The sequence below is a fragment of the Bidens hawaiensis genome, unplaced genomic scaffold (assembly GCF_021521415.1).
Source record: "Bidens hawaiensis isolate Kalapana, Puna unplaced genomic scaffold, B.hawaiensis_p1.1 tig00005460_1, whole genome shotgun sequence".
NCBI lineage: Eukaryota > Viridiplantae > Streptophyta > Magnoliopsida > Asterales > Asteraceae > Bidens > Bidens hawaiensis.
The window spans coordinates 873,593-945,681 of record NW_027491348.1 but is presented as its reverse complement, the minus strand read 5'-3'; positions in this window follow the sequence as shown (position 1 = coordinate 945,681).

Genomic DNA, 72,089 nt, shown 5'->3' with positions numbered 1-72,089 from the left:
CTATTTTATAAATTTACAAAACTTGAGTTAAGTAAAGGGGGAAATATTTTAATTATTTTTAAGCATATTTTGTAATAGACAAGTTTGCCCTTACCTTAGATGCTTTATGAGATGTATCATACGCATTACAAGTTGTAAATTACTTAAAAACTTGGTGTCATAATTTGCCCTTGTTTGGTGTATTATATATAGTACAGATAATTTAAATAATTTCACATTTAGCCCCTGATCTTTCAAGTAATATTAAAACATATTTAAAATTTATATATATTTTAATCTTTAAACTTTAAAATGTTTTTATAAACTTGATAAATGTTAATAAACTTGGATAATTTTTAAATTATACCCGGATAGTTTGCCAATCGTTAACCTAATAAAAAAATTGTAAATTTCAGAGTTTAGGTAATTTGAACAACACGAATAGAAAACTAATTAAAAATAAACTTAAATCGTCATAATGCTATATAAATGATAAAAAACAAACAATAATGCATTGAAATGACAAAATGGGCAGTTTAACGAATGCAAATACCAAAAATATAAAAGAAACGAAACTTGAGATATATATATATATATATATATATATATATATATATATATTTATTAACAAAAATCGAAAGTTCAAAATGGGTCGGGTTTTTGGGTTTGAAAATTAATGAATGTTATAATAATTTTCCCTTATTCAGCCCTATCGTGTATCACGATGGGTGTCTCCAAGTTCCATTCTGTATCGCAATAGAACTAAAAGTCAAAGTTTCATTAAAGTGGTCCATCTTGTATCTCGATGGACGTTCCTCAACCCTTTCGCGTACATTGACGGGTCCTCTCACAGTAATCTTCATTTTCTTGTCTCGTTTTGCGTTCTAGTCATCTTTGATCTTCATTATGTGCTTCTACATGATAAATTAGATGCATTAAGCACCTATGACCTATAATACAATAAGCACGTATGACGTATCGAAGTTCGTGAAATAAACAAGTAAAACTAAAATATTAACATGCTAATATATATATATATATATATATATACATAATACCATAACATCACCCTTTTAGACGAGATCCTCTCTTGATACCGACAACAAGTATGAAGAGACCAAAACACCCTTAACCCATTCTAGAGGCCACACCTGTAATATTCCAAGTGATTATATAACTACTTAGTTGATGTAGATAATGTTTGATTCCCAGATCTTGGCCGGATTCTCTTGTTCAGCCTCTTACAATAAGCCTAGTTCTGGGATTTTCCTTCTCATAATCTCTTTCTTCTTGTTGAATAACCATACAAAAGTCATTAGCAGCCAATTTATAGGCTCTAATAATGATAATGCCAGTCTTGCTTTATTAGTATTGGACATAGAAATGAAGACATAAACAATTTCAATGTGATACTATATGTTGAAAATGCACCAAACCACAGACCCTAATCATGATGACTTGACCTCTTTCTATATGTTTTTTCTAACAGAGCTTGTTAATTAATATAAACAAAATATGTTAATGGATAATGTGTTTTGACCCGAGGGTGCATTTAGGCACATGTTGGTTGTGTCATAAGGGCCACCTCATGTTTACGGATGTATCATGAGGTTTTTCAGTTTGTTTGTTTATGTATTATGACGTTCATATTCTATACGTGGATCCTAGCCCCTTAGCTAGGCCTTCATTTCACTCATTGTAAAAGAGAATCAATGCCATTTTCCTATTGGGGTGGGGGGTATACATATGGAGTCCCATTTAATAGGAAACATATAAGTAATGAGCTTCCTAGAAAGAGCAATATCCTAATTGGAGGAAATGTGTGTATTGAGCCTCTTATAGAGGGCTTTATCCCATCTATGGAAATATGAGTAATGATCTTTAGAAAGAGGGCTATATCATATCCGGGGAAAATATAAGTAATGATCCTCTAGAAGAGGGCTATATACCTTGCGGGAAATTCAAGTACTGAGCCTCATAGAAGGGTTATATCCCACCTGGAAGATATGTAAATAATACGCTTCTTAGAAGGTTATATCCCATCTAGGGGAAAATGTAAATAATAAGACTCTTAGAAGGGATTGATATCCATGTAAGTAATGGTTGATCGATTATATTTCTTAGTAATAAATATAAAGCATAATTACTTTTGATGTATGTTAGAAGTCTTCAAAATTAACATAATTCGTGAAAATGCCTTCGTTTATTCCATGATCACCTTGATGTCTCTTATCTTGGCTATTTGTATAATTAATCTTTGAATGATAAACATGGTTGTTCCTAATAAATTTTCATGAGTTTTTAAGATCAATACATTATTACTGAATTTCTTCATAACATGGATGCACTAGGTGGGCCCCTTTGTGATACAAGAAGATTTTCTTCCTATAGAGATAATGTGAATATGTTCCTTAGCATGAAGGCTGATGGCTGGGTCTCATTCCCTTCCTATATGCATAATATAGTTATGTCCTCGTGAAGGAAAATGGAAGGGGTGTGGCTCATTACCTTCCTATAAGGATGATATAGAAATCTCCATATAAAGGTTGATGGAAAAGACTGATGAAAGGGGTTCATTCCCTTCCTATAAAGATAATATAACTATGTCCTATTGCCCTCATGACGGTTGATGGAGGGTCTCGTTTCCTTCCTATAGTTGTATTTTAGATATGTCCTTATGTATGAATTCTGGTGGAAGGGGCTTGTTATGAATGGATTGTATGGGAATATACATCATTATGAAGGGATTGTTTTGTCAGGGGTCTCGTTCTAAGAGAATTGTTGAGTAAGTGGCTTCGTTATGAAGAAATTGTTTAGTTAGGAGCTTTGTTCCAAAGGGATTGTTCAGTAAGGTGCTTCATTCTCAAAGTATTGTTTAGTAAGGGGCTTCAGTCTAAAAGGATTCTTTACTAAGGGGCTTCTTCTAAAAGAATTGGTTAGTAAGGGGCTTCATTCTGAAGGGATTGTTTGGGAGGGGTTGATGGAAAGGGGTCATTCCCTTCCTATTGAGATAATATGTATATGGAGGTTTCTTCATCATTGGAAGCTTTTGAAATGTAAAGTGTTGCTATCGGAGGCTTTTTCTTTCTTCATGGATGAAACTTTTCGAATAAGCCCATTCCTTGGAGATGGATTAATCTTCTTTAGTGAAAAATCTTGTAGTATGAAATATTGTTATGATAAAGGGATTCCTCCTTTATGAAATGAACTTTTAAACACGTCCTCTTCTGGGAAGGGATTCTTATTCTTTGGAAAAATTCTTGTAATATGAAACATAACAGTAGAAATGAGGTTCCTTCTTTGTAGGTTCCTAGCCGGATCTACATAGGAATATCTCATAACACGAGGGTGCAGAATCCCCACGTATACGATACGAGTGTCGAGATTATTAACACGTTGAATAAGTATATAAACACACGAGATTATACTGTAAAACTTGATATATTGCACGAGCCAATACGTGATACTCAAGATCACCAAAACAACTCGTTCTTCAAAAATTAAACAAAATGGCCGAAGTTAAGGGTTTTTATAAACCTCGACAACTTCGCCTAACATCCTAGGCGAAGTTGTCATAACTTCGCTATTCCCCAAGTTCGCCTAAACATACTAGCGAACATACTATAAACTGCGTTCAACACGAAACAAACAAACTAAACGATTACAGACACAGACAAACACAAGATACTGAACTACTAACATCATGCACCAACAGACTCCCCCTTGGCAGTAGCTTCATATCTCTATCTTCTTTCTCGTTTCTTGTAATCCCAAAAATCTCGTACCACTCATCTTCAAGCATGAATACCCTGCCTTACACAGACAGAGACCACCCTCTGGTACTTTTTGGCTTCATACTTCCACGCAGGAATGTAGAATATCTTCTTCTCATTGAGTACCTGCAAATCAGCTTGAGACAAATTAACCAAGTGCATGGGATCATACACTCTCAGGATCTCCTGTTCATCCTCATCTTCCATAACAGCTTCAGCAGTCTGACAGTCTACGTACCACCATTTAAGATCCTTTAACACATCCTTGGGCATCATCTTCATCGGCAACTCTTTCAAACAACGAATCGGCTTATACTTCATCACCATCCAGGGCTTACCATCAGCCTGCATTCCTCTTTCCTTGTCTTCGACCAATTTCCCTTTCTGTGGCTTCAACAACTCGAACTTTTTCTCTTTAACGCTTTCCTTCCCACAATTTTCCCAATTATTTTAGCAATATTGTCATCACTTCTATTGATTAATCTCAAGCGAGCCAAATCTTTTACCTCGCACTCGGGCAAGGTGTTGAACGATCTCAAAGCCTTTTTAAAATACTGCACCCCATCATAACGCTTTATCACAAATAGCTTCAACTGTTCGTCATACAACCAGCAAATGATACCTTTCTTTGACTCAGCGTAGCCCTTGATATTGTAACTCTTCTTAAACATTGTCGGAACCGCAAGCTTTTTTGTCTTGAAAAACCACTGAGCACAGCCTTCTTTCCATCTCGGCTGTTCTTCCCACTCAGACTCATCTGAAAAATTTGCATCTTGACTCAAGTTCACCTTATCCACATTCGGAATATCAAGCTCTACACTATCATCAACAATCTCCCCTTCTTCTAACTCACTATCAATCTCTATATGTTCCCCAATCTTTTCAATCTCATCAATCGTTAACACATCATCGACAAACTCATCATCATTTACCAAGACCCCTTCATCGTCTACTACCACCACTGTATCACCACCTGTACTGCTTGACGGACCAGCAGACTCCCTCTGAGATGTGGAAGTCCCAAGAGTTTGTTCAGTTCTTGGCAACTCACCACCTGCACCTTTCGATGCATTTGGATCATCGTCTTTGTCTTGTCTCTTCTTTGTTCTCAGTTCATCACCCTTGCAACTATCCTCCCCCTGAGATGCTACGAACTCTTTAAGCCGATCAAACATCTTACCGAGCTCAATAAGTAGTGCAGTTTGAACCTGATTTTGTGACACCAGACGATTAATAGTATCAGACTGAATAATATTTACCCGTGACAATTCAGTAACCACCCTCTCAAGAGCTGCAATCCTCTCCGAATCGGACAAATTTGAATCAAAAACAACATTCAAGGGAGAGGTAGCTTGAGGAAACCGTAGTGGGATCTCCAAGCTTGCGGGAAAAACAGGTATATGCTGAGTAGGAATTGAGGATGGCATCGAGACAGACAAACCAGCAGTCGCCACCAGTGTGGACTCAGCAAACATAGCCACCACCTCTGATGGAGTAATGGTAGGTGGTGGTAGAGAGACAATCTCTGGGGTCGTAAACTGAAACGAGGTCGGAGGGGTACCAAATAATGATGACGTGGTCACCAAAAGAACACTTGAGGTTATTGGCAGTGTAACAGTTGAAGTAGCAGGAATCATAGTCATACCCGATAAGCAAGGTGGAGTAAAATGAACTACCCTCAAACTTTCATCAACTTTAGAACTTTCACCAACCTTTGTTTTCTTAGATCGACGTACCACTTTATACAATTCATCCTCAAAGTCCGACTCACTATCATCTGAGTCATTCTTTCGTTTGCCATGGAGTTTTTCTTGTCTTGCAAGAACCCATTGTGCTTCAGCAATATCATCAGTAGAGGAATCTGATTCAGTCCCCTCAGAATCCTCCACAACTGCAACCGACTGACCCACATTCATACCGGAACCCGCTGCTGTTGAGGCAGGAAGTTCAATAGGATCTACCATACCCATATCAAAGAAGTCATCCCCATCAAAGGCAACCTCAAGATCTACCTGTTCTTCTGGAGCAACAAGAGGATCAGCAAGCGGTGCTTGTTGCACCACCGGTGGTTGACCAACGGAGGTGGTGGTTGAACTACCGAAGGTGGTTGAGGGACATAGGCCTGTTGCGGTGCCGGATCAAGAAATTCATCACCTGGAGGAGCAACATATGCCGGATTCACTAAGTACCCAAATAATGATGTGTGCCTAGGGCGTAACTCCCCCTTACTACGTGCACTCGAAGACTTACATTGCGCAAAAATTCTCTTACTCACACTTTCAACATAATGGATAGGACGACGTTGTGGCAAATTTGGAGCAACGTGATTGAGAATCATCTGTAAAAATCTCGGGTACATCAAAAATATTTCGCGAGCCACTGCACGTCTCTGTCGACCAATCTCATAGAAGATCATCTGACTAAAGCTGTAGGGCTTGTTGTAAGTCAAGGCAATCATCGCATATTGCATCGTTGCACCCATACTGTCTGTACCAGCTTTACGACCAGACATGCACACTATCATCATGTGCATCAGAAGCCTCCACCGATCTAACAAAAACCCCTTTCGTCTTTGAGAATCTTCCAACGGACCCGAGTACCCCATACGTACAAAAGCACCATTTCGGAAAGTGGCCGAAAAGTCAGTGGGGTCATTGGTAGTCTCAACCCCAAGCTGTAAAGCTACCCTTATTTGATCTGCCGAGAACTGTACCACCTGTTCATTTACAGTAGCTCGCATCACCGGTGGATCGACACGACAATCATACTCAACTGTATTCCAGAAATCTTCAATATTCGGTAGTGAGATCGAAATAGTAGTAATAGCATGAAAGATGCGTGAGCGTATGAGAAATGAAATGATCTCACGGTAATCGTCAACTCCTCGAGCATCCGGATCTAAGGTGATATACATGTTGTGACCCGGAAAGAACTTTCTGTTATTATCTCCACTAGCACCACCAGCACCTGCCACAGCAGCCATAACTGCACAACAAACGAGTTAAGTTAGATCAGTATCTCAACAGGTCATAACTTCGTCGTTTACCAGGAGCGAAGTTATGTTATAGTTTAGTGTGAAATTCGCATAATGTCCAACTTCGCTTGAGAATCAACACAGATAGTGACCAACCAGAACACTTAAGCAATTTTGCCTTAGCAGGCGAAGTTAGTATTATGGCGAAGTTGAGTACAACTTCACTGAAACCCTAACTTCGCCTCCGTAATCAGCGCATCAAGACGACCAATTTGTGGTTAGGGATGACCGATTTAAGAATGAAAACATGAATGAGTTAGTTCTATTAAGATCCAGATAACCATATTTTCACCAAAGCACTGTTAATACGGATTGTTAAACGAAGGTTAAGGGTTTGTTGCAAAAGAGACCACAAAACGGATCATCGAGATACCGATTAGCACCATATAATACGAATTACGAGTCACATAGATCCTACAAACCTTTATCACAGACGAGTAGCAGATTAATATGAGGTTTGATTCAAGTGTATAAGTTCGCCGAGGGTTAGAGCTTGAAAATAATTTGACTCATTTGACCAACGAAACCCTTTATATAATTTAGAGAAACCCCAGGGGCGAAGTTGGGTTAACTTCGCCCAAAAACAACATCTCTCTGTCAACGCGTGGTCAACTTCGCCTATTTTGCTCACCAATTAACTTCGCCATTACATTAAGTTCGCCCGTTTATAACTTATGAACAGAAACATATAAATCAACTTTGTTTTAAAATTATCCGAAAAAGAGTTAAACATAACGATCAAAGAACCAAATAACCAGAAGAATAAAAGTCTAAACATAATACCAAGTATATAACAAAAATTTGAATAATAGAATAAACGAAATCAAATTTTAGTCTTGACGAGAACCTGCATGTTTTAGAAAAGATCCGAACAGGAATCATACTAATTAAGCGGATGTCACTTAGATCCATGTTCAGCGGTATTTGACATAAAGAAGCAGGTTGTAGGAAGGTATAAAACTCAGTATGGTTTTCATTGCTTCTGTGATACGGATTACGTTCAATTAAGCTCAAAATTTAGATAGACATCACATGAGAGATTGTGATGACTCCTATCTATTCTCAAAGTGTATTTGGCTTTCCCCAAGTCACCCCGAGTTGACTTCGACCCGTAGTGTCTGATTAATCAATAAGCACACATCGATCTTCGGAGTCTTCTTCCCGTTCTTTCTCATACTTTGAAGTATTCGTTTTTGCCTCTTTCTAGATATTTGTGATAAAATAAGCTTCAGAAGGCTTAACAATAATAACCAGAGGTTTTTTTTTTATTTTTTTTATTTTTTTTAATAAAGACATTAATACAACTTCAAATTGAAGACAACTGTAAGTCTCGAATCTGGATCACTGTAGATACTTAACACTTTCTTTGCGGGAATCAGAACACTCACGGGCTCGTGTATGACTTGGTAATCACTTTTCTGCCTATCATTTGGAAATATGTATATTGAGACATGCACAACTCAGAATGATTCTCCACATTAAATCGAGAAAATTTAGTTTGTATCACTTCTACTTTTACACACCATAGAAAGCTACCATAACATACAATGACTGTTCTAGTGTCTTTTAGGCCTAATAACTTCACCAGTTAAGCACACCAAAACAGTTTATCTATCACTTTCCAAGGTTGGATCAATTTTCTTTTAAGTATCGTATTGAAACTTCTTACGAAGTTATAGACTTGAAAAATTATATCATCTCCCCAAAAAAATTTTAAATTCTAGCGCACCGATCAAGTCAAAGTCTTTAGGTAAACGGCTATCCTAAAGATCCAATGGATCAGCTGGACCGACCACATACAAGTATGTGTCCTTCTAACTAAGTATGAACGACTACTTTTAAGCGAAAGAATAAAAAACCCATCATAAACCGCCCTGGTCACTTTCAGTCATCTGGTTAATGGCTATCCTTATAATCTACACGTAGAAGTAAGGACCAAACATATCCTTGGATATGTCCTTCAAACTTGAGCAACCGACATAATTTTATGCGATAGTGATGTTTTTTTTTTAAGATAAAACTGAAAACAAGGTTACTCGGGATTGATCATCCCATTAAGCTCAACAAGATTTTGAAAACGGGATCGGTCAAACGCTTTAGTAAAAAGATCAGCAAAATTATCCAGTGAATCAACCTTTTCAAGCATAATTAATTTCTTCTCAGCACAATCCCGTATAAAATGATGACGAATGTCAATATGTTTAGTTTTACTGTGTTTAACGGGATTGTTAGTTACTGAGATAGCAGCAGTGTTATCAATGCAAATAAGAGTTTGAGTGAAATTCAGACCATAATCGCGCATTTGTTGTTGTATCCATAAAACCTGGGAGCAGCAGTTTGATGCTGCCATGTACTCTGCCTCACAGGTGGAAATGGCTACTGAGGTCTGCTTCTTGCACTGCCACGACACCAATCTTCCTCCGAGAAACTGACATCCACCAGTTGTTGACTTCCTGTTCTAATTGCAACCTCCATAGTCAGAATCAGTGTAAGCTACCAAATCCAGTTCTCCCCCTTTCGTGTACCATAGTCCCAACTTTGGCTTTCCTTTGAGATACCACAAGATTCTTTTCGCTCCCTTCATGTGTGATTCCTTCGGGTTTACCTGAAAACGAGCACAAAGACAAACGGCAAACATAATGTCAAGTCGAGATGCAGTTAGATACATTAAAGAACCTATGATTGCCCGATATTGAGTGGGGTCCACATCTTCATCACTGTCGGAATCAGCACCCAGTTTGTGGTTGACGCAGATTGGAGTGTCAAATGGAGTACTATCATCCATCTTGAAGCGTTTAAGCACATCATGGATATACTTAGGTTGATGAATAAACATGACGTCTCTCTTCTGATCTACCTGCAAGCCCAGAAAGAAAGTTAATTTGCCCATGACGCTCATCTCAAACCTCTTTTTCATGACCGCTTCAAATTCCTGACACATAGTAACTCTTGAGGCAGAAAATATGATGTCGTCCACATAAACTTGAAAGAGTAGAAAATCTCCCCCTTGTCTTTTGACAAACAATGTGCTATCAATCTTTCCTCTCTCGAACCCATTTGCTAGCAAGTAATCTGACAGTGTTGAGTACCAGGCACGAGGTGCCTGATGTAACCCATATAGTGCTTTGCCCAGTTTGTATACATGATCAGGAAAATCTGGGTCAGGGAAACCTGGAGGTTGTTCAACATACACCACCTCATCGACTTTACCATTAAGAAAGGCACTTTTCACATTTAACTGGAACTCTTTCATCTCTTTGTGTGCAGCAAATGTCAGAAACAGTCGAATTGCCTCCAATCTTGCCACATGAGCAAACACTTCGTTGTAATCGATTCCTTCCTGCTGATTAAACCCTTTCACTACCAATCTTGCCTTGTTGCGTATGATTATCCCCTTCTCATCTCTCTTACACTTAAAACCCCACTTTGTACCGGTAGCGTTCACTTCTTGCGGTTTTTCAACTAATTTCCATACTTCCATCTTCTCAAACTCTGCCAGTTCTTCCTGCATGGCTTCAACCCACGAGCTATCCTTCAATGCCATTTGACAATTCTTTTGTTCAATCTGACTGATGAAGTAGGTGTACAAGCATTCATTTATAATACCCGTGTCTTTATTGCTTGCATAAACACACGTGTGTTCATCCGAACTTCTTCTGGTACGTACACCATCGGAAGGATTACCGATCACATTCTCCAAAGGATGATTCTTGTGAATTTTGGTGGACTGTACCGGACCGACTTCCAGGTCATTCTCAAGATTTGAGGAGAGTTCAACAGTATGAGCCTGAGGTTGTTGAGTGTGAAATGGATTGTATAATTCATCTTCATTCGAGGTAGTAGGAGTGTTAACCGCACTTGACGATGTCGGTTGATCGTCATTATACTGCGGACGTTGTGCAATTGTCTCCTCTTCGTCATAAAGCATCTGTGAGGCAAGTTTCTCATCAATGTCTGCAAAATCCAAGTAAGGCATATTAAAAGATTTGAAAAGCTTATCTTAGTCGAAAGCCTCTGCTGGTCCCATGCTGGGCCTTGGTGGTTTGTAACTCGTGATGTCAGAATTACAGACCACCTCAACCTTGCTATTTGATAGATTAAAGACTCTTCTGTTAGGTGTCCCAACAACATAGCCAACTAAGATACCTTCATCAGCTTTCTCACCAAATTTTGAGTTAGTCTTTAATATCGAACATGGGGACCCGAAAGGTTCAAGACCTTTCAAATTTGGCTTTCTACCATGCATAAGTTCATAGTAGGTTTTATTTAATCTTTTAACAGTTAAAACACGATTAAGGATATAACAGGCTGTGGCAACAGCCTCAGCCCAGAACAACACGGGAAGTTTAGCATCCGCCCGCATAGTCCTGGCGCCTTCGATTAGAGTTCTGTTCTTCCTCTCAGCTACTCCATTTTGTTGAGGAGTATATGGGGCGCTGTACTGATGCTCTATCCCTTTCTGCAAGCAAAACATCTCCATCTGATAGTTCTTGAACTCTGTACCATTATCACTCCTGATTTACTTCACCTTCCTCCCAACAATATTTTCCACCTTGGTAATCAAGTTAATTACCAACTGAACTGTCTCATCTTTTTTCTTCAGAAAATATACCCAAGAGTATCGTGAGTAGTCATCGGTTATCACTAAACAGTATGAAGTTCCTCCTAGACTCTTTACATTCATAGGACCAAAAAGATCCATGTGAAGTAGGTCTAGGATGCTGATAATTGAGTTAACCTTCTTGGAGTGATGAGGGTTTTTGTGTTGCTTTCCTTTCTTGCACGACATGCATTGATCTTCAAAGTTAAAATTCTTCAAGGGAACCCCAAGTACCAGCCCATTCTTGACAATGTAATTCATCTTGCGAAGATGAATATGACCCATTCTTCGGTGCCACAGTTCTGACTCAGATTCTGTTGCTTTTGACAGGAGACATGATTCTTCTGTTGTTATCTCGGTTGATCTCATATCCACACATACGTGTTCTTCTCTCTTGGAGCTCTCATTACAACCCAAGTCTCTGGTATCTTGAAACCAGGATAAAGAACGAGTGCTTCATCTTTAGTAAAATGAACAGTGTATTCTTTGTCACAAATCTGGGATACACTCAACAAGTTATGCTTCAATTCTTCCACAAAATTCACCTTTTCCAACTTTATTCTTCCATTCATCACAGTCCCAATACCACTAATTTTCCCCCCACTTTCTCCTACGAAACTAACCATTCCTCCTTGAACAGATTTCCAGTCACGTAACAATTTCTTGTTACCAGTCATGTGCCAGGAACAGCCACTGTCAACAACCCACAGATTGTTTACAGCCCTGTTTGACTGTTCCAACATAATTAAAGAGATAGATTAAAATCTGGGGACCCAAGACCTTCTGGTCTTGAGTTGAGTAAACCTGTTATCCGGCATCCAGTACCTTGGTTGCCCAAAGTCAGTTTGAGGATAGTTTCTATAAGTTCTGAACGGAAAACTTCTAGAGGACTGGCTATGAGACCATCCAAACCTTCGTGAATTAACTGAATTATAATTTTGGTAGTTAACTGGGACTGTCTGACTAATCTCAACATCGGCATATTTCTGATTACTAGGATTATAGGTATAGTTATTGTTATACGGTGGTGGAACTTCAGAAAATCCAATTCCCCCTTTGTTAACTAGGGAACGTTGAACACTTATGATGTGATCTAACATTGCAGAAGAATTTCTATATTGTTCAATTTTTCTGTTTAGTTCCACCACTTTAACCTGGTAATCAGCTATCTGTTTATCTTTTTCAGCAATTAGTTTGGTCTTTTCTTCTAACACTTCATAACTAAGATCAATTATTTGTATTTTTTCAGCTAGAGTGGCTTTAAGACTTCTGATATCCTTTTCACTAGCTTTTATTTTTACCGAGTAACTATTTTCTTTAGTTTTAGAATAGTGATGTTCTTCTTTTAAGTTTTTAAATTGAGTGTCGAAACTAACAAACTGATCATTTAATGTTTTCAATTGATCAGACAGTTTTTCACATTGTTCACAATGAGAGTCAGAACTTACCTCTGAGAGTCGATCGTTCACTTCTGCCATGTATGCTTCATCTTCCCCGTCTCTCTCTCACTTCCTCCAGTTTCAATATTTACCAGATTTGCCTATTCGAACACCTCCTCAACTTGTATATTCCAGTTGTATCCACTGTTCTGTTGAGATACCATAGCCTTATTTTCATTACCACCCCCATTCTGTTGAGCAGGCCTGTTCTGGCTTCGTTCGACTCTCTCATTTGTACATTCTTTAGCAAAGTGACCATTTTGTTGACAGTTGTAACAACGAACTTTTGACTTATCAAACCCCAGTCTTTCTCCAACAAACTTTCTACCAGTTTTCTTCATAAATCTCTTAACCCTTCTTACTATCATTGCCATCTGCCACTGCAGATCCATTTCCTCTAGATCATCAGCGTCGATCTGATCATAGTCTTCATCCAGCGTTGCAGGGTCAACTATTTTTCCTTTGATGTAATTCTCATAAGATGCAATGAAGGATGCATAGAGAGAGAACTGCTGTTCAGCTGATTTCACACTCATAGACATATGTGAGTAGTTCTTTCTTGTAGCACTGGATGAGAAGTTACCAGTTGTGGTTTGAGGTTTTGAGGAACTACTACCTCCTGCTACGAAACATACGTCACCATCCATATTGAGAATCACATGACCATCTGGAGTAGAGTTTGATTCTCCCTTTGAGTAGTAGGTAGTGGATTCTGATTTTGAACTTGAGTTTGGAGTGACTTTCGCACCATACATTCTCGGATCCTGAACCTGATCAGTTGGTGTCTCCTTTCGAGCCATGTTAAGTTCAAAATTTCTTAACTTATTTACCACTGTTTCCAAATCAATCTTGTCAAAGTCCTTATCTTCTCTCATTAGAACAGTGTACATCTCCCATATTGGTGGGAGACCATCAAGAAGTTTCTCTACTATCTCTTCTTCCTTGTATTCAATTGAGTAGTTATTTAGCTCGGTCATCAGATGATAATATCGTTTGATGATATCATCAAGTGATTCGTTTTTCATATAATTGAATACGGAGAATTGAGTTTTTAGAAGCTTTGTCTTGGAGGTACGAATCCCAACATTACCTTCATATCTATTTTCTAGAGTTTCCCATAGTTATCTAGCAGTTTTGTATTTCTTGAAGGTATGAAGAATTTCTTGTGGATGTACCATTGTTATAGCTGCATGCGCTTTACTCTCTGCCTCATACATTTTCTTTTCATCATCTTCCATCTTACTGTACTTCTTAATCTGTTAACGACCTTCAAACATGGATGTTGGTGGAATGTATCCATCTTGAATGCAAACCCACATCTTCGCATCTTGATACTTCACATATTGTTCAAATCTATCTTTCCATGCAACGAAATCGGTACCCTTAAGCAGTTTCGGAGCTTTAGTTGCTGAACCGGCTTCAACCTCCATCTTTACCAGTTCTGTGATGTTTATCGAAGTCATACTTGACTGAAACAAGACTCTCTTTAAAAATAAACTTCTGTGAACAGTGTGCAATAGCGAAGTTGATACAACCCTTCGCTTGCTTCCTAAGTTCGCTGAACAACTACGCTGGCCTGACAACTTCGCCTGCTCCTTAAGTTCGCTAGTAACACAACTTCGCCAAAACCTATATCTTCGCTTAAACCCTACTTTTTGTGACGGCAACTTCGCCAGAAGAACAAAGATTTTTGCAAGTTTTGTTAGGTTGATTGCGATGGACGCGAGGGTGTTTTGAAGGTATATTTGATGAGGGAAGATGGGCAAAAGACAAAAACGAGGTATTTCAACGTAAACTCGTTCCGCGAATAGTCAAATGGAACGATCTTAACACCCGTGTGATAATCCCGAACCACACAATCACGAGCAAACCGCTCTGATACCAATTGTAGGTTCCCAGTCGGATCTACATAGGAATATCTCGTAACACGAGGGTGCGGAATCACCACGTATACGATACGAGTGTCGAGATTATTAACACGTTGAATAAGTATATAAACACACGAGATTATACTGTAAAACTTGATATATTGCACGAGCCAACACGTGATACTCAAGATCACCAAAACAACTCGTTCTTCAAAACTTAAACAAAATGGCCGAAGTTAAGGGTTTTTATAAACCTCGACAACTTCGCCTAACATCTTAGGCGAAGTTGTCATAACTTCGCTATTCCCCAAGTTCGCCTAAAAATACTAGCGAACATATTATGAACTGTGTTCAACACGAAACAAACAAACTAAACGATTACAGACACAGACAAACACAAAATACTGAACTACTGACATCATGCACCAACATTCTTTATGCAAGGTACCTCTTTAAACACGTCCTACCTCGGAAGGGTATTCTTCTTCTTTAGAGAAATCTCTAGTAATATGAAATTTGTTTTAGTAGGAATGAGGTTCCTCCTTTATTGAAGGACCTTTTTAAACACGTCCTCCCTTGGAAGGGGATTCTTCTTCTTTGGAGAAAACTCTTGTAAGATGAAGTGTTGTAGTAGGAATGAGGTTTCTTCTTTATGGAACAGACCTTTTTAAACATGTCCTCCCTTTCCAGGGGATTCTTTTTCTTGAGAGATAAATCTTGCAATATGGAATGTTGTAGTAGAAAAGGGGTTCCTTCTTTATGGAAGGGGCCCTTTTTAAACACATCCTTCTTGGAAGGGGACTCTTCTTCTTTGGAGAGCACTTAGGGATGCAATACGTTGTGATGTTCTTGAAGCTTTGTTTCAACATTGGATTCATTTCTTTGAGATATTGCGGTTACGGTATTAACAAAATAACACTTCTTGAAGTTCATTTCCATAACTGAAACTTCATTTCTTATGGGCCTTATATTATAGCCAATAATTTGGTTCTTGTGTGGTTCGACCTAGTTCTTTAGAAAGAAGGTTGTAATCTTGATTCTTCAAATATCTTATATCGAAAGTATTCCCAACAAGGTTGGATGTGGTTTGTTTGAGTCGGTCATGCTTTACCCAAGTTAGTGGTGGTTCGTCGACGGTGAATAATGATACGACTTCCCTCTTTAGGAAAAGGGACTTTTCATATCCTTTGTAATTTAGATGGAGATTGTTTCCCTCTTTAGGAGGAAACTTACGGTCCCTCCGGATGGATTCTTCCTTTTTGAAAAAAACACTTTCAAATATGTAATATGTTGTTTTCAAATTCGTCTCAAGATTTCCTGCCCAACAGACTTAAGAATTGTCTCCGGCATGGGAGGTCTAAGTATGCATTATAAGTTGTATAAAATACAAAACTTTTATGACTCTATTTCAGGGCCCTCTTTTTTATTTTAATTAAAAAAAATTGTTAATTTGACAATTGTTTTAAGTTATCTTGTACCATGACCTAGTATTAGTTTGATATAATATTTTTTTCTTAGCGTAAGCACTTTGAAGAAGGAACTTTAAAATACACAGTCCCTTACAAGTGACTTTTCCCTCTTCAATGAAGGATATTTTCTAAAATGTTAAAAAAACTCATAAAACATAAAAAATGAAAAATGTAAAAAAACCAGAATTCTTATTTATCATCCTGGTTTCATAAAAAAACCGTCTCGGTTTAGCTAAATTATACACATATGTATAATATGTGCATATATGTACATACATATTTTTTATACACATATGTACAATTTAAGGTAAATGATAATGTACATATGTGTAAATTACGTAACTAGAGATTAAATGAAATTATCACATGTGTATAATACGAAGATTTTTTTTTATTTTATGAAACCAGAATGAAATATAATAATTTTTTTTTTTACTTTTTTAAATTTTTTTTTTGTTTTTTATAATTTTTAGAGTTTTTTTTTGTTTTAAAATGGTTCTCAAAGTTCTCAATTTTCAAAGGGTTCTCTTAAGATCCTTACCCTATATATATAAATATATATATATATATATATATATATATATATATATATACTAGGTTAGTACCCGTGTTATAACAAATTTTATTTTATAAGTTCGATTATTCGAAATATCAATAATAAAAACTCATGATAAGAAAACTAGGGTATTAAATATAAAAGGTAGAAACATGCATTACTGTTATCGTAAGGCCCCGTTACCGGTGCCCTACATTAAATGTTGGATTTACTAATAAACACAGTTCTAATCATCAGAGTTAAATAATAATTTTCGCAGAATATAAAACTTTCATAAACATTACAAAATAATTCATAAGTTGTCTTAATCAAACATTCTTGTCTTTCAAAATTAAAACATTATAAGTCTTCAGATTTCAGACTCTTATTCTTCTGCCACATGTCCTCGCTCAAGCCAGCTGTCTCATTCTACTCACATGCGTGCATATTAAAAGTCAGCTACGCTGAGTGAGTTCTAGCTAATCGTACATCATACAACACATATACTTACCTTCCATTATGCATCCGAAGACAAATGATAATTACTATACTATTTTTCTTTCATTACATAATTCATACATACTTTCATACTATATAGTTACTGTCCATTCTATCTCAGATATTACTAGGGCCTGATCCCTCTGTCCTTGTCTATCTCAGATATTATTAGGGTATGATCCCTTTTTTTTCTATCTTAGATATTATTAGGGTCTGATCCCTTTCTTCTTTATCTCAGATATTATTAGGGTCTGATCCCTCTTTTGTTCTCTATCTCAGATATTATTAGGATCTGATCGCTTTCTTCTCTATCTCATATATTATTAGGGTCTGATCCCTAACTTCTTCATCTTCATACATACTGTCTTTACATACCCGTAACATACGTATCTTTTCTTTAATCATTCGTACATATTCATATGTTGTACATACATATATATATATATATATAATACACATCCGTATTTCATATTCATACCTCCCTTGTCAATACGTGCAATATCCGAAGATCGTTCACGTACCGACAAGCTTTCATTCACATACATAACATAATATTTATCACATAAATCATACATGGAATACACTCACTAGTTAAGGTAAGTGTATTAACTATCACATCGAGTATGCACATAGCCCCGAAAACATAACAAGGAAATGGGGCTAGAAACTCACCTGAATGCAGTTACGTTCACCGTTAATGGTAATCCATTTCTTTAGTTGTGCACGACTAACTGTATAGCAATTACGCGTATTAATTACTATCACTTTCCATAACGTATTTATAGTTTAATCGTAACCCTCAACGAACGTGGTTCCGGGGGGCAGCGCCCCTGGAAGCGAGGTTCTAGGGGCGGCAGCCCGTAGCAGGGTCCAAGGGGCAGAGCCCCTGGCTGGGGTCGAGCTGTCTTAACACATTCTATTTCTATTAATTGTCTTAACATATTTTTCATTAGGATTTTAAATTATTTTCTAATTATCTAACTCATTAGTTATAGCGAATTGCCTCTGATTCGTTATGTAATCTTCCTTAATTCGTTATCCTGATTCGTCCCTTATCATCATCTGATTCGTCATTCCAATTCGTCATCTGAACATGACTTAATTCGTTATCTTAATTGTAACGAATTGGCGAGTAAAGAATTACCTGATTCGTTATCTGGTTCTCTATCCCAGTTCGTTAGCTTAATTCGTTATCTTGACGTGACAAACTGGATGAGCTAATTCGTTATCTTGTCTTAACGATTGGTCAAACTAATTCGTTATCTGGGCATAACGAATTGATGGACTAATTCGTTATCTTACCATAACGAATTGCATTAGTCTTATCCAGACTTTGACCCAGGGTCAAAGTAAAAATTGTCAAGAACACCATACGGTTAAAATATCTTAGATATGCAATTAAACCATCGTTTCTTAACGAAACATCACGATTCTGGTACCATTGGATTCGCCATACCAGCGCCAACAAACCCTAGTCATCCATTCATTCAAATATCGGGTTTTAGAGGGTGCGATTTAGGCATCTATATTACGGTTCTTTAGGCTAGCAATTAACCTACCAATCGTTAATGGTTTTCATCAAGAATCATCACGGTAGATTCGTTTTAACCATATGTATACAGATCTAAGATTACCAAAATGAATCCGGACCTAAATGAACGATTTCAAATTATAAACGTACCTTAAACGAGTCGGTTCACGAACACGAGCTGGTCTTGATGTAGGTTCGGTTCGTTATAACTTTACAGCACCAACAAGCTCGGGTTTTCGCCTTTGGATCTTGAGTCAGATATAGGATAGTGTTAGTATGTGTTTTTGATGGTATAGGCTATGGTGTGGAAATGGATAAAAATGGAAAGGTTTAGGGTTTAAGGGGTATTTATACTCCCTTAAGCCCATGGACTTAAGACCCATTCCATCTCTTATTCCATCTTTTAAAGTCCAAGCCCATCATCAAATAGTTTATTTATCTAAATCAACACACGACACTTTATTGAATAAACGAAATTTCATTTATTTATTATAACCAAAATTAGGATGTTACAGTTACATAATATAATTTTTTTACTAATATATTGATCATAAGACAGGTAAAATATTATATTATCGAACATATATAATATATAATACAAATTATTCATGTCATGAGTTAAAATAAAGAAAAAATGCGTAAACTTATAATTCAGTTTGTCTAGTTGAACAGAATATGTATAGTATTTAGGTGATCTTAAAATTGAAATTGTAATTAATAATATGTAAATCGTTTTTAATATATAAATATCATGTGTTCATGGATCTAAATTGGAATATATAATCCATCACATGTGGCCTAGTGATAAGAAGGTTTGAAATTCTTCAGTGAAGACTCAAATTCAATCCTTACTTGTGTTACTTTGGGTGGATATTGGCAATGAAGGATTTGAGGTAGGTCTTGTGAGGCTGTTTGTTTGGATCACGAGCCCACTTGGGTTTTCGTCTCATCATGGGTTACGTTAGAGAATTCTACTCTTATGACGACACAACAACTGTTAAGTGGCATAAGGTGGTATGGTTTCTCGGGGGAACATTTAAACCAAACTCTAAAGTCATCTTGGAACCGATTAAGACAACATAGTTTGAGAAAAGTGGGGCAAGGTGGCTCTTCAAATTAGAGAGTGCAGTGACCTAAACACAAAAATGAAAGTCGACGTTAAAAAAAATCTGAAAAATAATTATAGTATGTGTATATACTAATCCAAAATTTAAGGAATCTAAAGTTTAAAATTTAATATATATTTGAATATCTTTTCTTTATTATTCAAAATCCATAAATGTGAATGCATAAAAATTTTGTGGTATCTAAATCACAAAAATTAGATAGTTTTATTTGATATGTGTAATTAGAAGTTTATAATTATATTTAATTGAAACAATTTGTTTTTAATAGTAATTAGAAGTTTTTTATAGTAACTATATTTTATTTAACAATAGAATATATTTGTTTTTATTCGTAATTAAATGTTTTATTTTACTTAACAGTAAAATATTATTTGTTTTTAATAGTAATTAGAAGTTGAGTGTTGCATACCGCACATGTAGTATATAATTAATTAAGCACCATATAGAAATATGATGTTTAAATTTCATAATCGGGTTATAATAAAATAATTTTACTATATGTTTTTTCATGTAAAAATATGTGGTGCTTTATAATAGTATTTATAACTACTTTAGTAAGTGCAAAAAGTTGATGCTATTATATTTTAAAGAGTAAAATGTCATTTTCGTCCTTGTGGTTTGACAAATAATGCGAATTTAGTCCAAAAGGTTTATTTTTTTGCATATAGACCCTCCACATTTCTCAGTCTTGCCAATTACATACAAATCACTAACCCCGTTAAATTTAATCGTTAATTCAGGGGTAAACATGTCTTTTCACTCTTTCTTTATTATAATACTTGTTTCAGTGAACTGCGGTTTTCGTCCCTCTGGTTTGTCAAAATATGCAGTTTTAGTCCAGTAGTTTCAAATTTGCAATTTTCTTCCTTATGCTTTCGTTTCACTTATAATTAAACCCGAATTCCCTAATCTCGTGAAGTCTGGTCATTAAACCCATCAGCGTGCCCTTCACGTGAAGGGGCAGATTTGTTCCATCTTTTTTCCATAAATACACCCCATCCCCTCACGTGAGGGGGCATGCAAATTAGGGTCGAGGTTTATTTGGGGAGAAAAACAACAAAACTGGTCGTCACATGAGAGGCACGCAAATGGGTTAACGGCCAGACTTAACGAGGTTAATAAATTCGGGTTTAATTGCAAGTGAAATGAAACTACAAGGACAAAAATTGCAATCTTGAAACTATTTGACTAAAACCGCATATTTGGACCAACCACAAGGACAAAAACCACATTTCACTAAAATAAGTATTATAATAAAGAAATAGTGAAAATACATGTCTACCCCGGATTTAACGATTAAATTTAATGGGGTTAGTTATTTGGATGTAACTGGCAAGAACTGGAAACCTGGAGGGTCCATATGCAAAAATAAATTTTTTGGACTAAATTCGCATTTTTTGTCAAACCAAAAAGACGAAAATAATGATGTTTAAATTTCTTAATCGAGTTATTACAAAATAATTTTACTATATGTTTTTTCTTGTAGAAATATGTGGTGCTTTCTAATAGTATTTATAACTACGTTAGTAAGTGCAAAAAGTTGATGCTATTATATTTTAAAAATTCAAAGGATGTTTTAGTACCAAATTATATGAACATAGCATTTCACTTCATATAACATCAAATGTTTAGATAATATAATACTATAAAGAGATATAATTTCATAAAACAATCATGTCATTTCATCAATAAAAAATAATCTCCATAAAGTCAGACATCTGATATAAAGAAAAACACAATCCCAAAACAAATTATAAAGAAATATAATTTGAGCAAACAATGTAAACGGATAATAAAAAAGGAAATTGTTTGTAACAATAAAAAAACTTCTACTTATCCGTTATTGGAATCAACAGTTTGTTAATCCTAGTTTGTAAGGCCCCGTTACCGGTGTCTCACTTTAACGTTGGATTTACTCATAAACACAGTTCTGAATATCAGAGTTAATTAAGACTTTCGCGGAATAATATTAATAGTCAACAATTCATTACAAATATTCATAACTTGTCTTTTGAAAACATAAATAAAGCATAGTATCGAAACATCATGACAAATCTTCAGATGCCAGCCTCTTCAATCTTGCCATGTGTCCTGCTCAAACCAGCTGTCTCAATCTGTTAACCTGCGTGCATACTAAAAGTCAGCTACGCTGAGTGAGTTCTAGTTAATCAGACGACCTACAATACATCCACATACTTACATATGCACCCGAAGGTATACACCTTCATATTTACTTACCTACTTACATACATACATACGTACTTTCGTTATTTCTTTCATACTTACATACATACTTTCATTCATACATATACGTTTTAAAGAGCATTCCGCCCTGTAACCTTCGCCGATATTATTAGGGTCGGTTCCCTACATTCGCCGATACTATTAGGGTCGGTTCCCTACATTCGCCGATACTATTAGGTTTGGTTCCCTTCATTCGCCAATACTATTAGGGTCGGTTCCTTACATTCGTACTACTATAACATACTTGTTCTTTACATAATTTCCTTGACAATACGTGCAATCTCCGAAGAGCGTTCACGTACCATCAACTGTAACATCCCGAAATTTCTGAAGTAATATTAACTATATTATTTAATATTAGTGGGAAGGTTACTCGGGTTAGCGGGGAGATAATAAAATAAAGTAGGAGTTAATACGAGTCAGGCTTGTGTTGGTTTAAGTAATATGGGTAATGGACTTGGATTAAAATGGAAGGAAGATAGACCATGGGCTCAAGCCCATGACCCATCATATAAATACAACCCTTATGCCTTAATCCCTTCATTTACACATATTCCATAGACCACCAAAACACACAATTAGCTCTCTCTCATCCTATGTTCTCTCTCTAGCCAAAACCAAAAAGAAGAATCGATCCTGACCTGAGGTATGATAGTATGATGTTGTTTATACACAAACCCGTCAGATTTAGTCATGAAACGACGAGCCGACACCATTAAACCGTTAAAGTTATGAGATCCAGATGGAATTGGGTATAAACCGAACCTAAGATGAGCTTAGGGGTCACCCTAGCTCAAATCTGGATTGAACGGGACGAAAAACGGTGAAAACGGTGGTGAAACGGCTGAGATATCGTTTTTCCGGCGATATCCTGGTTTTCCGGCGAAGGCGGCGCCGGAGTTGGGTGTACAAGGTAAGGATGTCAGAGAATGTTCTCTAAAATTCTGACCTAACCCTAGTTCGTTAGCGGTGACTTAACTAACTAGAATGTAATTCGATAATCCATTTCGTTAATAGGAAGTAACGAACTAGAAGCAGTTCGTTAAGTCATTCGTTAAGGAGAAGTAACGAAGAAGCTCCAATTAGTTAAGTAGTTCGTTAAGGGAAGAGCTAATGAATGAACCCCAATTCGTTCAGGGTTCAGTTAGTTAAGGACTCAGTTCGTTAAAGGACCAGTTCTTTATACAGGTGCAATTCGTTATGAAGGATGACGAACTAGAATAACGAATCAGCTAACGAATCAGGACAACGAAGCTGGATAACGAATTAGATCATGTGCTAAGTAACGAATTAGACTGTGACCTGATAACGAATTACGCTTAATTCGTTATAGAAAAATGTGATAACGAATTAGATGATAATTTAAAATCGTAATTAAAAATGTGTTAACACAATTAATGGAAATAAAATTTTTCCAAGCTGACCTGGCAGCTCGACAGTTGAGTCAGATTTGACCCAAAACTGATCAGATTGAAGATTGGAATCTTCTCAACCTCCTCAGAAATAACTAAGTATGGAGCCGGGCACACCTTAGACTTCCGAGCAAGCTTTTACTTAGCCGGGTACGATATTTTGTCTATCGGGCAAGGTTATCTTCTTTAAGTCTTCTTTAGTGGATATCCGGGCACGGTTTGCAAATTAGTGTATTATATGGCAAGGTTCATTAGTTTTATGCAAGTTCGGGAAAGGATCACTTTATCAAGCAAGTATGTTCTTCATAGCCAAGTAAAGCTCACTCCCGAGTAAACTTTAGGCTAGTCAAGCTCATGAAGCCAAGTGATTGGAACACCGAGCAAGGTATTCTTTAATAATACAATGGTCCAAGTAGGCTTGATGTTTTAATGGAATATTTCCAAGTAACATCGGGCAAGGTTCAACTCAAGCAGGGAACAGTGCTACCAAGTACACTTTGCTAATAAGCTATTCTCTAGCAAAGGGTTGAAGGGTCCATTGAAAAACAAGGTTGCTCGTAAGGGTTTGTCAGGTAAAATCAAGAAGATTGAAGTCTACCCTGTGAGTATTTTACTTGGTAAAATACTCTTTAAGTAAAGTCTACCTGGAAACTGATCCCAGGTACACTTCTATGTTACCAAGTTCTGAAGGACGGCAGAGCACACAGCCTACTTGGAAAGACAAAATTGAAGGAAAGCCTACCCAGAAGATTTGTTTTACACTTAGGATAATTTTGAATATGTAATTTGAATATGTTATAGTATTTAGGGTTTCTAGAAGGAATGACAGCTGTTAAGGAGGTGTCAGGCCTATGAAAGGAATAATTTAGGGTACGCCTCCTAAAGGCAGACAGACTCACTTAATTCGAAAAGAATATTTGAGTGTGACGGATATCTTAGAATAGTACGGACATAACTTTCCCTAAAGAAACCCTAAATCGATTATCCTTTTGTATGATTAACTTTGTATGAATGGAAATCTTTTGAGTGAATCTTTTGTGTGTTAGTTACCTTTTATTATTGATAGCAACTACCCTGTTTATTATTGATTCCGCCTTTAATAAACAGTAATCTTTCTAAATATAGCAACCCATCATTAACTCCCTTGTCGACACATCTATTTGTGTGAGTTATGACATGATTTGAGTAAGATCCAGCTGAAATCGGGGACCTGACAAGTGGTATCGGAGCCCTTTGCTGCTATTTTAGTAAGATTCTTATTGTTGATTAAAGATTTGAAGAAAGATGACGTAAGCAGACAACTGTTCCATTGAAGAGTGACGTCAGCAGCTCTGTTCTTCATTTTCTTCCAGATCTACAATCTATTGATGTTTTCTCTTCCTTATTTCAATTAAAGCTTTAATCTTTATTTACAAATCTTTCTCTAATCATATCAGACACATCAGATCTGAACAACCTGTTTTCAGATCTGATTATTTTGAAACTCTGTTTTTACAAAGAAACTGATTTTGATTCTTTCAAAAATGTCTGGATGTAAGGAACAAGAAGTGTCTACTAACAAGATTCCAAGATTGTATGGACAGGAAAACTTTACCAAGTGGAAAGTACTCTTTGAAGCAGCCGTATGCTATAATGAAGTGGATATGTGGAATTCAATCAGTAATGGACCACGGGACAACAATGAAGGTGTAAATGCAAATGCAACTGTTGCGGTGCGTGAAAGATTGAGAAAGATAGATGACAGGGCCTTAGATATGATTAAGCTAGTACTGTCTTGAGATATTTTAACTAAGGTGGCACATCATACAACTGCCAAGGCAATGTATGATGTCATCCTTGAGATGTATGAGGGGAATACTGAGCTGAAGATCATAAAGAAACAAAGATTGAAGCAACAGTTGGAAAGGTTCAAGTATAAGGAGGGAGAAAGATTGAAATCAATTCTAGAAAGATTTCAAGCTATTGTGAATGAGTTGAGGACAACTGATTATGTCATGACTGATTTTGACCTGAATACTAAGCTGCTCAACTCAATGCCTAAGGAATGGTACACTGCCTGCAAATTCATCCTTCAAAAGCCTAATTTCAATGATTTGAAGGTGGATGATGTGGTATGCTTCCTTCACGCTGCAGAAATAGAAATGATTGAGAATGAAATGATCAAAGAGAAGAAGCCATGTTTTCAAGTAACCAATGCTCTCATTGCACCTATGGGGAACTTGTCAACCAAAAACCAACAACTGATTCCCATCATTGAAGAACCAAATGAGCATGGTGTTGATACACCTAAGGCTTTTGTTGTAGGTAGTTCAAGCAACTCACAAAACCAGCAGAGGTTTAATGTCCAACTCTTGGAAGAAAATGATTCAACCTCAATGGCTAGTGGACATGGACCCTATGTTGGTGGTAATGAAAGTCATAGATCAGATTATCATGGTTTGCTCTCAATGTTCACTGAGTCTTATAATGCTTTTGTTGCAAAGAACATGGTTCATACAAGCATTGTACAAGATGATCTAGAGCAGATAGATGCTGATGATTTGGAGGACATGGATTTGAAATGGCAAGCTGCCATGTTGGCACTCAGAAGCAAGAAGCTGTATAACAGAACTGGTAGATCACGTCTATCAGGGCCAACTGAAAGGATTGGGTTTGACAAGTCAAGGACCATCTCTTACAACTGCCAACAGCCAGGTCATTTTGCTAAAGAATGCAACATGCCAAGGAACTATCAAGTGAATCAATTTCAAAATCAACCAAGAAACCAGCAGCATCAACAACAGTTTCAACAGACTCAGCCAAGGAACAACTTCAATAACAACAACTCCAACAATTATAACCCCAACTTCAACAACTCCAACATTTATAACCACAACTTCAACAACTTCCAACAGCCTCTAATGAACAATAATCAACAAGTTGTGCCACAGAATCAAGGCTTTCAAAGGAACAACAATCAGAATCTTCAAACTGTTCCAAACAATTCAGTTCCAACCAACCAAAATCAACCAAGAAATCAAGGAAATGTGGCTGTAACTTCACAGCATGAGGGTAATTTTGATTGGAGCAATCATGAAGAATACATTGCAGATGACATCAAGAGGGAAAATGTGGCATTTATGGCCTTGATTGAAAAAGAGGTTGGATCATCATCTCAGGTACACTCTGCTCCTACTGTTGATTTAAATGAAATTATCAATGAATTGAAAACAAAAGTAGGCAAGCTGGAAAGTGAGTGTTTTAGGAAACAAAGTATCATAAATGGATATGAGTCTAGTGAGCTGATCAATGAAGAAAAGATTAAAAGCTTGGAAGATGATTGCATGATCAGTTATAGAAATCAAACCAGATACATCACTGAGATTGATGGGCTAAAGAAGATGATTGTTGAAGAGAAGGTGCAGAACACAAAATTGAAAGTTGAGAATGAATTCCTGAAAAACTTGGTCTCTACAGGAAACATCTGTGGTATTCTAAACCAAGTAAGTGACAAAGATAGATATAAAGTTGTTCCACCACCCTTCAACAACAACTTTATGCCAAAAGTTGATAAAGAGAAAAGAGATGCATACCTGCAACAGTTCAGAGATGTCTTTCAAGATAAAGAAGAATTTGTTGATTTATACAGAAATGTTGAAGTAGATGCATAAGGTGAGTTTGTGGTTAAGGAAGAGGTAAAGGAAGAAAAATCAATTGGAATTTAAGTCTCTGAAGATGACTTTGACTCTGTTGATTTTAATCAAGATGATTTAAGTGATTTGAGTGATCAAGTCACTGATTAGGAAACAAAGCTGCTGAAAGAGGAAGAAGATACAAGAAATCAGAGTCAATTGACAAACTTCCTATGTATCCACCTGTAACATCAAAAATGAAGAAACAGAATGATAAATTGAAAAGAGGCCATGTTTCTTTTGACATTTGTGAAAGGAAAAACGTGATCTACAATGCAGTCAAGCCACCAAGAAAGGCTGTGTTGGAAATGATAAAACAAAACAAAAAGAAGAGAGTAACTGAAGAAGTTGATGCAGAAAATTTTATCCCTGTTTATCCAATCTTTTCCAGACATGAAGTGCTTGATGTTGGAGAAGTAGAAACTATGGAAGAATATGAGAAAAGAAAGTCAAGGCATAGAGAAAGCAGCGATGAGGAACCTATGATTATGGAGAAAATTTTCTTTGTCAAAAGCAAACTTGAAGGACAAGACATCAAGATTGAGGAGTTTGGGCCATTCTCAATTAACTTTAATAATTTAAAGAATCAGAAGACTCTGGGAGTCAAGTCACCTAAGCCAAGTGAAAGGTTCAAGAAACCAAAAGAGCATGAAGTATTCTAAGGAAAGGTATGGTGCAAAAGGTGTGATGAATATGGTCACCACACATATTCATGCAATGAAAGACTGAATTTCCAACCTTTTCATGTCCCAAATGGAACAAATATGGCCAAGACTTTGTCCTGTACAAACAAAAGTATGATGCTTACCTGGGAAAAGGAAAGGTGTGTGGAAATGAAACCATGAACAAATATGAATTGACATTAGCAAAGTAGACAAGAAATGAAAAGAAAACTTATATCAAAACAAAGAAACAAGTGACTAAATTAGTAAGAAGAAGTATGTCCCCTAAGAAGCATGAGAAAGCAATTAAAAAGGATTATCAGCCTTTGAGAATCAAACAAGACACTCAATCAGTCAAGTCTGATGAATCTCAAGGTTCACCAAATAATGAAAAGACCAAAAACAAAGGTGTCCTTCCAAGAAAGAAATCATCTGAATTGACAGGTGATGAGAAGTTCTTATTAAAGCATGGATATGAACCACAAGGTTTTCTTTGGAAATCCAAGGTGGAAACCAAAGTTGAAAAGACTGCTGATGTGAGAGACTAATCTGAAAAGAAGGAGTATGTTGTGCAAGAAGCTATAAAAACAGATGATTAAAGCAAGAACACCACATCATTTGTAAAAACTCCAAGAGAGTGTGGATATGAAACAGATAACTCAGACAACCTTGAGTTGACTCATGAAGATCCTGAACCAACAACCCTCACTTCTAGTGCAGCCACTGAAATTGAAACTGATGAGTTGCAAGTTGAAATGATTTGCACTTCATCACCTAACTAATCAAACCTTTTCTTTTGTGCAGGAACATTCCACTCCACTGAATGACATATGATTCATGGATAGTGGATGTTCTAGGCACATGACTTGTGACAGGAGGTCACTGGTTAATTATGAAGAAAAGTTTGAAGGTCCCGTGGCATTTAGAAGTGATGAAAATGGTGGAAAGTTAGTTGGGAAAGGAATTTTAACAAATGGAAAAGTTTCATTTGATAATGTATTTCATGTTGAAGGTTTACAATACAATCTGCTAAGCATATCACAAATGTGTGATAAGGGATACAAAGTTGGTTTTGATGACTCACATTGTTTCATCTTAAAACCTGAGTTTGTAATCCCACCTTAAATGATTATGATAATGGCACCTAGAAATGGCAACCTATATGAGCTCAACATGAAGGAAGCTGTTTCAAGAGGTGGTACATGTTTTGTTTCCAAATCCACTGAAAATGAGTCAAAATTGTGGCAGATGAAACTATGTCATGTGAATATGAAGAATATGAACAAACTTGTTAAAGATGAGCATATCATTGGATTACCTATAAGAGAGTTCAAACTGGAAGAACATTGCAATTCATGTCAAAAGGGCAAACAGCACAAGTTAACTCATAAGTCAAAGCTCATCGGTTCAATTGATCAAGTACTTGAACTACTGCACATGGATCTTTTTGGTCCTGTGAGTGTGCCAAGTATAGGGAAGAAAAGATATTGTCTTTTGATCATTGATGATTATTCAAGATATACTTGAGTTTATTTCCTGAGTACCAAGAATGAGACTGCAGAGTTGATTAAGGGCTGTGTGACAATGATTGAAAACAAACTGAATAAGAAAGTTAAAATGATAAGAAGTGATAACGGCACTGAGTTCAAGAATGGATTCATGGAAGAATTTTGCACAGAAAAGCGAATATTCCAGCAATTCTCAGCTCCTAGAACTCCTGAACAAAATGGTGTTGTAGAAAGAAGAAACAGAACACTTATTGAAGCTGCAAGAACCATGATAGCAGATGCAAATCTACCAGTTACATTTTGGGCTAAAGCAATCAATGCTGCCTGCTATGTTCAGAATAGAGTCCTTGTTAACAAAAGGCATAACAAGACACCATATGAAATTCTCAACAATAGAAAGCCTTATAACAAGTTTTTCAAGCCCTTTGGATGCAAATGTTTTGTTCTGAACACCAGCGATTACTTGAACAAGTTTCAAACTAAATCCTTGGATTGCTTCTTTGTTGGATATTCTGCACACTCAAAAGCCTACAGAGTATATGTGAAAGACCATTTGAGTGTTATTGAATCATCTGACATCATCTTTAATGAGAATCAGTTCAACACAGTTGATGGTGCAGCATGGCTGTTTGATCATGAAAAATTGATAAGGTCTTTCAAGATTTATCCTGAAGACTTTGATGACTCATTCTACAAGACCGGTGTATTTGAAGAGAAAAAGAAGAAAACATTGGACTTAGAAGGGTCATGGAAGAAGGTTGCTAGCAAAGAAAAGGAGTATACATTTATCAAGGGTATCTCAAATGACATTGTTGACCAAGAACAAGATCATGCAGATCTCAATCAAGACAATCAAGAAGTAGAGAATGATCAAGTTCAGACTGAGGAGAACCCAAGCAACCATTCAAATGAAGAAGATGTGACTACTGCAAGATTTCAAGATTTGTTTGAAAGCTTGAATATTGGAAACAATGGTGCACTACCTCAAGTCAGATCAATGAAGAAGCACCAGAGTTTCATGATGCTGAAACAGAATTGATCATTGAAGAACCAGATCTCAATGAATCAAATCTTGACACAAATATGTCAGCAGATATGATAGTTCGAACCCCTTATGTTGAAAAGAATCATCCCTCTGAAAACAACATTGGGGATATAAATGAAAGAGTTACTAGAAGCCATTCTGAAATTGCAAACATCTGTTTATATTCCTGCTTTCTATCCCAAATAGAACCAAAGAACATTGTTCATGCACTAAAGGACAACAGTTTGGTGGAGGCAATGCAGGAGGAATTGGCACAATTCAGAGATCTCCATGTTTGGGATCTGGTTGACAGGCCAAGAAACAGGTCAGCAATTGGCACAAAATGGGTCTTCAGAAACAAAAGGGATGAGAGGGGTTTGGTGATTAAGAATAAAGCTAGGCTTGTGGCACTGGGATGCCTTCAAGAGGAAGGAATAGATTTTGAGGAAGTCTTTGCACCTATGGCAAGACTTGAAGCTATCAGGATTTTCCTTGCGTATGCTGCCTCAATTAGGGTGTTCCAGCTTGATGTAAAGTCTGCATTTCTAAATGGAAAGATTGATGAAGAGGTGTATGTTGCTCAATCTCTGGATTTTGAGGATCCAATGTATCCAAACAGGGTGTATAAGTTAAACAAAGCCCTTTATGGATTGCATCAGGCTCCTAGAGCATGGTATGATGAGCTATCAAATCATCTTCTTGAAAGTGGTTTCAAAAGGGGATCCATTGACAAGACCCTCTTCAACAAAAGAAAGGGATCAGATTTGCTACTATTACAAGTCTATGTGGATGATATCATCTTTGGTTCAACAAATGATCAAATGTGTATGGAGTTTGAAGAGGTATTGAAGTCCAAGTACAGCATGAGCTCTATGGGAGAAATGAACTTCTTTCTGGGACTGCAAGTTCAACAAAAAGCTGATGGGATCTTCATTCACCAAACTAAATATGTGCAGGATGTTTTGAAATAGTTCAAATGTCATGAATACAAGACAACATCAACTCTAATGGACACCAAAGAAAAGATGATTGCTGATGAAAAGGGGGAGCCTGTGGATGAACATGAATATAGAGCCAAAATTGGATCTCTGATGTATCTGAGTGCTACAAGACCTGACATTATGTATGCTGTGTGTGTCTGTGCAAGATTCCAAGCAAGTCCAAAAGTCTCCCACATGAATGCTATTAAAAGAATATTTAGATATTTGAAGGGAAGACCAGACTTAGGGATTTGGTGTCCAAAGAACCAATCTTTTGATCTGATTGCTTAAACAGACAGTGACTATGATGGCTGTAACATGAGCAGGAAGTCAACCTCAGGAGGATGTTAATTTTTGGGTGACAGGCTAGTGTCATGGCAATGTAAAAAGCAGACAACTGTCTCAATCTCAACTGCAGAAGCTGAATATGTTGTTGCATCTGCCTGTTGTGCACAAGTTCTATGGATTCAGAACCAGATGCTGGATTATGGTTTGAATTTCTAAATACCCCTATTCTCATTGATAATACTGCTGTATATTTTACTGTTAAGAATCCAATGAAACATTCGAAAACTAAGCACATTGAAATCAGAAATCACTTCATTAGAGACTGTTGTGAAAAAGGTTTAATTTAAATGCAAAGAGTTGATACAAGTGATAATTTGGCAGACCTGTTCACCAAACCACTTGATAGAACCAGGTTCAACTTTCTTTTTAAAGCCCTGGGAATGATCAACTCTGATGAGGTCTGATTAATGATGTGTGCTGAGTTGTGTGTATCTCTATGTGTTAATTGATTATATGATTAGAGGTCTCACAAACTAAATGTTGAGTGAATATGCTTGAATATGATACTTTTTCATGTTGACTGATATGTGCCCAATTTGACTTTATATGTGCAAAATTAGGTATCTTTGATACTTCTGCATGTTTATCAGTTGATGTGTAGCTGTGATGTCATGATAAGTGCTCTTGATTGTATGCTTATCTGACATTTTTGCTTAAATGCTTGATTATGTGAATTATCTGATCACTTGATGTTATTAGGATATGCTAGACCTTGAATGATAGTTATGTCTGTTTGTCTTAATGATGTTAAGTATGATTAAGATTTGATTATGTTACAACTGTTTGTGTCAAAATATGTTTTATGTCAAAATTAAATGATAAAATGAGTTTTCTAAAAATTTTTCATAAACACTTTATTTTGGTTAAAACATGAGCAAGTTGTTAATGGTGTGGAGATATGATAATACTATTCAGTTCAAGCTTTAAATAAGCTTAAAAGGATTTTCAATGAAAAGTCTCAAGAGTTACTTTTGCTGAAAATTATGTCATTTGCTCAAGTTGGAAAGGCATATACTTGTGTATGTTGGTCCTATCATCTGGTTTCAGACAGATAGGATAGCCATTAACCTGGAAAACTGAAGGCATTTGGGGCAATCTGTAACTTGTTTTCTATTCCCTCACTTAAAACTATGTCAATATCTCTGACTTTGAAAGGACATATATTCAAAATGTATGTTTGGTCCTGTTGACCACTTGTGGTCAAACAGGATAGTCATTTACCTGCCAATTAAGATACATTGGGGTAATTGAATATTAAACTGAATATTAATGGGAAATCATAGTACATTGACTACTTAGCCAATCATATGGATTTATTAGGCTAAAAGGACTCTTAGTACAGTCATTAACATGTATGGTTGCTTTCTCATGATATGTAAAATCTAAGGTGATATAAACATAAAGAAAATGCTATGATTTATGTGGAGTTAAATTGTTGTCTATGCATGTTCCTAGATAAATCTATTCAAATGATAGGCAGAAAAGTGATTATCCGGTCATACACAAGCCTGTTGGTTTTTGGTTACCCAAAATGAATCATCTTATAATGAATGACAAAGAACAAATGTGAACTATGTTATTTCAAATGTTTAATCAATTAAAGGTTGATAAATGTTCACAAAATTTTATTGAGAAAATACAAACATGAGGGTTAATTCCAGAACTATAAGGGTGGAGGCAATAATATAAGTCCTTAAAACATCCTGAATGAAAGGCCTGTAAGTCCGATTTGCGTGGCATATAAGTCCAACGTTCAACCTCACATAAATTTGTAGATTTGAAAAGAAATATCTTAAAATTTTCAAAAATATGTTCTGTCATTAAAGGTTTTTAACCAAAACCATGGGGTCAAAGTCAAATTTGGGTGATCTGAAGAAAGCCAAATAAGCCTTGAGGATAGATAAGGAGCATCAGAACACAACATGTGTTATCCATTAAATTTTCTGCAACTTAATAGAAATGAAAATCATGTTAAGTCTAGACCTACTGTTGACCTGTCTTTGTAGTCATAATAATGTTGAGAATGAAGTATTGAGAAAGCTACTTAGTCAATATTATCCTATTCCTGAGATCTTTTCAGTTTACAAAAGAAATTGTTTTGAATTAAAACATAACTGAAATTTGATCTCTAAATGCACCATTTGCTCTTAAACTATGATCTGTAATGATATATAACTTAGAAATGTCTTTGACAAGTGGTTTAAGTCAAAAAGTGTTGCATTTTTCCTAAAATAGGTTGAATATGTATGTTCGAGCAAGGTTTAATGTTTTCTAACCTTACCGGGCACAAAACTATTGAATATGGTTGAATATGTATTTTTGGGTAAGGTTAAATGTTTTATAACCTTTCCGAGTACACCTAGATACTTTTATCTAAGTTTACTATTTTCGGGCGTGCTTTTAAGTATTTGATACTTTTCGGGTAGAGTTTGCCAAGATTAGTTACTTTTCGGGCAAGCCTAACTGTTTATGATTGAATATGTTTTTCGGGTATGATTTGATAATTTGAAGTTTTTCGGGTAGACTAAACTGTTTAGTTTAGTTCGCAGGCATACCTGATGTTTGAATATGATTATCCTAGCAAGCTTAGAAATATTAGACTATAGCACACTTAGGTGTTTTATGTTTAATTCCAAGCATGCTTTGTGTTATTTGTGATTAGGATTTCTTTGAAATTACAAGTGTTTTCGGGCAGACTTTGTCTTCCGGGTACACTCTATATTCCGGATACACTATTGTTCCCTCAATATACTTGGTAATTTCAAAATTTGGCTTTCTTAAGAAGATTGTCCGGGCACACTAGGAGGGTTGCTCGGGAACACTTTTATATCAAAATATGCTTGATTGAATGAGTTTCTGATTTTGATAGGGTTTATGCTAGATTGAGTTACTTAATTTATATTTGAGAAATTTATTTGGGTATCTTAATTGATTCCTAGAAAGGATGCTTATTTGATATTTTATACTTGATTATTTGTCTAGTGATTAAGTTCTCAAGAAATCTGGTATTTCGGGTAAGCTTTCTTTATCTTTACTTGACTTTAAATTAGTTAACTTGACCAAACAAGGTTTGTAAGTGGAAGATGTCGGGTAAACTTTGTCAGTTAATAATGAAAAAAATTTTCCGAGCAAATTTTAACCTTTTTAAATTTATCGGGTAAGGTTTTAAATTGGATAAGATTACTATGTTTGACAGCTAATGATTCAATACACGAAAAAATGCATTTAAAACCCACTTTCAAAAGGTATATTAGAGGGAGTTAGGGATATTTTCAGCATTATTTTCCCTCTCTCTCTCTCTCTCTCCTTCCACTGCAACTGCTTACTCTCAAAGAAACCCAAACCGACTTATCATATTCGTCTCTAATACAAACCCTAATTTTAATCAGCCCCCTAATTCTGACTCGGTAAGCAATGATAATGTGTTTTCCGTTAACGATTAGACTATAATGGGCTTTGATTATGTATTTGATTACTAACACTCTGTTTTTGTGTTTAGGTTATTAATTGTCGAAGAACAGGTTCTTAATAAAATTTCTATTTTTCTTCTTCAAATTTATAACTTGAAATTGCTTAAAGTAATGAACTTTTATGCTAATTTCGCTTTGAATGTGTTTGATTGTGATGTTCAGATATGGCAGAAGAAGATGAAGTTCAACCTAAATATGCCTTTGAACCAAAGAACAACATGTGCGCACTGCTGGAGGTCACTCCTGACATTGAGCCAGTTGAGAGAATGATTACTTGGATGGCTAGATCCAATGTAAGGTTGGCTTTCACAGAATGCCCAATCATCTACAGAAATCATTCACCAGATTTCTGGCGATCTGCAAGACTTGTTGGTGACATAAATGAGAAAAGACACGAAGCAACTGTTGCAAGCCATGAAATACATGTAACAGAAAGGATGATAAGAAGGTGTTTGCAGTTACGTGATGATAACCTTAACCATATAAACTTCAATACTGATCATTTGATGAGGATCTTTGAGCAGACGATGGGGTATCAAGGAACTGTCCATGATGGACAATTTCAAAAGGGGATGTTTCCTATGTTGTATAGATTCTTAATTCATCATGTGATACAGGGGTTTGCTCCAAGAAAAGGATCATAGACTCTGATGAGTCGTGATTTAGCAAATGCCACTGTTGGTATTATATATGATCTGCCTTTCAATTTTTCAAAGATGATATTTGATGGCATGATTGGAAACTTGAAGAAGACCGAAGTTGATAGATTTCTTCAATATCCCAGATTCTTACAGATAATCTTTAACAGGGAATTACAAGATCTGCCCATAATTGGTAGACACATCAGCTGCAGAATCCAGACACATATAGAAGAATTAGAAATCCGGGTGTTGCCAATAGATTCAATCCCAACATTCCATTTGAAATTTTACCATGGTTGTTGAACCATGAGTAGGAGATTATACCTGTGCCTGAGTTAAGCTCAGAGGAGGAAGGAGGAGATGATGATGATGATGTTGAGAGTGATGATAGTGATTCTGATGATGGAGATGATGATCATGATGGAAATGAAGGAGGGGCTGGAGTAGTCATGGATGATGTTACACTGGATCAGGGGGAGCAACTTGAAGAACCTGAACAACCACCACAAACTCTACCACACCAACCATTACCAACTGACCTACCTATTCCAACACCACCACAATCACCATTACCCATTGACCAACCCATTATACCATCACTACCACATACTCCACCACATCAAACCACTCAATCCCCTACCCAAACCTTAACCATAATCCAGCCTGACACATCAACTCATTTATCCCCAACACCACAAACCACTAGCCCAATTCACAAAGATCCAGTTATTCCAAGCCCACCTCATACACAATCACCACCACAATCGATACTTCAAACTCAAAAGAACAACTCAAGAACAACCTGATTATGAACCTTTCTCTACATCACCACCTACAACACCACCCACTGACACAGACTTATTCCAAAGAAATTTGAACTTGTTAAAAAAGAATGCTGAATTGAGAAAGAGGAATGAGGAGGTGACCATGGAAAATGTGATGTTGTTAGATCAATTGGTAAGATCAAAAATGAGAATTCAAGCCCTGGAGCAAGAGGTTGAGAAAACCCCAGCTGCCCCAAAACAGGGGGAGAATATGAGTATGACTGCTGATGATATAATAAATGTTGAAACTGAGAAGGAAACAGGTGTAGAGACTTTTAATGGTTTGACATATATCCTGAATGCATATGATGATGGTGTGGAAATTGAGGAAAGGATATTGGAAGATGTTGATTATGAAGCAGATTCTTCTAATTATGATGTGAATGATGAAGTTATGACTGTGGTTTGGAGAGAGGAGGATGAAAAATGAGAAATGAAGAAGCAACTGGTGAAGGAATTGAAAAGATAAATGTTGAAGACAATGTGGCAAACACTGATGTAGCCACTGATATTCAAACTGATGAGTTAACAAATCAAGATGCTGCAACTGACGAATTAGTAACTGAAACTGATGTGCAGACAGATGCTCAAATAGATGAAGGAGCTGCTACTGAGGAACTTGTACTCACTGAAACTGAACAACATGAAAGTTCCAAGACTGTAGAGTATGATGAGGAAATGGATGAGTTAGAAAGAGATATTGATAATTTCCCTCCAGAAAATGAAGAGGAAGAAGTGCAGAAAAGGATGGATAAAGGTAAAGAAAAAGTGACAGAAGAAGAGCCAGTTAAAGCTTATCCTGAGAAAGATATTCTGTTTAGATATGATGAAGAAGCGTCTGCTCCTTCCAGAAGAGAATAGAAAAATATTTTGAGAGAAACAAGGGAGAGGGAAATTTTGGCCCAAACCTTGACTCTAGAGGAGCTGGCAGAGCAAGAAGCACTGATCACTCAAGCCAATATTACTAAAATGATAAATGAAGATGAGGTTGATCAAGATGTGATTAAAGCCTTGATTAACTTGAAGAGAGATGAGGAAGTAGAAAATTCCTTACCTGTGGTGGTTAGAATGTTTCAACCCAAAAGCCAACCTGAAAAGAAGTCAAATGATACTGCTGAACCTACAAATTTGAATATTGAAATGATGACTGAAGAGGAGATTGGTGAGTCCATTGCCTCAATGGCTGCAAAGAAATGGGCTCAACAGATTGAAGATGACATTAGACAGAACCAAGATGAATGGGAGTGTGTAGATGACCCTAAATATGGAAAGAAATATTCAAGGAAAAGGTAAAAACCAGAATCCTCTATACCAGTTGAAGGAACTGAGTCTGCGAAGAAAGGAAGATGGGATAATCAAAATAAATACTTTGTAGAGACTCCTGGTGATGAGGCAAGTCCAATTAGGGCAATACCTTTGCAAACCTTAAGGCCTGAAGAACACATGCAAGGAGTGCCAAGTGTGCCAATCCCAGATCATCCACCTTCTGATGAACCTAAAATAGATGCTGTAAATGACTCAACTGAAGAAGAGGATGAGTCTGATGAATCTAATGATGATGATGACAATGATGATCAAAGAAAAGGTGCCAAGACTGCCAATTTTGAGTCCCCAGACGTGACAATGACTGATAAACAAAGGGATAACATTGAGCAGAGTTTGTTGAATGCCAAAATGAACAATCCTTTGATTATGAAGCTGAAGGCACTTGGTGTGAAATTTGAAAGCATTGCTCATATGAATGATGATGAACTGGATAAGAGACTTGAAGAAGAAAATGACAAGATCAAAAGAGCTATACAACAAAAGAATAGAGATGCTCAGAAACACAGATATTATCTAAGGAAGCATGGATATTCTGAAAAAGATTTGAGCCACTTCAAGTATGACAAGCTTCAAGAACTCTACAATAGTGAAAGAGAGAAGGTGATAGAAAAGTGTGTCAAAGAGAATGAAAAGATTGAAAAGTAGGAAGCTTTGAAAAAGAAGTTTGGAGGTATGTGTGGATACCTGCTAGAGAAAGGGGTAAAGCCTGATATAGTTGAGAACTTATCAAGAGAATCAGTGTTGGACCACTATAATAAATTTAAAAGAAAAGAAAAGATGAAGGGGTTACAAACTGAGATCTCCACTAAGCAATCTAAAACATTTGTTGAGCCTCCAACAAAGAAAAGAAAGATAATGACTCTAAGGGAGAAACAGAAGATTCAAGGTGAAAAAAAATGATAAAGGAAGTACCTGCTGCTGATACATCAGTCCCAAAGGAAGTAAAGCCTGAACCTGAAGATGAACCTATTGTTCCTTGGGAGAATGAAGAGATGATCAATATTCTCAGGGGCATAATGATTAATCAAGGGGAATGGATGAAGTCTCATTTGATGCATTAGAAAAGAAAGATTTGAAAAATCTTTTCTACATTCAAAAGGCTGATTGGGAAAAAGCTCTATGGGAAAGTGAAAACCCTAGAAGCTTTGTTGGCGGAGTGTTTGTGCCTGCAGGATTGTCAAACAATCCTGGGATACAAAAAATGATAAAAATTCTCTGGAAAGTGGCAGGAAACAATATTGATGAACGTATTCACATTCCACCTGAAATGGTAGAGTCAATCTACATAAAAACTTTCAATTTGGGGCCTAGAAAACCCATGAAGTCTATTCCTTTCAGGCCTCCAATTTCAAGAAGATATCCAAGAGGTGGAAGAGGTGGAAGAGGTGAATCTAGTAGGGACGGATCTCAAAGAACAGAAAGACCACAGTCTGATGTGGATCTTCCAAGAGAACTCAACTATGACTCTGTCACCGAAACACTGAAAGTGATTATGATGATCTGACAACTGAGAGAGATTGTTGTGAGAAGTGATTTTTATGAATACACTCATGAACAGCTGGAAAGAATGGCCACACTCAATTTATATGACTATCGAAACAGAAATAAGATGACTGGAAGGCAAATAAATGATCTCTCTAAGTTTTTAAGAGATGAAGCTGACAAGGGATTCAGATTCCTAAAAGAAAAAATAAGCTGGAAAACTATCCAATTTCACAGATCTAAGAGGACTGGAAAGTTGAAGAAAATGGACATTGCTGAAACGAACTACAAGATGAATGTCAGAGATAGGAATCCTTTGTCAGACTTGAATACATGCATCAGTCTTCAAAGAAGAATGACACGCCCCAACTACACAGTTCAAAGAAATGGCATCATTACTAAGATTGATTATAAAGAAGATGTTGATCAGTATGTAATAAGAAACTCTGATGGAAAAGTACTGGGGATAATCAAAAGAGATGAATACTTGACTTATTTGCATGATGAAGATCTGATGGATATAAGGGATTTGGTTATTCCAGAAAGTCACACTCACTACCAAATCCTTGATATTTTTAAGCTAAGAGCTGCATCAGTAATAGTTGACAGAAGACAAGTTGCCTACAATGAAAGGAAGAGACAAGACTCATAGAGTAGGCTTTATTTTTTAATGTCTTCGGACAGATTTTGAATAGGTAATTGTTTATGTCATTTGAATATGTAATTTGATTTTGAATTTGATGTGTATTTTTAATCCTGTGTAAGTAACTGTAGAGGTGTTTTGGTACAGCTGAGGTGTTCCAATCTAGGGGGAGATTGTTGAGTCAAGATTTGACCCAAAACTGATCAGATTGAAGATTGGAATCTTCTCAACCTCCTCACAAATGACTAAGTATGGAACCGAGCACACCTTAGACTTCCGTGCAAGCTTTTACTTAGCCGGGTATGATATTTTGTCTATCGAGCAAGATTATCTTCTTTAAGTCTTCTTTAGTGGATATCCGGGCAGGGTTTGCAAATTAGTGTATTACCGAACAAGGTTCACTAGTTTTATGCAAGTGCGGGGAAGGATCACTTTATCAAGCAAGTCTGTTCTTCATAGCCAAGTAAAGCTCACTCCCGAGTAAGCTTTAGGCTAACCAAGCTCATGAAGCCAAGTGATTGGAAGACCGGGCAAGGTATTCTTTAATAATACAGTGGTCCAAGTAGGCTTGATGTTTTAATGGAATATCTCCAAGTAACATCGGTCAAGGTTCAACTCAAGCAAGGAACAGTGCTACCAAGCACACTTTGCTAATAAGCTATTCTCTAGCAAAGGGTTGAAGGGTCCATTGAAGAACAAGGTTACTCGTAAGGGTTTGTCGGGCAAAGTCTGGCAAAGTCAAGAAGATTGAAGTCTACCTGGTGAGTATTTTACTTGGTAAAATACTCTTCAAGTAAAGTCTACCCGGAAACTGATCCCAGATACACTTCTATGTTACCAAGTTCTGAAGGATGGCAGAGCACACAGCCTACTCGGAAAGACAAAATTGAAGCAAAGCCTACCCGGAAGACTTGTTTTACACTTAGGATAATTTTGAATATGTAATTTGAATATGTTATAGTATTTAGGGTTTCTAGAAGGAATGACAGCTGTTAAAGAGGTGTCAGGCCTATAAAAGTAATAATTTAGGGCATGCCTCCTAAAGGCAGACATACTCACTTAATTTGAAAAGAATATTTGAGTGTGACGGCTGTCTTAGAATAGTACGGACATAACTTTCCCTCAAGAAACCCTAAATCGATTATCCTTTTATATGATTAACTTTGTATGAATGGAAATCTTTTGAGTGAATCTTGTGTGTGTTAGTTACCTTTGATTATTGATAGCAACTACCTTGTTTATTATTGATTCCGCTTTTAATAAACAGTAGTCTTTCTAAATATAGCAACCCATCATTAACTCCCTTGTCGACACATCTATTTGTGTGAGTTATGACATGAATTGAGTAAGATCCAGCTGAAATCGGGGACCTGACATCGACCCCAGCCAGGGGCTCTGCCCCTTGGACCCTGCTAAGGGCTGCCGCCCCTAGAACCCACTGCCAGGGGCGCTGCCCCCGGACCCTTATTCGTTGAGGGTTGTAAATAGACTAGAAACGCGATATGGATAGTAATAGTTAATTGATATGTGTAATTGTTATACAGTTAGTCGCGCACAGCTAAAGAAGGAGTAACTGTTAACCCAGTTCAGGTGAGTTTCTAGCTCCACTTCCTTGTTATGTTTTCGGGGCTGTGTGCATACTCGATGTGATAGTTAATACACTTACCTTAAGTGGTAAGTGTATGCCTTGTACGATTTATATATGATGATTGTTTGACCATGCATGAACGATCTTCGGATATTGCATGTACCGTCAAGTGATAGTTAAAGGTATGAGTGATGTGTATATATGATCTGTGAATGATGTATGTATTTATATATCATGTTAGTACATAAACGATCTTCGGATATTGCATGTACTGCCAAGTGATAGTCAAAGATATGACTATATAATTAAATTTGATATATGAATGATTGATTGTTGTACGTGAACGATCTTCGGATATTGCGCGTACTGTCAGTTTATAAATAAAGATATAAATGTCTTATGTAATGTATGGATGATGAACAATTGTCGGGGCGTGAACGATCTTCGGATATTGCACGTACCGACGAGGGGTATGACTGTTAAACGAAGGATGTGAAAAACGCCTAGCTTGTTCTTATGCTACAGTGTACTTATTGTACATTTATACAGGTACATGAATGGTATGTAAGTTCTACGTCCGACATAGTAAGTTAGGACAGCAAATCCCTATAACTTCCGTTGGACATAGACTTGGCATGTGGTGGTGTAGTTATGGACTGCGGGCCTTATACTTGTTATTGATGTTAGACGGGAACGTAGTTAAGGACTGCGGGCCTTATACGTGATATTGATGATAAATGTGAACGTAGATAAGGACAGTGGGCCTTATACGTATTATAGATAATAGACGTCAACGTAGATAAGGACCGTGTACCTTATACGTATTGTAGATATGCTCCAGCATAGGAAAGGACTATGGACCTTATACGTGCTATATTGTGTTGTGGTAGCATAGGGTAGGACTGCGGACTTCGTATGTGCTATGGTTTAGGTTGCAACATAGGGAATGACTGAGGACCTTGTACGTGTTGTTAATATAGGATGGTATAGGGAAGGACTGCGGACCTTGCACGTACCATAATTTGGTGAACATAGGTAAGGACTGCGAACCTTTTACGTGTTCACGACCTTGAGTACAGGTATAGACGGCGGACTATGAACGTACTCTCGGTAGACTGAGGTTAGTGATTGTATATATGCATGTTTGTATGGTAGTAGGGTAATTGATTAAGTATAGGTACGTATCTTCGGATATGTAGGTATGTATGATATACGTATATGTTGTGTGTCACCTGATTATCAAGAACTCACTCAGCGTAGCCGACTTTTAGTATGCACGCAGGTGATCAGGCTGAAGAGTTAGCATGAGGATGGCACGTGGCATGGATTGAATGGCTAGCATCTGAAGATGAAAGAAATGATGTTTTAAATTTAATGTTTTTGTTGGTGCATAATGTCAGTAGTTCAGTATCTAGTGTTTTGTATGTGTCTGTAATCGTGTTAGATTGTTTGTTTGGGTTTTGGATATTATTGTGTCACACAAGTTCGCCTGGGATGTAGGCGAACTTGTGGACAAGCGAAGTTGTGACAACTTCACCGAACATGTTAGGCGAAGTTGTCGAGGATTATATAACCTCAACTTCGGCTTGTTTTGTTTAAGGTTTTTCCAGAACGTGTTTTTGTGATTGGTGATATCACGTGTTAAAGTGTTGCAATACAACGTGTTTATTAGTATTGTAACGTGTGTTTGTGTATCGTCTCAACGTTTAATACATCGTACGCTCGTATCTTATTACGTGGGGATTCCGCACCCTCGTGTTACGAGATACTCCTGTGTAGATCCGGCTGGGAACCTACAATTGGTATCAGAGCATTTGCTCGTGATTGTGTGGTTCGGGATTATCACACGGGTGTTAAGATTGTTCCGTTTGACTATTCGCGAAACGAGTTTACGTTGAAATATCTATTTTGTGTGTCTTACCCATCTCCCACCATCAAATATAACCCATTACACCTTCGCATAACTCGCAATACGTCCAATTAAAACCTGCAAAAACCTTGTGTTCATCAGGTGAAGTTGCCGTCATCGTTTGTAGAGTTTAAGCGAACTTATAAGGCGAAGTTAAGGAGAAAGCGAAGTTAAGGTTCAGCGAAGTTAAGTACAGCGAAGTTAGGAAGCAAGCGAAGTTAAGCATAACTTCGCCATCTGATCACTGTTCAAAATAAAAAAAAATTATTTAAATACTTTCTTTGTGTTTTGAGTTGTGTTTCATTCAACTATGACTTCGATAAACATTACAGAACTGGTAAAAATGGAGGTTGAAGCCGGTTCAGCAACTAAAGCTCCAAAAATGCTTAAGGGTACCGATTTCGTTGCTTGGAAAGATCGGTTTGAACACTATGTGAAATATCAAGATGCTAAGATGTGGGTGTGCATTCAAGACGGATACATTCCACCAACATCCTTGTTTGAAGGTCGTGATCAAATTAAGAAGTACAGTAAGATGGAAGAGGAGGAAAAGAAAATGTATGAGGCAGAGAGTAAAGCTCATGCAGCAATAACCATGGCTCTTCCACAAGAGATTCTTCATACCTTCAAGAAGTACAAAACCTCTAGAGAGCTATGGGAAGTACTAGAAAATCGTTATGAAGGTAATGTGAGGATACGTGCCTCCAAGACAAAGCTACTAAAAACCCAATTCTCTGTATTCAAGTATTTGAAAAATGAATCACTTGACGATATCATCACCAGATATTATCACTTGATGACCGAACTTAGTAATTACTCCATTGAATACAAGGAAGAAGAGATAGTAGAGAAACTCCTTGATGCTCTTCCACCGAAATGGTAAATATACACGGTTTTGATGAGAGAGGATAAAGAATTTGCCAATATTGATTTGGAAACAGCAGTCAATAAGTTACGAAATTTTGAACTTAACATGGTTCAGAAGGAGACACCAACTGATCAGGTTCAGGATCCGGGAATGTATGGTGCGAAAGTCACTCCAAGTTCAAGTTCAAAAGCAGAATCGTCTGCCTACTACTCAAAGGGAGAATCAAACTCAAACTCAACTCGAGATGGTCATGTAACTCTCAATATGGATGGCGACATATGTTTCGTAGCTGGAGGTAGTAATTCTTCAAAGCCTCAAGCCACAACAGGAAATTTCTCGTCAAATGTTCCGAGCGACAACAACTCACAGATGCCCATGAGTGTTAAATCAGCTGAACAACAGTTTGCTCTTTATGCATCCTTCATTGCATCTTATGAGAACTACATCAAAGGTAAAATAGTCGACCCTGCAACTTTGGATGAAGACTATGATCAGATCGATGCTGATGATTTGGAGGAGATGGATCTGCAGTGGCAGATGGCTATGATAGTAAGAAGGGTAAAGAGATTCATGAAGAAAACGGGTAGAAAGTTCGTTGGAGAAAGACCAGGGTTTGATAAATCAAAGGTTCGATGTTACAACTGTCAACAGAATGGTCACTTTGCTAAGGAATGTACAAATGAGAGAGTCGAACGAAGTCAGAACAGGCCTACACAACAGAATGGGGGAGGTAGTGAGAATAGGGCTATGGTATCTAGACAGAATGGTGGATACAACTGGAATATACAAGTTGAGGAAGTGTTCGAACAGGCTAACTTGGTAAACATCGAAACGGGAGGAAGTGAGAGGGAGACGGGAGAAAATCAAGCATATATGGCAGAAGTGAACGATCAGCTCTCTGAGGTAAGTTCTGAACCTCATTGTATACAATGTGAAAATCTGTCTGAACAATTGAAAACAGTAACTGATCAGTTTATTAGTTTGGATGCACAATTTAAAACATTAAAAGAAGATCATCACTATACTAAAACTAGAGAAAACAGTTACTCGGTAAAAATAAAAGATAGTGAAAAGGATATCAGAAGTCTTAAAGCAAGTCTAGCTGATAAAATACAAGTAATTGATCTTAGTTATGAAGTGTTAGAAGAAAAAACCAAACTAATTGCTGAAAGAGATAAACAGATAGCTGATTACCAGGTAAAAGTGGTGGAACTAAACAGAAAAATTGAACAATTTAGAAATTTCTCGGCAATGCTTGATCACATCATAAGTGTTCAACGTTCCCCAGTTAACAAAGGGGGAATTGGATTTTCTGAAGTTCCACCACCGTATAACAATAACTATACCTATAATCCTAGTAATCAGAAATATGCCGATGTTGAGATTAGTCAGACAGTTCCAGTCAAAACTTCGACTAAAGAACCTGAAGTTAGAAAGAGCGAAACGAGTAAGCCAATTTCTAATGTTGAGATTTCTGTTCCTAGCTCTGTCTCATCAAATTCGGACAAGTCATCCGAATCGGGTGAGATAAAAGAAGAGGTAGTGTTACTGAAACGAGGGGAGGAATATAAGCCAAATGAAAGAATTCTTCCCTAAATCCGTTTGTCCCACCATATGTTAGAAAAACGGGAAGTAATGCAACCTCAACATCTGCAACAACTGTTGAGACAAAAGTTGAACACAGAAGTTGTTTCAGATGCAATCAAGTAGGACACCTTTTTGCTGATTATCCTTTAAACCAGAGAAAATTTAGAGGTATGAGGCCTCCGAAAACTGAGAATAAAACGAATAGTAATTATTATACTGGTAAGAATGCTAACTCACCAAATTTCAGACAATGGACTAATCCAAGATTTCAAAGAAATCGGTCTCATTTTTCCCCGGTTCACAAAAGTTATAATTCAGTCAATTCACTAAGGTTTGGAAGGCCTCATAGTCAATCCTCGAGAAGGTTTCCTTTCGGAACTTACAGAAATCATCCTCAAACTGACTTTTGGCAACCAAAGTACTGGATGCCGTTCAACAGATTTAATCGACCCAAGACCAGTAGGTTTTGGGTCCCCAGATTTTAATCTTTTTCTTTAATTGTGCAGGAACAGTCGAACCGAGCTGTAAACAATCTGTGGGTTGTTGACAGTGGCTGTTCCTGGCACATGACTGGTAACAAGAATTTGTTACGTGACTGGAAATCTGTTCAAGGGGGAAGAGTTAGTTTTGCTGGAGAGAGTGGAGGTAGAATTAGTGGAATAGGAACGGTAACAAATGGAAAAATGAAGTTAGAGAAGGTAAATTTTGTAGAAGAGTTGAAACATAACCTGTTGAGTGTGTCTCAGATCTGTGACAAAGAGTACACGGTACATTTTACTAAAAACGAGGCAATCGTCCTTTATCCTGGTTTCAAGATACCAGATGTAACGATTCCGGCAAATCCAGGTATACCCTAGCCGGTATATACTATTTACGTGTCATTTAAATATTGATTATATGAGTTATAGTACGTATATACGAGTATATATGATTCATAGTACGAAACATACTCGATTATATAGTGAATCGTATTGGAATTACAATTAACCAATGAACGATTATTGAAACCCGAACGAATCGGGAATTACATTATAGACGAAGTATATAATGTTTAGTGATATTTACGAAGTATTAATGCTTCGGGATAAGTAAATTATAGCACAGAAAAAGGATTTCGATTTATTAGTACGTCGGTGCGATAAACGAAACCTTTAACATCAAACCAAGCAAGAGACGATCGATCAAACCGAAAAAGATGCACAAATACCGACAATATGATGTTTTAATGTTATGGTTTGAGTTTTTAAAGTTTTTAAATCAGTTTTATGTAAATTTTATTTTAACCCGAAAAACGACCATTTTAGGCTCGTTTTAAGCCGAATTACGAGTTTAAACGAGAAACGAACTGAACCAGACTATCCACAACATTATCCGGATTGTGTAATCCAAATGTGTGGCCATGGTTTGAGATGTGGGCCCCCCCCCCACACCACCATATGGCCGGCCTCACACACACACACTTTATACATTTCATTTCCTTTTTTCTAACACCAAAAACTCACAAAACTCTCTCAAACCTTCAAGTGTGCATCCAACTCCATCATTTTTAACCAAGAATTGAAGGTATAACATATGTTTTGAAGCTTGAATCTTGTTTTCTAACTTCATGATATTGAGAAAAGGAGGTTTCAAATGTAAAAATGGGTGAAAACCCGAGTTGAAACCGATTCTCGCATGATCAAGTGATGTATAAAAGTTATACAAAGGATCTTGATCCAAGTGATGAGTTAAAAGAGTTTATAACGAATTTTTACGGTTAAAATCTTGTTAAAATGAGTTTCCAAGTGAAAGATGGGTGAAAACCCGAGATGAAACCGACTCTTGCATGATCAAGAGATGTATACAAGTTATACAAGGGATCTTGGTCCAAGAAATGAGTAAAAAGAGTCGGGAATGGATTTCTACGGTTAAAACCTTTGTTTTTATATCAAAACCGACACTATGAAAGAAATGGTTTGATTGTTGGTGTAACTTGCTTGGTACAGTGTTATTGTGCTTGTAAGTGTTGTATCTAGTGGCTAGCAAAGGCTAGAAACCAAGATCTTTGCGATCTAACGCTAGAAAACACAAGATAGTTCGGTTTTCGTGTGAATTAGTGAGTTTGGACAGATTGTAGTGTACTTAGAGTCGGGTCACGAAATTTCACAGAGATGATCTACCCATGAAAATATGAGATCTGTGAATTTTTGGTAATTTTTGGATAAAAGATGAATATTTGGTGAATTTAATGCTCGGTTTTGGCCAAAAATGGTGAAAAATAGCTAAACTTGATGAAAAATTCTGAAAAATTTAGGATAAGCTTTTTATAACATATAAAAGTGACACACAAAATTTGAGCTCAGTTGGAAAAGTCTAAAGGGGCTTTTCGGTAAAACGAGTTCTAGGGCTTTCTAGCTCGGTTTTTGTGAAAATGGCTTGAAATATGAGTTTTGGGTTCTGGAAAAATTCCAGGGAGTCATGAGAATGGCAAGGATCATCCCGGAAAAATTTGGGATTTTTCTAAAGTCTTTTGGTATTTTTGACATATTTAGTGTTTTAATAAGGTTTAAAAATAGATAAATAAATGTAAATACAAGAAAATAAATCTGGAAAATTTTTATAAAGTTTCTTACTGTCAAAATAAGTGTTGTGCAAAATTTCAAGACCCGAGACTAAACGGGTAATTATTTGTGCTAAAAAGAATATAAAAACAAATTTCTAAAGCTTAAAACGTGTAAACCGGCAAAACTCGCATAAGCGAGCTGACTGGTATATAAAAACCTAAAAATTGACCATTTTCATAAAACTAAGTAAATTAAGTAAAAATAAATCATCCGAAAATAATTCGGATGATTTGGTTAATTTTACCCGATTTTACTGTTTCCGGCACCTAAATGACGGAAACGGGCCCCGCGGCCAAACGGGGTGTCCAAACCGAGCTCTAATTTCATCACTTTAACTAAATTAACAGTTAAACACCATTTTTGGGTTAAGTGTGAATAAACTCATTTTTGAAACTAAAAACGGATGACCGTGCTAGGCACGCAAATCAAGGAAAACATAAAAATGATAATTTTGACCGTCCGACTCTAAGTAATGGCACAATCTGAGTCCTTAGGAGTGTCACGGGGTTAACATTGTCCCCGGATCGAGTACAGTACTGGGTTAACAATGTCCCCAGATGTGCCGATTAACACGGATTTAATTTATGGGAATTATATAGTAACGACTAGATATTATATTACAGATCCAGGCACGTAGCTGTTCATTGTATTACCCACCGACTCACAAAAAGGTGAGTTTTCACGAGCCCCTTTTACTGAACTGTTTTAAATATTTTCCCGGGGCGGAAAACATGTCTTTATTAAAATATTTAAGTACATACCGATCGTATGGAAACACTTGTATATTTATATATATATGGTTGATGCATAGAATATATAAATTGTTTATCGTGTGAAATTGTTCTGGGGTAACATAGTTCCCAGGGGTTATTATTGTTCTGGGGTAACATAGTTCCCAGGGGTTATTATTGTTCTGGGGTAACATAGTTCCCAGAGGTTATTATTGTTCTGGGGTAACATAGTTCCCAGGGGTTATCATTGTTCTGGGGTAACATAGTTCCCAGGGGTTATTATTGTTCTGGGGTAACATAGTTCCCAGGGGTTATCATTGTTCTGGGGTAACATAGTTCCCAGGGGTTATTATTGTTCTGGGGTAACATAGTTCCCAGAGGTTATTATTGTTCTGGGGTAACATAGTTCCCAGCATAATTTCATTGCTAATAAATGGTTATTAAAATGATCTGTCAGTGTTTATTTAAATTAGTGAAACTCACCAACTATTCGTAGTTGACCCGTTTTCTTACATGTTTTCTAGGTATGCCCAAGTTGGAATGATTGAAACGTGCTTAATGATCTGTGCTACTTGTTGGAGGCTTAGTGATCTTTATTTTGTATTGAATATGTTAACGTATTATCGGTAAAACTTATGTGTTAACGCCCAGATGATAACGAAACTCGGAACAATGAATTGCGATGTAAATTAATGTAGTGGTGTTTTCTTTATAAGCAATGCTGTTGATATCAGATGCGTCTGTTGCATCCCGTTTACGTTTCCGCTGCGGTTACGGGGTGTTACAGAACTTGGTATCAGAGTCATTGGTTATAAAGAATTAGGATGTCTGAAAGAGATACCTAAAATATAACCAGTAGCTCAAGTATTATAGGATCTGAATATCAACTAATAATTTATTGTGATGGGATCTGGATGAACTTGGATGGACAAGTGAGTTATTATGGTCCGGAACATAATAACAGACTTGTCTGCACGGGAGAATTCAGGGGAAGTCACGAGGAACTTTAAATAGGTAAAATTGGCAACATATGTGTAAATATATGATAATATTATTATGTGGTAAAGTTGTATAAATAAGTATGTATTAATTTGATTATGAATTACACTAGGGAAAGAACTATATGCTTGTTAACTTGTGTGCAGGTAAAAATGTCAAGCCCGCATAGCTTATCTGTAGAGGAGGATCCGGAGGAGGTTAGCCCCGGAAACTCCGGGAGCTTACACGTGTCATCTGACTCCGAGTCTAGCGAGGCGAGTCACAGGAGCTCGAGCCAGTCCTCCCCGGCCCGGATCGTCAGATCCCCTACTCCCCTCGCACCGCAGGCCACCTCTGTCCCTCCGGGATTTGGTCACCGCCTTACGGCGCGGATCAGCATTCCGCGTGTCCCACCGACCTCTCCCCCACCCCGACCTGCTACTCGTCGGGGAGAGTCCTCATCCCAGCCCGAGCCGATGGCTCTACCTGTCTGGGGCCTTCCCAGACAGGAGCGGGAGGCGGTAGCCTGGCTACGAGTGCTCACAGAGCAAGTAAATGAGCACTCAGCCGCCCTGACCATGGGGGTACAGAGACGAGCGTACCTTGGTGACCGCATACTGGATTGCCAGTATGCAATCGACCGGTTGACCAGGGAGTGCTCGTACTCCCTATTGATGGTTCAGCGGTTAGAGGCGTGGCTCCGGGGGGTGATGGCAGTAGTGGTGGCATTGGCGGCAGTGATGATGTGGTGGGCGTACCACCGTGTTTAGTAGTTATGCATGGATGGGAATAGACAGGGACCACTTTTTGTTACTCCGTGTAAGTAGTTAGTGGTGATACTAACACGGAGTGAATCTTGTTTAGTTATGATACAACCACTGGTCCATAAGGGGTCTCTTTTGGGGCATATCACTATAGATACTTTTGGGTATCATTCAAGCACTGACCCTTTTACGGGTTATGTCGAGATGATACCGACATAGGGCCCTTGTATTAAAACTTAGTTGTGTAATGTCGACTAGAAAGTATGTAAACTGATGTTGTGTAATATGTATCAATGTTTACTAAAGAATGAAATATGTATTGTGTTTTATAATTTGAGATGGTATTGATTATATGTATTTCTTGATGTTGTGTAGAATGGCACCGAAACGATCAACGAAAACATCGGAAGTAGATGTGAGCCGTTTGATTGCTCAACAGTTGGAGGCGGCGATACCGGATATAGTATCGCGCATCGCCGCCAGTATTAATAACTCGACCAATCCAACCCCTCCGAGCAATCAAACGCCCATAAATAATGACGGGGAACAAAATGCTAATCCTCCAAGGAATGATAACACTATTCCGAGTAATGACGCACCGCCTAGGGTGGTCGTTACTGACAGCAATGGCCCTATACCTACGGTAGAGACAAACCGTACTGAACCAATTCGTGCATCCAGGGGATGTTCGATCAAGGATTTTATGTTGTGCAAGCCATTAGAGTTTAGCGGGTCTGAAGGACCGAATGGGTTAGTTAAATGGATAGAGAAAATAGAATCAGTGGTGAATATTAGCAACTGTCGCGAGGATTGTGTCGTTAAGTACGCCACTTGTACATTCACCGACCATGCCTTGACATGGTGGAACACCATAGTACAGACTCGAGGTCAGGCGGCGACAAACCGCATGACCTGGACAGAGCTTAAGGCTCTCGTTTTGGAACATTTCTGCCCAAAGAATGAATTACAGAAACTGGAAAATGAGTTGTGGAACCTGGAAATGCAGGGGGCGGATCATTTGGGATATACAAACCGGTTCAATGAGCTGTCACGATTAGTACCATGGTTGGTCACCCCAGAGGCAAAAAGGGTGGAGCGTTATATTTGGGGACTAACTCCAGTAGTGAGGAGTATAGTTAACGCGGGGGGACACCAAACGTATGAGGGTGCAGTGACACAGGCCGGTATTGTCACGTATGATTTCTTAAGGAGTGGATCACTAAAGGTGACAGGAGAGTCTGCTGGGGGAAAGCGAGGTACGTATGACAATAGGATCCGGGAGAAGCAGCAAGGTAAACGGGCTAGACCCACTGCCCAGAACTACGCTATGACTAGTTCGGGCGGAAGGCAAGAACCGCAGAAGGGAACGTTTCCTAAGTGTGGGAAATGTGGTTACCACCATGGTGGCGTGTGCAAAGAGGTGGTGTGCCACCGGTGCGGCAGGATTGGGCACACAGCACCAAAATGTAGGACAAACCTGAACAACCTAAATCGACAACCGCAACCAATTCGTGCTCAACCATTTAGGACCCAACCAGCCCTGCAGCAAAACCCGCAAGGAAACCAAATGGTGACCACTAGCCGTGCCTGCTACGAATGCGGCAGCACGGATCACTTCAAAAGAAACTGCCCGAAACTGAACCAAGGAGGAAACGGGAGACAAGCCACGGGTCGGGCATCGTCGTCCAACCCGGCGAGAAGCCGAGCTTTCGTGATAGGGGCGAGCGAAGCACGCCAGGACCCCAGCGTAGTGACAGGTACATTCCTTGTTTCTGACCATTACGCTTCAGTATTATTTGATACGGGTGCTGATAGAAGTTTTGTCTCCGTTAAATTCCTATTAATAGCAAACATGCCGGTTAGTGAATCCATAGAACCCTATACCGTAGAAGTCGCTAACGGTAAGACCATGATAGTCAATCAAATCGTTCGGAATTGTCCTTTTATTCTAAACGAGCAATCCTTTCTGATTGACTTGTTACCGGTAGAACTGGGTAGTTTTGATGTGATAGTGGGAATGGATTGGTTAGCACGCAAAAAGGTAGAAATAAATTGTGAAAAGAAAGTCGTCAAGATCCGGGTGTCGGATGACGAGGAGGTATTAGTGCAGGGAGAAAAATCCGGCACCATGATACCATTTATATCCCACCTCAAGGTGTTGAAATATATACGTCAGGGATGTGTGGCGTATCTAGCGAGCCTGACGGCCGCTGATTCTGAGGAAAAACGGGTGGACGATATTCCAGTGGTGCGCGAATTTCCACAAGTTTTCCCAGAAGAACTTCCTGGATTACCGCCAACCCGACAAGTTGAATTCAGAATCGACTTATTTCCTCAAGCTGGCCCTGTTGCTAAGGCCCCTTACAGACTTGCACCGTCCAAGATGCAAGAATTATCCAACCAGTTGCAGGAATTGTTGGATAAGGGATTTATTCGTCCCAGCTATTCCCCGTGGGGTGCACCTGTACTATTTGTGAAAAAGAAGGACGGAAGCCTTCGAATGTGCATTGACTACAGGGAATTGAACAAATTAACCATCAAAAATAGGTATCCTCTTCCCCGAATCGATGATTTGTTTGACCAACTACAAGGTGCGAGCTATTTCTCAAAGATTGATCTTAGATCGGGATACCACCAAGTTAAAATTCAGGAGGAGGATATCCCAAAAACCGCGTTTCGGACTCGTTACGGCCACTATGAATTTTTAGTTATGCCTTTTGGACTAACAAATGCGCCAGCGGTGTTCATGGATCTCATGAACCGAGTCTGTAAACCCTATCTTGACAAATTCGTCATCGTGTTTATTGACGATATTTTGATATACTCGAAGAGTAAAGAAGAACACGAGCGACATTTGAGGTTAATTTTGGAACTTTTGGATCAGGAGAAGTTGTATGCAAAATTCTCCAAATGTAACTTCTGGTTACAAGAAGTGCAATTCCTTGGTCACATTATAAATCATCAAGGAATACACGTCGATCCAAGTAAGATTGAAGCAATTAAGAATTGGCAAGCACCTAAATCTCCAAAGGAAATCCGCCAATTATTAGGCTTAGCTGGGTACTATCGTCGATTTATTGAGAATTTTTCCAGCATTGCCCAACCTTTAACCCTGCTGACCCAAAAGGATCGAAGGTATGATTGGGGTGAAGAGCAGGAAGCGGCGTTTCAAACGCTAAAGCAAAGATTGTGCCAAGCGCCAATCTTAAGTCTCCCCGACGGAGACGATGGATTTGTTGTATATTGTGACGCATCCCGTAAAGGGTTAGGATGCGTGTTGATGCAAAATAAAAAGGTCATAGCCTATGCGTCTCGACAGTTAAAAGTTCATGAGAAAAACTACACTACTCATGACTTGGAACTGGGAGCAGTCATCTTTGCACTTAAAATCTGGAGACACTATCTCTACGGTACAAAGTGCACCATCTTCACTGATCATAAAATTTTGCAACACATATTCGATCAGAAAGAACTGAATATGAGGCAACGAAGATGGGTCGAGTTGCTGAGTGACTATGACTGTGACATTCGATATCACCCTGGCAAGGCTAACGTCGTAGTCGATGCCTTAAGTAGGAAGGATCGGGTTAAACCATTGCGAGTGCGGGCGTTGGGGATGATAGTCCAGTCAAACCTTTCAGATTTGATTCGAGTCGCTCAACGCGAGGCGTTGAAAGAGGACCAATTGGATAAAGAAGGACTTTACGGGAATGAGAAGAATTTCGAACAGCGTGTGGACGAAATTCTCTATTTCAAAAATTGGATTTGGATCCCGACCCTCCATGACCTTCGTGATTTGATCATGGATGAAGCGCATAAATCGAAATATTCCATACATCCGGGATCAGATAAAATGTACAAGGATGTGAAAGAATTTTACTGGTGGCCAGGTATGAAAAAGAATATAGCCACATACGTCGGCAAGTGTACGACGTGTGCGAGAGTTAAGGCGGAGCACCAGAAACCCTCGGGAATGCTACAACAGCCGGAAATTCCCGAATGGAAGTGGGAGTAGATCACAATGGATTTTGTGACACATCTCCCCAAGACACCCCGAGGTCATGATGCGTTTGGGTAATCGTGGATCGATTAACCAAATCGGCACATTTTATTCCGATTAGGAATACTTTTAACACTGAGAGACTTGCGCAGATTTATATAAATGAAATAGTGTCTCGTCATGGCATCCCCATCTCGATCATCTCTGATAGGGATAGCCATTTCACCTCCAAACTTTGGCAAGCTGTTCAAGAAGCATTGGGAACACGTATTGACCTAAGCACGGCTTACCACCCTCAGACCGATGGTCAGTCTGAGAGGACCATTCAAACTTTGGAGGATTTGCTTCGTGCTTGCGTACTGGACTTTAAGGGAAATTGGGATCAACATCTCCCACTCGTTGAATTTTCCTATAATAACAGTTATCACAGCAGTATAAAGGCAGCACCTTACGAAGCATTGTATGGGCGGAAGTGCCGATCACCACTTTGCTGGTCTGAAGTGGGTGACTCGCAGGTCATTAGATCGGATCTGGTCCAGGAGACGACCAGCAAGATTCTTGAAATTTAGAACAACCTGAAAGCCGCACGGGATCGGCAGAAGAGTTATGCCGATAACCGTCGAAAACCGTTGTCATTTGAGAAGGGTGAAAAGGTATATTTGAAAGTATCACACTGGAAAGGAGTGATCAGATTTGGAAAGGCGGGGAAGTTGGCCCCTAGATATATTGGACCATTCATTATTACTGCGAAAATCGGTCCTGTAGCATACCGATTAGAACTGCCTGATGAACTGAGTGCAGTTCACAACGTGTTTCATGTGTGAAATCTGAAAAGATGTCTGGCGGATGAGACATCTGTGTTACCCTTAGAGGGTGTTCAAATAAATGATAAGCTCACCTTCGTAGAGGAGCCCATTGAAATAGTGGACGGTAAGATCAAGCAACTTAGACACAATAAGATCTCGTTGGTCAAAGTTAGATGGAATTCGCAACGAGGCCCAGAATTTACTTGGGAACGAAAGGATAAATTTCGGAAGAAATACCCCCACCTATTTCCTCAAAAGGAAGTAGTTGACATGTAAAATTTCGAGGACGAAATTTTTATAACGGGGGGAGAATGTAACGATTCGGGCAAATCCAGGTATACCCTAGCCGGTATATACTATTTACGTGTCATTTAAATATTGATTATATGAGTTATAGTACGTATATACGACTATATATGATTCATAGTACGAAACATACTCGATTATATAGTGAATCGTATTGGAATTGCAATTAACCAATGAACGATTATTGAAACCCGAACGAATCGGGAATTACATTATAGACGAAGTATATAATGTTTAGTGATATTTACGAAGTATTAATGCTTCGGGATAAGTAAATTATAGCACAGAAAAAGGATTTCGATTTATTAGTACGTCGATGCGATAAACGAAACCTTTAACATCAAACCAAGCAAGAGACGATCGATCAAACCGAAAAAGATGCACAAATACCGACAATATGATGTTTTAATGTTATGGTTTGAGTTTTTAAAGTTTTTAAATCAGTTTTATGTAAATTTTATTTTAACCCGAAAAACGACCATTTTAGGCTCGTTTTAAGCCGAATTACGAGTTTAAACGAGAAACGAACTGAACCAGACTATCCACAACATTATCCGGATTGTGTAATCCAAATGTGTGGCCATGGTTTGAGATGTGGGCCCCCCCCCCACACCACCATATGGCCGGCCTCACACACACACACTTTATACATTTCATTTCCTTTTTTCTAACACCAAAAACTCACAAAACTCTCTCAAACCTTCAAGTGTGCATCCAACTCCATCATTTTTAACCAAGAATTGAAGGTATAACATATGTTTTGAAGCTTGAATCTTGTTTTCTAACTTCATGATCTTGAGAAAAGGAGGTTTCAAATGTAAAAATGGGTGAAAACCCGAGTTGAAACCGATTCTCGCATGATCAAGTGATGTATAAAAGTTATACAAAGGATCTTGATCCAAGTGATGAGTTAAAAGAGTTTATAACGAATTTTTACGGTTAAAATCTTGTTAAAATGAGTTTCCAAGTGAAAGATGGGTGAAAACCCGAGATGAAACCGACTCTTGCATGATCAAGAGATGTATACAAGTTATACAAGGGATCTTGGTCCAAGAAATGAGTAAAAAGAGTCGGGAATGGATTTCTACGGTTAAAACCTTTGTTTTTATATCAAAACCGACACTATGAAAGAAATGGTTTGATTGTTGGTGTAACTTGCTTGGTACAGTGTTATTGTGCTTGTAAGTGTTGTATCTAGTGGCTAGCAAAGGCTAGAAACCAAGATCTTTGCGATCTAACGCTAGAAAACACAAGATAGTTCGGTTTTCGTGTGAATTAGTGAGTTTGGACAGATTGTAGTGTACTTAGAGTCGGGTCACGAAATTTCACAGAGATGATCTACCCATGAAAATATGAGATCTGTGAATTTTTGGTAATTTTTGGATAAAAGATGAATATTTGGTGAATTTAATGCTCGGTTTTGGCCAAAAATGGTGAAAAATAGCTAAACTTGATGAAAAATTCTGAAAAATTTAGGATAAGCTTTTTATAACATATAAAAGTGACACACAAAATTTGAGCTCAGTTGGAAAAGTCTAAAGGGGCTTTTCGGTAAAACGAGTTCTAGGGCTTTCTAGCTCGGTTTTTGTGAAAATGGCTTGAAATATGAGTTTTGGGTTCTGGAAAAATTCCAGGGAGTCATGAGAATGGCAAGGATCATCCCGGAAAAATTTGGGATTTTTCTAAAGTCTTTTGGTATTTTTGACATATTTAGTGTTTTAATAAGGTTTAAAAATAGATAAATAAATGTAAATACAAGAAAATAAATCTGGAAAATTTTTATAAAGTTTCTTACTGTCAAAATAAGTGTTGTGCAAAATTTCAAGACCCGAGACTAAACGGGTAATTATTTGTGCTAAAAAGAACATAAAAACAAATTTTTAAAGCTTAAAACGTGTAAACCGGCAAAACTCGCATAAGCGAGCTGACTGGTATATAAAAACCTAAAAATTGACCATTTTCATAAAACTAAGTAAATTAAGTAAAAATAAATCATCCGAAAATAATTCGGATGATTTGGGTAATTTTACCCGATTTTACTGTTTCCGGCACCTAAATGACGGAAACGGGCCCCGCGGCCAAACGGGGTGTCCAAACCGAGCTCTAATTTCATCACTTTAACTAAATTAACAGTCAAACACCATTTTTGGGTTAAGTGTGAATAAACTCATTTTTGAAACTAAAAACGGATGACCGTGCTAGGCACGCAAATCAAGGAAAACATAAAAATGATAATTTTGACCGTCCGACTCTAAGTAATGGCACAATCTGAGTCCTTAGGAGTGTCACGGGGTTAACATTGTCCCCGGATCGAGTACAGTACTGGGTTAACAATGTCCCCAGATGTGCCGATTAACACGGATTTAATTTATGGGAATTATATAGTAACGACTAGATATTATATTACAGATCCAGGCACGTAGCTGTTCATTGTATTACCCACCGACTCACAAAAAGGTGAGTTTTCACGAGCCCCTTTTACTGAACTGTTTTAAATATTTTCCCGGGGCGGAAAACATGTCTTTATTAAAATATTTAAGTACATACCGATCGTATGGAAACACTTGTATATTTATATATATATGGTTTGATGCATAGAATATATAAATTGTTTATCGTGTGGAATTGTTCTGGGGTAACATAGTTCCCAGGGGTTATTATTGTTCTGGGGTAACATAGTTCCCAGGGGTTATTATTGTTCTGGGGTAACATAGTTCCCAGAGGTTATTATTGTTCTGGGGTAACATAGTTCCCAGGGGTTATCATTGTTCTGGGGTAACATAGTTCCCAGGGGTTATTATTGTTCTGGGGTAACATAGTTCCCAGGGGTTATCATTGTTCTGGGGTAACATAGTTCCCAGGGGTTATTATTGTTCTGGGGTAACATAGTTCCCAGAGGTTATTATTGTTCTGGGGTAACATAGTTCCCAAAGGTTATTATTGTTCTGGGGTAACCTAGTTCCCAGGGGTTATTATTGTTCTGGGGTAACGTAGTTCCCAGAGGTTATTATTGTTCTGGGGTAACATAGTTCCCAGCATAATTTCATTGCTAATAAATGGTTATTAAAATGATCTGTCAGTGTTTATTTAAATTAGTGAAACTCGCCAACTATTCGTAGTTGACCCGTTTTCTTACATGTTTTCTAGGTATGCCCAAGTTGGAATGATTGAAACGTGCTTAATGATCTGTGCTACTTGTTGGAGGCTTAGTGATCTTTATTTTGTATTGAATATGTTAACGTATTATCGGTAAAACTTATGTGTTAACGCCTAGATGATAACGAAACTCGGAACAATGAATTGCGATGTAAATTAATGTAGTGGTGTTTTCTTTATAAGCAATGCTGTTGATATCAGATGCGTCTGTTGCATCCCGTTTACGTTTCCGCTGCGGTTACGGGGTGTTACACCAGAGGCATGGGTGGTGATGAGAGCTCCAAGAGAAAAGAACACGTATGTAATGGATATGAGGTCAACTGAGATGACAATCGAAAAATCATGTCTTCTGTCAAAAGCAACTGAGTCTGAGTCCGAATTATGGCATCGAAGAATGGGACATATACATCTTCGCAAAATGAACTACATTGTCAAGAATGGGCTGGTGCTTGGTGTTCCCTTGAAGAAATTTAACTTTGAAGATCAATGCTTGTCGTGCAAGAAGGGAAAGCAACACAATACACCTCATCACTCCAAGAAGGTTAACTCAATCGTCAGTACACTAGACCTACTTCATATGGATCTCTTTGGTCCAGTGAATGTAAAGAGTCTAGGTGGAACGTCATACTGCTTGGTAGTAACCGATGATTACTCTCGATACTCTTGGGTATACTTTCTAAAGGCAAAGGATGAGACGGTTTAGTTGGTAATTAACTTGATTACCAAGGTTGAAAATATTGTTGGGAGAAAGGTTAAGTACATCAGGAGTGATAATGGTACAGAGTTCAAGAACTACCAGATGGAGATGTTCTGCTTACAGAAAGGGATAGACCATCAGTACAGCGCCCCGTATACTCCGCAACAAAATGGCGTGGCTGAGAGGAAGAATAGAACGCTAATTGAAGGAGCCAGAACCATGCTGGCTGATGCTAAACTTCCCGTGGTGTTCTGGGCTGAAGCTGTTGCCACAGCCTGTTATATCCTTAATCGTGTTTTAGCTGTTAAAAGATTGAATAAAACTTGTTATGAACTTATGCATGGTAGAAAGCCAAACTTGAATGGTCTCGAACCTTTCGGGTCCCCATGTACGATATTAAAGACAAACTCAAAATTTGGTGAGAAAGCCGACGAAGGTATTTTAGTCGGATATGTCGTTGGGACTCCCAACAGAAGAGTCTTTAATTTATCGAACAGCAAGGTTGAGGTGGTATGTAACACTGACATTACAAGTTACAAATCACCAAAGCCTAGCATGGGACCCGCTGAAGCTTTCGACTATGATAAACTGTTCAAATCTTTTAACATGCCTTTCTTGAATTTTGCAGAAGTTGATGAGAAAATTGCTTCACAGATTCTGTATGACGAGGAGGAAAATATTGTGCAACGTCCGCGATACGATGAAAGTCAACCTTCCTCGTCAAGTGCCGTTGATACCCCTGCTGCCTCTACTGAGGAAGAATTCTACAATCCATTTCACTCTCAACATCAATCACCCATTGATGAAGTCGCCTCGAACTTAGAAAACAATCTGAAAGTCGATCCGGTTTAGACTATTGCAATTCACAAAAATCACCCTTTAGAGAATGTGATAGGTAATCTGTCTGACAGTGTTCAAACGAGAAGAAGTTTGGATGAACACACATGTGGTTACGCGAGCATTAAAGACACGGGTATCATAAATGAATAACTGTACACCTGCTTCATCAGCCAGATTGAACCGAAGAACTATCAAATGGCTCTAAAGGATAGCTCGTGGGTCGAAGCCATGCAAGAAGAGTTAGCTCAGTTCGAGAAGATGGAAGTATGGAAATTAGTTGAAAAACCAAAGAATGTAAATGCTATTTGTACAAAGTGGGTTTTTAAATGTAAGAGAGATGAGAAGGGGATAATTATACGGAATAAGGCAAGGCTGGTAGTAAAAGGGTTTAATCAGCAAGAAGGAATCGACTACAACGAAGTTTTTGCTCCTGTGGCAAGATTGGAAGCAATTCGACTATTCTTGGCGTTTGCTGCCCACAAACAGATGAAGGTGTTTCAGTTAGATGTGAAAAGTGCCTTTCTTAATGGTAAAGTCGATGAGGTGGTGTATGTTGAACAACCTCCGGGATTCCCTGACCATGATTTTCCTGATCACGTGTACAAACTGAGTAAAGCTTTATATGGGCTACATCAGGCACCTCGGGCCTGGTAGGCAACATTGTCCGATTACTTGCTTGAGAATGGGTTCGAAAGAGGAAAGATCGACAGCATGCTGTTTGTCAAGAGAAAAGGGGGAGACTTTCTACTAGTGCAAGTCTATGTGGACGACATCATTTTTGCTGCTTCTAAAGTCGCCATGTGTCAGAAATTTGAAGCAGTCATGAAAAAGAGGTTTGAAATGAGCGCCATGGGAGAATTAACTTTCTTTTTGGGATTGCAGGTTGATCAGAAGAAAGATGGGATGTTCATTCATCAAACAAAATATGTCCATGACGTACTCAAACGCTTCAAGATGGAGGATAGCACTCCATTTGATACTCCAGTTTGCATTAATCATAAATTGGGTGCTGATTCTGACAGTGACGAAGATGTGGATCCCACCCAATATCGGGCAATCATAGGTTCCTTAATGTATTTAACAGCATCTGGACCTGATATTATGTTTGCAGTTTGTCTTTGTGCTCGTTTTCAGGCAAGCCCGAAGGAATCTCACATGAAGGGAGTGAAGAGAATATTGCGGTATCTCAAAGGCAAGCCTAAGTTGGGGTTGTGGTACACGAAAGGGGGAGAACTGGATTTGGTAGCTTACACAGATTCTGACTATGAAGGTTGCAATCAGAACAGGAAGTCAACAACCGGTGGATGTCAGTTTCTAGGAGGAAGATTGGTGTCGTGGCAGTGCAAGAAGAAGACCTCAGTAGCCATTTCCACCTGTGAGGCAGAGTACATGGCAGCATCAAACTTCTTATCCCAGGTTCTTTGGATACAACAGCAATTGTGCGATTACGGTCTGAATTTCACTCAAACTCCTATTTGCATTGATAACACTGCTGCAATCTCAGTAACTAACAATCCCGTCAAACACAGCAAAACTAAACATATTGACATTCGTCATCATTTTATACGGGATTGTGCTGAGAAGAAATTAATTGTGCTAGAAAAGGTCGATTCGTTGGATAATTTCGCCGATCTTTTTACTAAAGCGTTTGACCGATCCCTTTTTCAAAATCTTGTTGAACTTAATGGGATGATCAATCCCGAGTAACCTGGTTTTTCGTTTAAAAAAAAACATATTTATCGCTTAGAATTATGTCGGTTGCTTCAGTTTGAAGAACATATCTTCGGATACGTTTGGTCCTTACTTCTACTAGTAGATTATGAGGATAGCCATTAACCAGATGACTGAAAGTGACCGCGGCTGTTTAAGATGTGTTTTTATTCTTTCGCTGAAAAATAGTCGTTCATACTTAATTAGAAGGACACATACACGTATGTGGTCGGTCCAGCTGATCCATTGGATCTTCAGGATAGCCGTTTACCTGAAGACTTTGACTTGATCGGGGCAATAGAGTTTAAAATTCTTTTTTAAGGGAGATGATATAATTTTTCAAGTCTATAACTTCATAAGAAGTTTCAATACAATGTTTAAAAGAAAATTGATCCAACCTTGGAAAGTGATAGAAATACTCTTTCTGTGTGCTTAACTGGTGAAGTTATTAAGCCTAAAAGACTCTAGAACAGCCATTGTATGTTATGGTAGCTTTTTATGGTGCGTAAAAGTAGAAGTGATACTAACTAAATCTCCTCGATTTAATGTGGAGAATCATTCTGAGTTGTGCATGTCTCCATATACATCTTTCCGAATGATAGGCAGAAAAGTGATTACCCAGTCATACACGAGCCCGTGATTGTTCTGATTCTCGAGAAGATGGTGTGTCAAGTACCTGCAGTGATCTAGATTCGGGACTTGCAGTAGTCTACTATTTGAAGCTGTATTGATATCTATTATTAAAAAATAAAAAATAAAAAAATAAAAAAAAAATTGTTGTTAAGCCTTCTGAAGCTTGTGTTGTTATAATTATCAATCAAGAGGCAAGAAAGAGAACGGGAAGAAGACTCTAAAGATCGATATCTACTTACTGTTTAATCAGACACTACGGGTCGAGGTCAACTCGGGGTGACTTGGGGAAAGCCAAATACGCTTTGAGAATATATGGCATTACAATCTCTCATGTGATGTCCATCTAAATTTTGAGCTTAATTGAACCTAAACCGTATCACAGAAGCGATGAAAACCATACTAAGTTTTATACCTGCTTACAATCTGTTTCTTTATGTCGTAATACCGCTGAACATGGATCTATGTGACAGCCATTTAATTAGTATGATTCCTGTTCGGATCTTTTCTAAAACATGCTGGTCCCTGTCAAGACTGAAATTTGATCCCGTTTATTTATTTACTAAAATTTCCATTGCATATTTTGTTTTGTTGGTTTAAAACCTGGTTACTTGGCTCTTTGATCGTAACGATTAAATCTTTAACGGAAGTTTTTAAAAGACAGTTGCAGATTGATCAAATTTATAAGGTTGGTTTGTAATTTAAAAGAGGCGAACTTGTAAAGAGGTGAAGTTGACCACGGTTTACCTTAAGCGAAGTTGAGGCTCATCTGTTGACCAGCGAAGTTGTCACTGGGGCGAAGTTAATCTTAACAGATTAACTTCGCCCTTGTATTTTCAAACATATATAAGGGTCAATCTGGTCAAACACATTACTTATTATCAAAACCTCGGCGAAGTTATATCCTCTCATAAACCTCGGCCAACTTACTCATTGAATCGAACCTCGTTATTATCTGTTTCCAATCCGTGTTAAAGGTGTGTAGGCTTGGTATGACATATAATTCTTGTTAATGGTGTTCATCAGAAGTCCTTTTGGTCCGATTCGTGACTACGTTCATGCAAACTTTTAAACACTAGATAGACAGTCTGTTTCTATTGTGTTCGTAACTCATTTGATCTCCTAGATCTCGATACAACTATCTTTTCATGTGTTAATTCTCGCAAACTACCAAACTACACATTGATCAGAAAATCATAATTCGCCGTTTCAGATTCAGGCGAAGTTAGGATTAGGCGAAGTTGTTCTCAACTTCGCCCTTGGCTAACTTCGCCAGGTTATTTTTAATTAATTAATTAATTATTCAAAGCTGTTCTCAGGTGAAGTTAGGGTTAGGCGAAGTTATACTCAACTTCGGCTTAACCTTAACTTTAACTTCGCCTGCTGCTTATCTTAGTTAATTTAAAAGTTCTAATTATTATCAGTCGAATTTAGGATTAAGGCGAAGTTGTACTCAACTTCGCCATATGTCTAACTTCGCCTGCACATTAGAAGTTATCATAACTTCGCTCATGGTAACAGGCGAAGTTATGATCTGCTTTGTCGATTTTCTAACTTAGACCGTTTTTTTGTGCAGATATGGCTGCTGTAGCAGGAGCTGGTGGCGCAGATGGTGACGAAGGTGGTGACAACAACCGACAGTTCTTTCCGGGTCACAACATGTACATTACTTTGGATCCTGATGCCAGTGGTATCGATGATTTTCGCGAGATCATCTCCTTCCTAATTCGCTCACGAATTTTTCACGCTATTACTACAACTCTACCCATTTCTCTACCGAATATTGAAGATTTCTGGCGAACGGTAGAATATGACTGTAGAGTTGAGCCTCCGGTTATGCGCGCCACAGTGAATAATCAGGTGGTGCAGTTCTTAGCAGATCAGATTAGAGTCGCCTTGCAGTTCGGGACTAAAACAAGGGATGATCCTACAGATTTTTCAGCTCCATTCAGAGATGGTGCATTATTACGTATGGGCTATTCGGGTCCTTTGGGTGACACTCAAAGGCAAAAGGGATTCTTGCTAGATCAGTGGCGTTATCTGATGCACGTGATGATTGTGTGCATGTCGGGTCGTAAAGCTGGTACTGATGGAATGGGGGCAACAATGCAATCTGCTATGACAGCCCTGACTTACAACAAGCCCTACAGCTTCAGTCAGATGGTGTTTTATGAAATCGATCGTCAGAGACGCGCGGTCGCTCGTGAAAGGTTTCTAATGTACCCGAGACTTTTACAGATGATCTTAAATCATGTAGCCCCTACACTACCTCAACGACGTCCCATTCGTTATGTTGAGAGTGTAAGCAAGAGGATCTTTGCAAAATGTAGGTCGTCCAGCGCACGTAGCAAACCAGAGCTTCGTCCGCGGCACACTCCATTGTTCGGTTATTTGGTGAACCCTGCCTATATTGCTCCTCGGGAGATGAATTTCGGGACCCTGCACCGCAACAGGCTGATGTTCCTCAACCACCACCTGTGGTACAGCAAGCTTTACCTGCTGATCCTGTTGCAGCTCCAGAGGAACAGGTAGATCTTGAAGCTGCTTTTGGTGGCCAAGGGTTCTTCGATATGGAGCAGATTGATCCAACTGCAGAGGTTCAAGCACCAGAAGCTGAGGCATCTGGTGTGAATGTTTCGACGGTAGCTACGTCAGCAGTAGTTTCTGAGAGAACCGATTCTGACTCCTCCACGGATGATATGGCTGAAGCATAACAGATTCTGATCAGACAAGAAAGAATACATGGCAAGAGAAAGAGAGACTCGGATGACAGTGAATCTGACTATGAGAGGAGTTAGACAAATTGATACGAAGATCGAGGAAAGTCAGAGCTGGTGAGAGGTCAGTAGTTGGCGAAATCTCAAGGGTGGTTCGTTTCTCTCCACCCTCGTTATCTGGAATGACTATGGTTCCTGCTTCGATGACTGTGATAGGACCGATCACCACAAGTGTTCCCGTGGTGACTACTTCATCATTATTTGGTATTCCACCAACCTCATTTCAGTTTTCGACTCCAGAGATAGTTTCCTTGCCACCTCCTACTGTTACTCCATCGGAGGTTGTTGCGAGATTTGTTGAGTCCACATTGGTTTCTACTGCGGGGTTATCTGTCACAATACCACCCGCGGTTACTTTTCAGTCTGTTTCTGACACTCCTGCTAGTTTGGGAATACCTCCACCGTATGCTCAAGACGTTTCTCATATGCGTTTCGATTTTGATGCTACCTTGTCTGAATCTGAAAGGATAGCTGCACTTGAACGGGTAGTGGCTGAACAGTCTAGAATCAATCTGATCCAGACTCAGGCTATCCAGCGCCTTGTAGCAGAAAATCAGATCCAATCGTCCCTCCTGGTTGAGCACGGTAAACTTTTGGATGCTTTAAAGCAGTTCTTAGCATCTCAGGGGGAGACGAGCTGCAAAGGAGATGAGTTGAGAACGAAGAAGAGACATGATAGACACGATGATCCCAATGCATCGGAAGGTGCAGGTGGTGAGTTGCCAAGAACTGAACAAACTCTTGGGACTTCCACATCTCAGGGGGAGTCAACTGGTATGGCAGGAGGATCAGGTAGTGAAGATGTCGTGGTTGTGGATGATGAGGAGATGTTGGATGATGATGTTGTGGGTGATGATGATGTGTTACCTGTTGAGGAAATTGAGAAGATAGGAGAACAAATTGTGATTGATAGTAAGATAGATGAAAGAGAAATTGTGGATGATAATGTAGAACATGATATACCGGACGTTGACAAGGTGAATGTGAGTCAAGATATGGATGTGACAGATGAGTCTGAGTGGGAAGAGCAGCCGAGATGGAAAGAAGGCTACGCTCAGTGGTTTGTAAAGACAAAGAAGCCAGCGGTTCCAACCATGTTCAAGAAGAGTTACAATATCAAAGGGTATGCTGAGTCGAAGAAGGGTATTATTTGTTGGTTGTATGATGAGCAGTTGAGGTTATTTGTGATTAAACGCTTTGATGGGATTCAGTACTTTAAGAGGATGTTGAGATCTCTGAATACCTTGCCTGAGTGTGAGGTGAAGGATTTGGCCAAATTGGGGTTGATTAATAGAAGTGATGATAATATGGCCAGAATTATTAGGAAGATTGTGTGGAAAGAAAGTATAAAAGAGAAGAAGTTTGAGCTGTTAAAACCTCAGAAAGGGAAGCTAGTTGAGGATAAGGAAAGAGGAATGCGAGCTGATGGCAAACCTTGGATGGTAATGAAATATAATCCGTTTCGGTGTTTGAAAGAAGTGCCGATGAAGACAATGCCCAAGGATGTGTTAAAGAATCTAAAGTGGTGGTATATTGATAGCCAAACAGCTGAAGCAGTTATGGAAGACGAAGATGAACAAGAAATTCTGAGAGTGTATGATCCCATGCAATTGGTAAATTTGTCTCAAGCTGACTTGTAGGTACTAAACGATAAGAAGATATTTTATATTCCTGCATGGAAAGATGAAGCCAAGAAGTACCAGAGGGTGGTCTCTGTTTGTGTAAGAGAGGGTGTTCATGCTTGAAGACGGGTGACACGAGTTTTGAGATTAAGAGACACGAGAATGAAGATAGAGATATGAAGCTACTGCCAAGGGGGAGTCTGTTGGTGCATAATGTCAGTAGTTCAGTATCTACTGTTTTGTATGTGTCTGTAATCTTGTTAGATTGTTTGTTTGGGTTTTGGATATTATTGTGTCACACAAGTTCGCCTGGGATGTAGGCGAACTTGTGGACAAGCGAAGTTGTCGAGGATTATATAACCTCAACTTCGGCTTGTTTTGTTTAAGGTTTTTCCAGAACGTGTTTTTGTGATTGGTGATATCACGTGTTAAAGTGTTGCAATACAACGTGTTTATTAGTATTGTAACGTGTGTTTGTGTATCATCTCAACGTTTAATACATCTTACGCTCGTATCGTATTACGTGGGGATTCCGCACCCTCGTGTTACGAGATACTCCTGTGTAGATCCAGCTGGGAACCTATAGTTTTATGTTATGTTTTAAAGAAAAGATTAATGTTTTGTATCGAATGATTAAAGTTAACGTTTCCGCGAAAGTTTTTAATTAACTCTGATATTTAGAACTGTATTTATGAGTAAAACCAACGTTAAGTGAGGCTCCGGGAACGGGGCCTTACGTTAACATATCATACATACATTATTCATACATCATATATGTTCATACATACATCATTCATACATCATATCAATCATACCTTTAACTACCACTCGACGGCACATGTAATATTCGAAGATCGTTCACGCACCGTAAAGAAATAATCATACATAAATCATACAAGACATATACTTACCACCTAAGGTAAGTGTATTAACTATCACATCGAGTATGCACACAGCCCCGAAATCATAACAAGGAAGTGGGGCTAGAAACTCACCTGAACTTGATTACGTTCACCGTTAATTGTTATTCCTTTCCTTAGCTGTGCTCGACTGACTATATAACAATTACACGTATCAATTACCTATCACTACTCACATCGCGTTTCTAGTTTAGTTATAACTCTCAACGAACGGGGGTCCGTGGGCAGCGCCCCTGGCAGCGGGGTCTAGGGGCGGCAGCGCATGGTCCAAGGGGCAGAGCCCCTAGCTGGGGTCGAGCTGCTAGGTCAGCTTGGAAATATTTTATTTATATTAACTGTCTTATCACATTTTCCATTAGCATTTTGAATCATTAATTAATTTGCAACTTAGTTCAAGAGCTTCTTTGTAATTAAATCATTCTTTTTCTATGTTCAGAGACCATTCTGTCCTTTTTGTTAAACTTCTAGTTCGTTATATTACTCTTAACGAATTGGATTATCTTAGCGAACTGGTCCTTGTAACGAATTGAACCCTTTAACGAACTGGTTATGAAACGAATTGGACCTTAAAATGAACCGGTCCTTTGACGAATCAGTTCATGTAGCGAATCAGTCCATGTAACAAATTGGACCTTCCAATTCGCTATCTCATTTAACGAACTGGCTATAACGAATCAAGGGTAATTCGTTACCCTTTTCCCTTAACGAATCGGATACGAACCAGAGCTAGTTCGTTATGCTCCCTCAGACGAATCAGTTAACGAATCACCTTTAATTCGTTAAATTCCCGTTAGAGAACTAGGGTTAGGTCAGGGAATGTCAGAAACATTCTCTGACATTCCCTTCCTCGTATTACCTTTTTCGGCACCTCCTTTCTGGCGCTGTCGCCGGAAAACCAAGGATTCGCCGGAAAAACAGGTTTTAACTCTTTTTTCACCGTTTTTTGTCCCGTTCGATCCAGATCTGAGCTAGGGTGATCCCTAAGCTCATTTTAGGTTCGGTTTATACCCGATTCCACCCGGATCTCGTGAAGTTAACGGTTTAACGGTGTTGGCTCGTCGTTTCGTGACTATATCTAATGGGTTTAAGCTCATACAAGATCATACTATCATTACATTGGATCGGGATCGGTTTTCCATGGTGATTTCGGCTAGAGAGAGAGAGAGAGACTAGAGAGAGAGCTTAAGTGTGTGTTTTAGGAGGTGTATGGAATATGTGTGAAATGAAATTAAATTGGTATTAATGACTTATATAATTATATATCATGGGCTTAAGCCCATTGTCTTTTCCTCTTTCCTTCATAACCCAAGTCCACAACCCAATTCCATTTAACCCAACACTAGCCCGACTCATAATAACTCATACTTTCGTTTATTAACCGAAACCAGAAAACGGGAAGTTACAAAGTTGCATCGAACACATCCTTTGAGTGAATCTTCGCTTATTAAGTTGACGATAGAGCAAATGAGTCATCAATGTTGGATACATCTTCAAGGTTACGCTTCATATCAACATTGATGCGTTCTAACAATATTGTATGCTTAAATATTAAGCTACATTGTATGTTTATATTAGTTGACTATAACTATGGTATAGAATGATAAGATACTTAAATTAGTCAAGATGGTGACTAAGTGATTTTCAGAAGTGGTGAAAGCCATAGTAAGGTATCCACCGGATCACTATCTATCTTCTCTTTTTATTTTTATCTCCAAGTGTTGGAGATCATATAATGGTAATACCAATCTCTCAATGTATAAATTAGATATCATCAATTCATGGTTCATGATCATCCAAGTTAGTTATAATATTTATGCATTTATTGATTAAGAGTGATTTTAATGATTTATGTTTTTTTCGAAAGGTGACTTTCACAGTTAAGTTATCTCACTGCGCGAACACGTCGTGCCCCACCACCCCACTCAGGTCAACTATGTTGACATGATCGGGATCCACGTTGGCATCCGAGTTTGGCTTGGCGTTCCCGGTAAAACCCAGTTGGCTCACCTCGCCCGAAGGCACGACATGTTTTAATGATTTGGTAAAATCCGGTCGGAATCAGGATTCGAACCCGGGACATCTGGGTCATCCATCATTTATGTTGATCATAAAAATACTATGTGATAATTGTTTACATAAAAGTATAGATTTAAATAGATGAAAGTTAGATACCATATCTTTAGCTATACATATTTTTGCACTTAATAAACAAATGAGTGCAAGTTACGCTATTTGTTACTACCATATTTTATGACATATAATAATAAAAATAATAATAATAATAATAATAATAATAATAATAATAATAAACGATTTAAGTTACACTACCTGCTCCTACTAATTAGATATGACAATTATCAACTATATTTAATATGTAACCTATATGTAAATTTATAACCTATTTTAATTACTTACAATTTATTTCACTAATACATCTATCAATAATCAACAATTATAATATTTGGTTTCAAATTTCAAATCCAAAATATACCATGTATAAATAGATGTTTTCTTACGGGGTTTAGGCGGGAATTTGAGAGGAATGATGGGCTAAAAAGAGAACATGTGACGCAAGGAAACATTTATTTATTATGTTGGAGTTAAAATATGAAGTGGAGTGTGTCTAAGAAGTGTAAGAAGTAATATGGTGTGTTAGATATGTTGATCTGACGGTGGATATGGAAAGTTTCTTTATTGTGCGGTGTGTTTTATTAGATATAATGGCGAAATCACACTTCCTACACTTTTTAGAAAAAATCTACTTCTTATTATAACCTTGATATATATATATATATATATATATATAGATAGATAGATAAAGGATCCAATACAATAATCCCTTATCATACGATAGGTACGCGAGTTTCTACACCATCGATTTTCAAAAATCACGCACTGCTCTGTTCCTCTGCTCCATCAACTCTGATCCACTGCTCCATCGATTCCGTACACCTTCACCGTCACCTTCTAATGATTGCATCCACCGTCGCGACCGTCGACGGTACCGTCGTGAACACCATCTTCCTCGTCACACTTTTTTCACAGGTCAGTAAATAAAATAGACCAATTGAAATTGAAATTTTTGAACTAATTGATCAATTAAACTTTAAACTTGGTCCAATTAATCATCAATTTGAAGTTTCAATTAATCAATTTTGAGTTTTGAGTAAACCCAGTTGCAGACGTTCCATATTTTGTTCATATGATCGAATCAATGATAAAATTAACGGTTAATTGACGTTTGTTTGATGATTATGAGATTATATGAAGTGATTTCAGTGTTCAATTTCATGTTTACAGGTGTTTTAATTTTTTTTGTTAGTTTTAGAAGTTCTGAACACCCAGAACTTCTAAACTTAAACTTTATCAGAACTTCAAAAAAATTTTGAACACCCAGAACTTCTTAGAACGTATTAGAACGTTTAAAGATGTTTATTTTTTAACACCCAGAACATCTGTGAACGTATTATAACGTTTAAAGATGTTCTTTTTTGGCCAGGACGTTTAAA